The sequence below is a fragment of the Amphibalanus amphitrite genome, unplaced genomic scaffold, assembly GCF_019059575.1.
Source record: "Amphibalanus amphitrite isolate SeventyFive unplaced genomic scaffold, NRLGWU_Aamphi_draft 000028F_arrow, whole genome shotgun sequence".
NCBI lineage: Eukaryota > Metazoa > Arthropoda > Thecostraca > Balanomorpha > Balanidae > Amphibalanus > Amphibalanus amphitrite.
Window position 1 is genome coordinate 1,399,739 of NW_024881524.1, and position 60,891 is coordinate 1,460,629.

The following is a 60,891-nucleotide window of genomic DNA, read 5'->3' on the forward strand; positions in this document are numbered from 1 at the left end:
GGGGGAGACATTGGTCTGGGCAGGCACCCTAGTGAGTCACCGGGGCTGAGCCCGTCCCGAAAGACAGGCCGAGCAGCCCCAAGGCACTCACTGCACCCGGCTACGGGGTGCGCTCCCTCGGGAGCAGCGGTGCCGCTCCAAGGGAGCAGCCCGCATGAGATAAAGTTGCCTGTCCAGCCCGGAGGGGGCTGCGGCGTGGAGGAGAAGGATACCAGTTTCCTGAGGATAGAATCACGGAACGGTGACTGGCTGAGGGCCGAGGCTCTCGTTTTATACGGTGCTAAACGTGCCTCGCTGTAAGTAAAGTAATTTTGTAATATCACAGTCCAAGGTCAGGATATGGAAGCATTTTACTTTGGCAGCCTGGAACTCGTGACGCACATGTGACAAATCTTGTTTTGGCCTTGGGGGGTTTATGCTTGTTTTTTTTTTTGCAGTGGCAATACGAATAACAACAGATCTGTGCAAGTTGAAGTGTGTATGTACGAGGGCCGTATGTACCATTTTTCGTCCCCTATTATACAGCATCTTAAAAGGTGTCAGGAAAGAGGTAAAAAATACAAAAATCCTAGATAGGCTCCTGAGATTTTCCAAGAATTTTCACCGTAACAGTAACAAGTGAGTCGAGACTCGAGTGTCAACCATAAATAGGTAATCCTGATCCCAATACCGGCTCCTGCGAGTAAAAAAAAGAAGTAATTTGCACCTCAACCCCTGCACTGTAGGTACGTAGGTACTAAAATCCTGCAGTTATAAAAAATGTGGTACTTATATTATAAGGCTCATAAGATTCCATGACGTTTTTTCGTCCAGCAGATTTTCGTCCAACTTTTTTCATCTCACATTTTTCTTCTGTTTATTTTTTTGTCCATGCAATTTTTCATCGGTGCATTTCTTCGTCTGTACATTTTTTAGTCCGAACATTTTTCGGTTGTATTTGTTTTTCGTCTGTGCAGTGTCCCAATTACCAATTTGCGTTGATTTGGGTGAGAAATGACATCTAAATGAACATCATTTTACACTCTCATCTCTAATCTCAGAGCAATTTTCCACTCCCAATTTTACCGAAAAAGGCATATGAGTGAATTTTAATCCTTTATTAGTTTTACATTGGCCACACCTCCATACAAATTTTTGCATAGACCGTTGTATATCTGGATTGTACACTGTTTTAGCCGGCTATCTGATCCCTTTTCCACTGTTTTTGGATCTTATCTGACTGGTAATTTTCCACTCTTATCCCCATTTTTGGAGAGGACTTTCTCCTCTGACACCCAAGCCAAAATACAATTTTGGGACACTGCGTCTGTGCATTTTTTCGTCCGTACATCTTTTGTCTACAATTTTAACCTAACCTAACCTAGAGCATAACCAAACCTTACCTAACCTTGCCTACTGATGAGTGATGTTTGCCTACCGGGGGGATATGGAAAAAGCTACTTGCATGAATAGATTGCAAGCAATGGTAAGTCAAAGCCTGAAGCCTGATGCATAACTACAACCTAAGAATATTTGGTCCTCTATGCGCAGGCCTTCTAAGGCCACATTGGAGCCCTCTGAGACCAGCTTGGGCCCTCTGAAGTCAATGTAGGGCCCTCTGAGGCCATTAGCAATGGGGCTCGCCAGTCTTGGGCACTCGGCCAGCGTGGGGCCCCCTGCTGCCGGTGAGGGGCTTCGTAGGTCAGCATGAGCCCTGAGAGGTCGGAATGAGGCCCCGAGAGCGACATGGAGCCATCAGAGGCTAGATCAAGGTCCCTCATAACCCGAGCTGGGCCCCCCTTAACCCGCGCACCGACGGGGGTCTGCGCCAACTTAGAACCGACGGGGGGGGGCGGATGACCGCCCCCTCCCCCTGAGATCTCGAGAACGAAGCAAGATAGCGACAAGCGGTAAACGGCATGGGATACGCACGGACAAGGTCTACAATTTTTACTAAGGTCATTTTCCTCACGCCAAAATGATAATGTCAGCTTCACCGTCAAATTCGGCGAGTCGGAAGTCGTGCCTGTGCAGTCGGCGAGGGTCCTAGGCGTCAACATCGACTCGTGCCTGACGTGGGAGCAGCATGTGGCTGCGATCACTCGCCGATGTTACTGCATTCTGTTAGGGCAGGCCAGAATGCAGCGTCGTGTGCCGCGTGAGACAAAGCAGCTGTTGGTCGAGGCACTGGTATTCCCTCATCTGCAGTACTGCATGTGCGTGTGGGGAAGCTGCACAAAGACCCAAAAGCACAGACTTCAGAGATGCATGAATTTCGGCGCCCGTATTGTCACTGGTCTTGGCTATCGTGAACACATTTCCGGGACACTGCGAGAGCTTTTCGTGTAGATTATCGTGTAGTTTATCGTGTAGATGACCATTGACCATGTGTATTGAATGTTAAAAGGAAAATAATATTTTCAAGACATTCCTCAATTCCTATTCTACCAGGTTCACAAAAGTTTTCATCAAAATCGGTCACGGGTAAGCAATAACATGCAAGGCCCACCCTCTCGCTCGCTCCGTTAGTCGCCCCAAAAGGCGGTATACTGGTTTTATTATGTTGGGTTGGGTTAGGTTAGGCTAGGCTAGTTCTGTTAGTTCAGGCTAAAATGAAAATTGTATGTAAGATATATTTGACAAAAAGTCAAATGCAGAAATGATGAATTTTTCGATCTCGGATCTTTAATCACATTCAAAATAAAAAAGTGATTTGTCAAAGATCCGTGATCGGAAATTCATCATTTCTGTAATTGACTTTTTTGTAAAATATATCCTACATACAATTTCAAGGAAAGATATTCACAAAGTATTTTAAAGTACAAATGCTTTTTGCACAAGCAGTAAGATGAATATTATCAGAATATAGTCATATGACATGACAATTGTTTTGTGATCGTGACAATGTGTGGCTCGTGATGTGGTTCCTCTTTTCATATAATTATGGGCAGCTATCAAACTTGTTGAAGGTAAATGACTGTTTTCACAATTTTCTATGCTCCTGAACATATTGGCGCTTAGTTTTTATCCAATTTGAGTTGGGTGTGCTAAAGATTATTTTCACCTTTGCAACAGTTTCAGTTTGCTGGGGGTCAGACTCAGTAGACAGTAACTATATCAATGTCAGCATTGGAGCTGGCCATCCTCAGTCCGTACATGACCATGCACTGAATAAGCGAGTGTGTATAATGTATATTGACTAGAAGTTGCCACACTTTTTGACGTCTTTGTTGGTTACAGGATGGAGCTGTTGAGGAAGTGCGGGTCGGCGGCCAACCTGGCCGCCGACTCCCTGCTGCTGGTCGGTGATGTTGTGGTGAACCCCGGTCCCCGTCTTCAAGGGCACACCGCCGCAGAGGAGGTTTGTGACGCCATCTGCTGTCTGGTTGATGAACCATTTCTTTCGGCTCTGACGGAGGTCAGGACAGCCTCTGCCTTCGCCAGATGCCCTCACTGCCAGCCCCGTCAGCCCCTGCGACTTGTTACCTGCAACAGGTCGGGGAGCAGTGCTGAGGGGCTTGATGACGGTATCATCGGTAAAGGGGGCACGTCGGACTGCGATATCATGTTTGAATTTGACGGCCCCTTCGGTTGGACGACGGTGGGGACGAAGCCGGACGACATTTTGCCGCAGTCTGCGCCACAGCTTTGGGCCCGTCCCACCAGCAACACCGGCTTCGTGACGCTGCACTGGGTCAGGACGAGCCAGTGCAGTCATGCTGAGCTGCTGGAGGCGCTGCCGGCCGACTCGGTCCGTCAGCTTATGCTTGAGTTTTGCCGGGTGATGAAACCCGGTGAGATCACCCCCACCGGCCCCGCGGTCAACGTCAGGCGGCCAGATGATCCTTCAGACGGCGGCCGAGACTACGTATTTTGCCTGCATGTACGCGGCTGGTGGCCCTACCCGAAATGGTCCGACCATCACCATTTGGAGTCCGATTTTCCGCCGGCGACGGCGCGGGACGACATTCCCCGGTTCGGCGTACATCTGGTGCCGACCGGCTGGCCGGGCAGCGAAACTGAATTTATAGAATTTCGCGTCTCGCTGTCCCGGGCAGAAGCGATCGCCGTCCGTCACCTCCAATCTGGGCTGCGAGCTGCGATCACCACAGTTAAGGCAATGAAAAAGATGCTGAACGAAATGATGGAAAAATTGTCGAAAGAGAACAGGGTAGCCACCGACGGCCTGAAGTCGTACTTCATCAAGACGGCGGGGCTCTGGCTAGCTCAGGACACGCCTGGTGGACCGTGGTCGAGCATCACTGAGAGCGTCCATCTCATCTTGGGCTGGCTGGAGCAACGATTCACCGACGGCTGGCTGCCCTGTTACTTTCATCCGGACATTAATGTGGTGAGGGAACTGACCCAAGATCAACGGCAGGCCATCATCGGCTCCCTCAGACTGATGAGGGAGCATTCCACACCGCTCATGATGGCCTGCTGTGAGAAACGATGGGGCCCCACCTTAGACATACTGCTGGAGGGCGGGGCCGAGCCGCTCTCAGAGCGACAGCTGCGGCTCCGTCTGGGACGGACGCTCGTCCGGCTAGCAGTGTACGACGCTATCAGGTTCCGCTCCACGGCTCCCTGCTGGGAGAGCTGGTGGAAGTGGACCATTCCCAGCCTGGCGCGTGCGGCACCCCACCTGCTCCAGTGGTTCCGCTACATGACATCAGGGACACACCGCCAACAGTGCCTTCTGCTCATGGCGTGGAGCGTAGTCGACCCGGCGGACCTGGTGGGCGGGTCACCGATGACGTCACCGGTCGGCGACGTGGTCACGATGGACGTAACGCCGCTGACGGAGCTGCTCACCAGTTCGGACCTGCAGTACCTGCTGGGTGACCCGGCCGCGGTGGCCGCCTGGTGGGGTCGGCAGCTGCGGCGGCCGCCGGCGGAGCGGCCGGCCGGCCTGACTGCCGAGCTGGACACGCCGCGGGGCCGGGCCGAGTTGCTGCTGCGGCCCGAGCTGCTGCTACGCGCCGTCAGTGAGGCCGTACCGGCGAAATTGGACTGGTGGCGAGTGGTGGACCGGAGGGAGAAAGGGCACTGGGCGTGGAACTTCCGCCCACCGCCCACCTACCAGTGGTGCCGGGAGATGTTGGAGCAGCACCTCAGCTGTGACCTGGAGTACAACCTCACTGAAGAGATACCAGAGATGGACGGCCCGACGGTGGTCGCCACAGCTGACCTCTGGCGCCGACGGACGCAGCAGCTGCTGACCGGTGACCGGCTGCGCACAGCCTACGATGCTGTTGTCAGCCAGTGGCCGGACCGGTGGCGGCTGCTGCCCTACTACCTGAAGGTGGACGAGACCGACACACGAGGTAAGACTAGGGCGTGCTCGCTCACACATACATAGACTCATTAACACGGACTCGTGAACTAAAAGAGGTAGGCGCAGAAAAGCAGCAGATGGCTCATCGAAAGACTTCGTAGCATGTCAATACAGTAGAGATTAAACCAACCATTTTTCCTACAGAGGTTGGTGGAAAAAAAATGAACAATTCCGCAGGGCAAAAATTCACAATGAATATCCGCAGGGCTCTTGAAATTGTCTGTTGTCAATTGCAAGCTTCCTATAGACAAAAAAAATACTTCCTGCGATCTCTACGATCTTTGGGGTGACCCATCTGGGCACCAGTACGGCTAAACAAATGTTAAGAACTAACGTCTTCTTTCAGTTCCGCCATCACCAACGTCCTCAGCATGACCATGGCCATCACCAGCAGTGGCAGGATCAGCACCAACGGCCCGGGATTACCACCAGCAGCATCCGTGAGTATCTCATAAATAAAATATGAGTGCCTCAAATGGACGGATTCTTCTCATCATAATTCCAAGAAGACTTGCTGGTTTGATCACTTTGTTTATACACCGTCAATTATACCGTGAAACCATCATGCTAATACTAATTTCGATGGCTGCTGTGGGGTATTTTATAGGCTTTGTCAGGTATGGTGTCTGTGTTGTTGGATAATCGATGTCTATGCGTATCACGATAACTATTAACTCTCGCCGGACCTATTGGTTTTCTACATACGCGCCGGCTGGGGGGGGGGGGGAGGGTACGACCCCCCTCGCTGTTTCGCCCCTGATAGAGCTAGAGCGTCGCGAAAAAAAAAACGAGCGTGTGCACCGTTACGAGACGCAGCGATTGGTACCCGATTTTAAGGTCTCATTTCAACCGGTGACCTCTGAGGTCAGGTCAAGTGGCCCAAGGTACGGGCTCGGTTTTTGGCAAATAAACTAACAAAAACGGCCGCAGATCCTCGATTTTGGCATCATCGTGTTCGTCTTGCTCAGGCGCGTTGAATGGTATACTTTTTGTTTAGGTGAGGTCAATTTAAGGTGTTGACCTCGGGTCACGGTCAGGTCAGAGCCCCCCAGGTCGCAAAGTTGGTCGAAGGAGGTCATGTTGCATATCATTCGATTTGGCAGGTCTTCCTGAGTCCATTGGTGGCTTTCTGTGCTCGCTAGCTCAATTTGATCAGGAGTTGTTGACGAAAAACTTATGACCCTGGTGACGTCATAAATGACGTCACGCAGGGTCAACAATACAAAAATGAATAATTGAAACTTGTAGGGAGTTCATGAATTCACGATTCCGTGTGGTTGAGATGGTTGGGATAGTGTGAGGTCGTTCCCGGTGCCAAAATAGCAATTTTCATTTTTCCCCATTGTCTTTTAATGGTGAGGTCACGTGATCGATCTGACCTCATGTGACCTTTAGAAAATAATCCGAGATATAGAAGTTGTGAGACCTCTGGAGGATAGTAGGTCCTGTAAGTTTTATCCCCTGTGAAAGCTCCTCTGGCACTGAGAGCGTGTTGAAGTTGCGACATCTGAACACCGTGCACAGGTTCACTTATGAAGTCATAGGTCAGTGACCTGACCTGACCCGAAAATGCGGTTGTTGTCAAAAGATTTGGCTTGAACCAAGGGTCAGGTATGCCAAGTTTCAGCTCTATCGCCAGCGTGTTCGGAGCTATCGCGAAAAAAAAACTATTAGGGGGGGGGGGCACCCGCTACCCTCTCGGCCGGCTAGGGTTAAATTGTACAGGTGCGAAATATCATCCATCATCTTTCTGAGTGTCATCTCTTCTTCCGTCTCCTTTCAGATGCTCCCACAGCCGTGGCAGCACGACCAGTGCCACGTCAGGACTATGATAATAACAACCATGCGTGGCTTACGTCCACGGCATCAGCTTATTGATGCCGTAAGACTGTCCTGTGCCAATTGCTCGTTGATGCAACCCCCCCCTAAGGTTTTTCGCGAATAACTCGCGTAAAAAGGGGCCGATCGCGACGAAACTTTCAGTACCCTCGCATTGATCGATTTTACACCTACCCTGAAAATTTCATGACCCTGACCCCAATGACCTTTGACCTGTGACCTCTTTTCCGTGACCATGTTTGGCCGAAATCGCGATTCGGCGTATGTCGGCTCGCATTAGCCGCGCGTTTGCAAGCTTTTCGTGGTTTCAAACGTTCAAACATGTGATTTGATGCTGCTCCCATACATTAGGGTGGGTGTCAAGGTCACCTAAAGGTCAGGTCAGGTCATTGACCTTTGGTGACCTCGGGTGACCTCGGTTCACTTTTTCGAGTTTTACATGTTTTAGGCTAGTTTTTGGAGCTGAATTCGAATTTAGCAACCATTTGAACATTTACGAAGTAGTTTTGGTGCCTTCGTAACATGTTACGAAGCTGTCAGAGGCGGTTGACACGTATTACGAATACCCGTCACAACCCCTACCGGTTGACCTGACCTGACCTGGCCCGACCTGGTCTAAATGCTTAAATACATCATCTCTGATCAAAACTAACACGATATTCGTGATCAGCACCCCGAAAAACCACGTAGCAGCCACACTTTACGACTTTCTAACAGGTCCCGATTTTCCCGGTTTTCGGGTCATTGACCTGACCTGGAAGGTCACCCGATGACCTGGGACCTTAAAATTGGGTATCATCGGCTTCCTCTCGTGACGGGCAACACGGTCGTTTTTTCCGCGAAGCTCTAGCTCGATCAGGGGCCAAACGCGAGGGGGGGAGTCGTACCACCCCCCCCCCCCCCCTTGTGCCGTCGAAGGACGCAAAATGGCCTGTGCCGGCGAGGGTTAAGGAGGTTAGTTTTCAGGGGTTCTTTCTATTACGCATACCTGTGACTTCAATTATGTAATTCTGCTCGAAATGAGGCAATATGTTTGCAACATTTTTTCAACTACTTCGTTACACATTTTCAAATTAATTGGTAATCATAACATTTTTTAACATCCGTTTACAGCTGACTAATCGAGATACGTAAGCGTTAATTGAGACAGGTAAGCTGCGGCGGCGCGAATGACCCAGCGACAATCACATCGCTGGCCCTGGCTGTGTAGCGTTTTGGCTAACGCTCGCCCGTTTTACAGGGTATCCTGATTTGGATTGCTACCTGTCCATGTGCACATACCTCGCCTGTGCCTTCGCCAAACCGAATGTGGTGGCCTGAGACATCACCCTTGGGCACCCTAGTGATGATTTAGGTACAGTGACGAGTATTCGTTGCCAGAGTGTAGTGCTATCGTGCTGTAGTGCTGTAGTGCTGAGCTTGTAGTGTTGTAGTTAGTAGCGCTATAGTGATGAAGTGCTGTAGTTTGTAGTGCTGTAGTGCCGTAGTTTGTTGTACTTAGTGCAGTAGTTTGTAGTGCTGTAGTGCTACTGCCGGGTCGGCGGTGGTGCAACGTTACAGCAAAGTTTGATCGGCAACCGTCATTCGAAATGATGGACAATGCTGGCCCTGGGAGCGCAACGTTTTGTGTGTGTGTGTGTGTGTGTGTGCGATGGTTCAATAGTGTGGGTGTTTTTAAACATTGGCGGGTTGGAAAAGAGGCCTTCGTAGTCGGAAGCATGTACCACGATAATATGATTAGAATCTGATTAGTTGAGTCTTTAATCTAATCTTTTTGGGTGAAAGCGCGTATCCGCGTCAGGGAAGTGCTTAACCACGGCGTGGAATGTACAGGGTGTCCCGAAAGTTTTGCAACATCCGTTTTCCCATATGTTTTGTCTCTACCGCTAATATCAACGTTCCACTGGCAACCTTCCGCTTGTCCCGGGTAGACGGCGCGACTGCCCACCCGACCCAGCGGCGGTTATTGCCGCGGGGCACGGCTGACCCGTCTGGGGCGGCCGCCGTCTGACCTTAGGTCAGTCGCAGACATGAAGGTGGCCGGACGGGTAACGCGCAGAGAGGCGGTGCGCTCCCGCGCGATCGGGTTGCTGGAAGGTGGCGTGGCGCAGGGGGTTGTCGCAGAGAAGCTGGGCGTCGATCGGACCACTGTCTACCGGTGGTGGAAACGTTTTCGCGACGGCAAACCGTTAGCCGACAAGAAACGTTCAGGCCGGCCGCGTGCCGTGTCCAACGTCGCCAGAATCGTCTGTGCCAAAGCTGCTGGCAAGCGTGGCCAAAGCGTCAGGAAATTGGCCACGCGGCTGACGCGAAAGGGTTACCCGGTGTCAAAGTCGGGTGTCCATCGGTTCATGACCCAGTCGAAGCATTTCCGGTCGTACAAAAGATCAAAACAGCCGAAAATGACAAGAAAACAGAAGCTTGCAAGATTGGAATTTTGCAAGAGGGTAAAAAATTGGGGCTTCGATGAGTTCAAGAACGTCATCTGGTCCGACGAGTCCATCTTCGAAATCCAGCACACGCCAAATCGGCAAAACGATCGAGTCTGGGCGAAATCTCGCGACGAAGTGCCCCCGGTTGAAACCATCAAGCACCCCGCGAAACTCATGGTGTGGGGCGGAATGACCGCACAGGGCCTGACTGAACTTCACGTGGTGCCCAAAAACCAGACTGTCAACACTGCATACTACGTGTCCGAGATTCTGGAGGGCTCACTTCTGCCGGCGGTCAACCGTAAGAGCAGCAATGGCGGTGTCACGGAGAAGAAAATCGTCGACCGGAGGTCAGAAGGAATTTTTATGCAAGATGGCGCACCAGCACACACCGCAAAGCGGACACAAGAATGGTGTGCGGAACACCTCCCAGGGTTTTGGGGTAAAGGGGAGTGGCCTGGCAACTCCCCCGACCTAAACCCGCTAGAGAATGTGTGGGCAATCATGAAGGAGAGCCTCGACCAGCAGGAGCCCGCCACCAACCTGGGTCAGCTCGAGCGCCGGCTGAAGAAGGCCTGGAGAGACATCTCCGCGGACACACTGCGCCGCCTGGTGGCCAGCATGCCATCACGTGTCCAGAAGTGTGCCCGACTTCGCGGTGACTATGTTGGTTGTTAAATAAAGCGGAAAGGACAACTCTGAAGTGTTTAATTTACAACGTTAAGGATGTTGCAAAACTTTCGGGACACCCTGTACGCTCCTCACAGCATGTAGTTGTTGGTTGCCAACGCAATAATTGATCAATATTCATGAATGCATTGCATCTACAAGCTGCTTCAACAAATTTTGCCGAACTGCCCAGTGCCCACACGGAACCGCTTCTTATTTTGCATTGAGTCATTTGACTGGAGTACCTGTGTCATCCAAAGATGTCATTCCCAAAACACATCGGTTGGCCAATCACGAGGGCTGTACAGAGGGCTCGGCGTCTGCTCGCGGAGGGTGTGTTTTATCTATTCTATCCCGAATTCTATTCACGCTGCTGGCTTCTGGCTTGCTCGAGGTAGGTTTCGACCAGGCAGCAGAGATGCTGGGCATAAGGCCCACCCCTTAGTCAGGATAGGATCAACAGATGGAGGTTTGGTTGAATTGTGCTGCATTGGGACATTGTTATATAGCTCAGATGTTTGAGGGACAGAGGAACTTCTTGTTAATCCCGTTCAGTATTCGCGCGCAAATGTTGACGTTTTGTAACATGCAGTTTATGAAGGAAAGAAGGAATCAGCTTCTTGATGATGAGCTTGATCGGAGGAGGAGGACGGAGGTTGATGGCAGTTTAGTTCAATCGGTACATTAGTTGAGCATCACTCGGACTATGGTTGGGGCCTAACTCAACACCCAGCGGCACGCTACCTGCCGCGTGTGCCATAAAATGGTGGAGTTGTTCACCAAAACCACGATGCATAGTTAGCACAATTTGTTTAGATGACAGTGGCCCGTAGTGCAGACGGGAATCGGGATAACGGTCTTAGAGACGTCCCGGCCAACCAGTGTCACGTTAAGATTAGGAGGAGGTACCTAGCGATGGACTTACAAGGCCAGCCCGAGTCCCCCACTCCTCTCACGAGAATAGCACGTCATATCCTAGGTCAGACCGTGACAGCCAAGTAATAACCAGATACCGCGTAGAGGAAGTGCTGAATAATCTTGCAACGTCGGACATGAAGGGGAAGGGACAGGGTTCGCCAGCGCCGGTCAGAATGCTCTAATAAATGCCACACTTTATAATAATCGTATATCTTTCAGCGAGATGACGCTTTAGCTCATCGCGCCGCCGCGAGCAGTCAGCAGTCAGCAGTGGTGCCCGGCCAATCAAAGTTAAGGCCAGTCAAAACAAATTCAATGAAGGTCAAATCAAGGCTTCAGTAGTTCCTTGCCCTTCTCTTCAATCACGACCTTATCCTAAGAATGCCTCAGATGTAGTTTTAGTTAATAGTTAGTAAACAAAACGGTACATTTATAAAATGAAACTGGGAATTTCACAATTTCCATTCCAAAGTAGGTATGTCCCATTTTTCTTTAATGAACCGTCACCGCTCAGGACAGGTCACCGAGCCACGCCAATGGTCCCCCAGACCGCCACTGGTACCACACGAGGTACCAGTGACCGACCGGCCTTCAACATGCGACTGTTGAGAGCTATCAATTAATACTTGAGATGATAAATTGTAATCACTTATGATGCTAGGGTTCCTGAGGACTGCCAAAGGCCGACCAGATTACATATGTGTAATGTATTTGTACATTTAATCTATCAGGATTACCAAGTACATAAAATAATCTAAAGGGATTTCTGCCTGATTTTCTCATGTCATTATCTGTCTCATCCACACCCTTCTAAACGCCTTATGACCCATTTTGTCTCCATAGCATGTCAAGAGTTGATTGGATCTAGAGTATTTATCATATCATCAACAAAATTAGACTCTTTAATGGCACATAGCCAAGGAAGTGGAATGCACTGATCCTGCATAAATTACAATGAACCACCGCAGCTGTGTTGGGTTTAGTGTTGGTAGACTAGATCATAGACAAGATATCTTTTGGGATGCAGGTTTTGTAATAGTAGATACTAGATACCCTCAAATATCACTCAGCTGGGTAGGACATACGAGCCATACCTGCGAGTAAAACCTGCAGCACCTGGGACCTTTCGATGGCCTGTCAGGCGTTGAAGGGGCAGTAGAACGCAGCGGATTTGACGGAGGCCTTCAGTCCACTCATCGCTTGGAACGGGAGTATTTACTTCTTTTCTGCAATGTGCGAATAGTCAGACACCTTTTTTTTCGGTGAAGAGTTTGTAGATGATGTTCCAGTTCTACTAGGTTGTTTGGGGTCATGTAGGCATTTCAAACAGGTTCACATTAAAGGTTCCAGTTGGACAATGCATGAATGAAATAATTAACATTCTGTTCCCTTTGCCTTGGCTTCACTTTGAGGGAGATAGCTTGCTTCATTTGTCGTGTACTGAAAGGTATCAGGTAGTAGGTAATGTACCATATCACATATATCGCTGGTTAGTTGGTAGCAGCTAAGCTATCAAATAAGCACTAAACAAAAACCTTCCAATGAAAAGTAGATCACGATATTGCGAAATGATTATCCTTTACATAACATACATCGTACACGTAACTTTGATTGCATCCCGGCAAAACATCGATGGGCGAATGGTTTCCTCTCTGTCTCTCCGTAGTCGTACATATACCCCAGCCAGCCGTGTTGCTGCAGAGCCATTTCACCACTGGATGGACTCGGGACGTGGACTGCCTGCTATCGGCACACCCACGTCCCCGAGGACTGACACATATTTCCCGGTCCGTCTCCCCGGCGCTCCTCGCTGCAGCACACCGGAATTCAATCTGGTCCGGCACCGCGGCCAAGGCATGTCGAGCACGTGTCCTGCTGCGACACTGCAGAAACACTGCCCACGCGGAATGGGACGGCACACGGGAGGATGGCGGCGATATTGCATTGGTGTAAACAAGTGTATTGGAGGGAAAGGTGTAAAATGTAGTCTTGACTCTTGAACCACTTGTATTTTTTCATAGCTATTGGTACTTTCCTTTTAACTGCTTTTTGAAGTATTTATACGATTCTTATGTTGCAACGGCGTATCCGAATTAAAGCTCCGTGAAATGGTGAAAGGCAGTATTCGACGTTGAGGGGACCCAGGCTGACCAAACGGCGAGGGTTTGCAGCTGGCGTCACCGACAACATCAGTCTGCTGCAAACTTGGCCCGGGCACAGTTTGCCATATTTCTGGGGTGTTATCCCACTCAAGCCTTGTCTGGTATAATGGCTGGAGACTGGCTAAACGCACCCACACTGGAAAACACCTATGACCGCTGGGACCACTGGAAAACACCTGTGCTATAACCGGTCCAGAGACATAGACTAGACATAACCCAGATGTATTGATCAATCATCGTCAGCTACTACTGATAGTATCATAGTTAATGTGTACGTAAGCATCGTTTTCAAACAGCCATAAAGAAGAATGCTTGAAGAATGGTCATTGGTCATAGCTGGCAGCAGACATCTGCATTGCCTGCATTGCATACATCTGCGTATGTTGGATCTGTGATTTCGGTGGTCCTGGGACGCAGTAGTTCAGCGACTGGCTCCGTTCCAGGCGGCGCCACGTTACCGAGGGGGCGCCACTGACATGTCACTGCTGTGCCTATTGCCGTTCACGGTATAACCGAACCCGAGTCGGTCTTACATTTTTAATAAAACTAGGTGTCCAGCATTACGCGCAGCGTAATAAATCAATTTTCATTAAAATCGGCCAAGTAGCGGCCGAGTTATGGCCAGAATAAATTTGGCGTCTCCTCCTGGCCGGCGGTGCCCTGCGCCGGTATTCATTGCCAAAGGTCAGTGACCTTCCGGCTCTGATTTCACCCAGTTTTGCAGCGAAGAAACTGAGCCTAGGGCACGTGCTCTCTGCTCGGCGCCGGCCGCGGCCCAAAATCCCGCAAAGATGCGCCCGCCACGTGCAAACCGGCGAGCGCACCCCCACCAAAATTTAATACGACAAACAGATGCACGCGTCTGACTTATGTCCAAAATTTCACCCCCGTAGCCCGCACCGTTCCGGAGCAATAGCCCGCCAAGCGTGACTGACGCGTCACATACATACATACATACATACGGACGTTTTGATTTTTATATATGTAACTAGGTGTCCAGCATTACGCGCAGCTTAATGAATCAATTTTCATTCGAATCGGCCCAGTAGCGGCCGAGTTATTGCCAGAATAAATTTGGTGACTCCTCCTGGCCGGCGGTGCTCTGTTCCGGTATTCATTGCCAAAGGTCAACGACCTGCCGGCTCTGATTTCCCTCATTTTCGCAGCGAAGAAACTGAGCCTAAGGCGCGTGCCGTCTGCTCGAAACCGGCCGCGGCCCAAAATCCCACAAAGATGCGCCCGCCACGTGCAAACCACCGAACCCACCCCCTCCAAAATTTAATACAACAAACAGATGCACGCGTCCGAATAAAGTCGAAAATTTCACCCCCGTAGCCCGCACCGTTCCGGAGCAATAGCCCGCCAAGCGTGACGGACGCGTCACATACATACATACATACGGACATTTTGATTTTTATATATGTAAACTAGAGGGACAGCATTACGCGCAGCGTAAAGAGGGACAGTATTACGCGCAGCGTAATAAATGAAGTTTCAATAAAATCGGCCCAGTAGCGGCCGAGTTATGGCCAGAATAAATTTGGCGTCTCCTCTTGGCCGGCGGTGCTCTGCTCCGGTATTCATTGCCAAAGGTCAGTGACCTTCCGGCTCTGATTTCGCTCAGTTTTGCAAGCGAAGAAACTGAGCCTACGGCACGTGCCGTCTGATCGGCGCCGGCCGCGGCCCAACATGCTGCAAAGATGCGCCCGCCACGTGCACACCGCTGAACCCACCCCCTCCAAAATTTAATACAACAAACAGATGCACGCGTCCAACTTGCGCCCAAAATTTCACCCCCGTAGCTCGCACAGTTCCACAGCAATAGCCCGCCAAGCGTGACTGACGCGTCACATACATACATACATACATACATACATACGGACGTTTTGATTTTTATATATGTAACTAGGTGTCCAGCATTACGCGCAGCGTAATAAATCAAGTTTCATTAAAATCGGCCCAGTAGCGGCCGAGTTATTGCCAGAATAAATTTGGCGTCTCCTCTTGGCCGGCGGTGCCCTGTTCCGGTATTCATTGCCAAAGGTCAGTGACCTTCCGGCTTTAATTTCACTCAGTTTTGCAGCGAAGAAGCTGAGCCTAAGGCGCGTGCCGTCTGCTCGGCGCCGGCCGCGGCCCAAAATCCCGCAAAGATGCGCCCGCCACGTGCAAACCGGCGAGCGCACCCCCACCAAAATTTAATACAACAAACAGATGCACGCGTCCGACTTGCGCCCAAAATTTCACCCCGGTAGCCCGCACCGTTCCGGAGCAATAGCCCGCCAAGCGTGACTGACGCGTCACATACATACATACATACATACATACATACGGACGTTTTGATTTTTATATATGTAACTAGAGGGACAGCATTACGCGCAGCGTAATAAATCAAGTTTCAATAAAATCGGCCCAGTAGCGGCCGAGTTATGGCCAGAATAAATTTGGCGTCTCCTCTTGGCCGGCGGTGCTCTGTTCCGGTATTCAATGCCAAAGGTCAACGACCTTCCGGCTCTGATTTCGCCCAGTTTTGCAAGCGAAGAAACTGAGCCTAAGGCGCGTGCTCTCTGCCCGGCGCCGGCCGCGGCCCAAAATTCCGCAAAGATGCACCCGCCACGTGCACACCGCTGTACGCACCCCCTCGAAAAGTTGATACGACAAACAGATGCACGCGTCCGACTTGTGTCGAAAATTTCACCCCCGCAGCTCGCACAGTTCCACAGCAATAGCCCGCCAAGCGTGACTGACGCGTCACATACATACATACATACATACATACATACGGACGTTTTGATTTTTATATATGTAACTAGATGGACAGCATTACGCGCAGCGTAAAGAGGGACAACATTACGTGCAGCGTAATAAATCAAGTTTCAATAAAATCGGCCCAGTAGAGGCCGAGTTATGGCCAGAATGAATTTGGCGTCTCCTCCTGGCCGGCGGTGCTCTGTTCCGGTATTCATTGTCAAAGGTCAGTGACCTTCCGGCTCTGATTTCGCTCAGTTTTGCAAGCGAAGAAACTGAGGATAATGCGCGTGCTCACTGCTTGACGCCGGCCGCGGCCAAAATTCCGCAAAGATGCGCCCGCCACGTGCACACCGCTGCACGCACCCCCTCCAAAATTTAATACAACAAACAGATGCACGCGTCCGACTTAAGTCCAAAATTTCACCCCCGTAGCCCGCACCGTTCCGGAGCAATAGCCCGCCAAGCGTGACTGACGCGTTACATACATACATACGGACATTTTGATTTTTATATATGTAAACTAGAGAGACAGCATTACGCGCAGCGTAAAGAGGGACAGCATTACGCGCAGCGTGAAGAGGGACAGCATTACGCGCAGTGTAATGAATCAATTTTCATTAAAATCGGCCAAGTAGCGGCCGAGTTATGGCCAGAATAAATTTGGCGTCTCCTCCTGGCCGGCGGTGCTCTGTTCCGGTATTCATTGCCAAAGGTCAGTGACCTTCCGGCTCTGATTTTGCTCAGTTTTGAAAGCGAAGAAACTGAGCCTAAGGCACGTGCTCTCTGATCGGCGCCGGCCGCGGCCCAAAATCCCGCAAAGATGCGCCCGCCACGTGCAAGCCACCGAACCCACCCCCACCAAAATTTAATACGACAAACAGATGCACGCGTCCGACTTAAGTCCAAAATTTCACCCCCGTAGCCCGCACCGTTCCGGAGCAATAGCCCGCCAAGCGTGACTGACGCGTTACATACATACATACATACATACATACGTACAGATGTTTTGATTTTTATATATGTAAACTAGAGAGACAGCATTACGCGCAGCGTAAAGAGGGACAGCATTACGCGCAGCGTAATAAATCAAGTTTCATTAAAATCGGCCCAGTAGCGGCCGAGTTATTGCCAGAATAAATTTGGTGACTCCTCCTGGCCGGCGGTGCTCTGTTCCGGTATTCATTGCCAAAGGTCAACGACCTGCCGGCTCTGATTTCCCTCATTTTCGCAGCGAAGAAACTGAGCCTAAGGCGCGTGCCGTCTGCTCGAAACCGGCCGCGGCCCAAAATGCTGCAAAGATGCGCCCGCCACGTGCAAACCGCCGAGCCCACCCCCACCAAAATTTAATACGACAAACAGATGCACGCGTCCGACTTGCGTCGAAAATTTCACCCCCGTAGCCCGCACCGTTCCGGAGCAATAGCCCGCCAAGCGTGACTGACGCGTTACATATATACATACATACATACATACGTACAGACGTTTTGATTTTTATATATGTAAACTAGAGAGACAGCATTACGCGCAGCGTAAAGAGGGACAGCATTACGCGCAGCGTAATAAATCAAGTTTCATTAAAATCGGCCCAGTAGCGGCCGAGTTATTGCCAGAATAAATTTGGTGACTCCTCCTGGCCGGCGGTGCTCTGTTCCGGTATTCATTGCCAAAGGTCAACGACCTGCCGGCTCTGATTTCCCTCATTTTCGCAGCGAAGAAACTGAGCCTAAGGCGCGTGCCGTCTGCTCGAAACCGGCCGCGGCCCAAAATGCTGCAAAGATGCGCCCGCCACGTGCAAACCGCCGAGCCCACCCCCACCAAAATTTAATACGACAAACAGATGCACGCGTCCGACTTGCGTCGAAAATTTCACCCCCGTAGCCCGCACCGTTCCGGAGCAATAGCCCGCCAAGCGTGACTGACGCGTTACATATATACATACATACATACATACGTACAGACGTTTTGATTTTTATATAAGTGACTAGAGGTACAGGTTTACGCGATAACTGTATGTTTTGATATGTATGATTAACGGATGCATTAGTTTGTGTGTAGAAACTTTCATTTTTATTGGTATTATTTGTGTAGAACTGGGTAACTGCTTTTAATTGAACTGTAAAGCATGATGGTGATGCATGCGAGTTGTTCGAGCCCTTTGTAAGTTAGGATGTTACTCAATTCAACCCTACCCTACCATACCCTACCCTACCCTTACACTACCCTAACCTACCCTACCCTACCCTACCCTACCCCTACCCTACCCTACCCCTACCCTACCCTACCCTACCCTACCTTACTCTTACACTACCCTAACCTACCCTACCCTACCTTACCATACCCTACACTACCCTACCCTACCCTACCCTACCCCTACCCTACCCTACCCTACCCTACCCTGCCCTACCCTACCCTACCCCTACCCCTACCCCTACACTACCCTAACCTACCCTACCCTACTCTACCCTACCCCTACCCCTACCCCTACACTACCCTAACCTACCCTACCCTACCCCTACCCCTACCCTACCCTACCCTACCCTACCAACCCTACCCTACCCTACCCTACCCTACCCTAGACTACACTACACTACCACCGACAGTCCAAGTTTCAGCTAAATCGGCCCAGAAACGGCTGAGATATTGCAAAAAGAAATTAATTGTATTTACTGGCGAATCCTCTTGGCGAGCGGTGCCTTGTGTCCGCCTTTGTTGTCAAAGGTCAACGACCTCCCGGCTCTGATGCTTTTCACTCAGTTTTTTAAGCGAACAACTGAGCCTAAAGCGCGTGCTGTCTGCTCGGCGCCGGCCTCGCCCAGGCTGCGGCAGAGATGCACGCGCTGACGCCGCACCCGTGGTCCGATTGCGCCCATCTTTTGATACGATGGTCCGCCCCACCCAAAGTTTGTGGTCACCAAATTTCACGTCGATACGCGGCGCCGTTCCGGCGCAAGAAGACACATACGGCTGACGGACACGCAGACAACTTATAATTTATTAATAAGTGATAAACAGGCAACCGGAGTTCCTCTCGTCCTGGTAACAAAAAAGAACACATCAGCGTGCTCAGTGCTTTCTGATTTTCATAAATTTGAAATCAAGCAGTGCTGTGTTGCACACTGAAATCTAGCATTCGTGAAGATTTATGTCGTGTAAATGTGTGCATTTTCGGGAGGGCCTCAGCTTATCACTCAAACTAAAATCAACCATAATGTATAGAAGCTATAATATGGACGGACGCTAACATATTTTTATGACATTCCAAGCAAATCTGTTCATCTTTAATTTGATTGTACACGTTCTATGGTAGTCGATGACCGCCCATTTCTTACCTTCGAATGTACCTAACTGCACCAGCTCAAGTGATATTGTCAAACCAGTTGAAATTGGAATGCCCTTCACTGCGTCTTGTTGCATACTATTTTGCAATGAAACAACGATGGGCTATGCTCGCTATTCTTGCATTGATTGCTACCGATAGAAATTAATCAACGTCATCATTTTACCGTCGTTTATCGTCTGCCGAATCACCATTCACTCTCAAATGTTTGTAGACGATGTCGCCGTGCCCGCGCCCTCTCCCGGCTATCTAAGATCGCCGACTATATCCTCCACCCAGTCTGCAGAGTGGAGCGCTCCGACTCCACCGTCGGCGACCCCCTGCGATCCTAATCGACAGCACGCCATGGGCCTTCAATGATATGCGCGGCGTCCTCGGTCGCAGCAATTCGCCGTTTTGGAACCGCCGCCCGAGTTGCAAAACTCGGAGGAGCATGCTTCCAGACATTCTCCATTTCAACTCGTGACAGGCAGGGCAGACTTATCATTGCGCCAGGCAGGGTTTCGGAGTTACAAAATGGTCGGACATGTGGACGAGCGCTGAAGTGAAGGTCCTCGGAAGTTTGGTGGGATCGTATCGCCAGCATGACAACAATCGATCGCAGTCAGAGGCTATATGAAACTGTGCTAGAAAGTAATGTGTATGTTTGGGTCACTGGCTTGAATTTTACTCACGTAAAGGCATACAGGCATACAGGCACTCAGTCTTTTCGAGGAGTTGCTTATCCTGTGAGATATGTAGAAAAGAACCTGCGCCCTCTCTTAGCCGCGTTCTTTTAGATATTATATTGTGTCATTTTACTCGTAAGTAATTGACAAACAAGAAGAATGGGGTCACACGTCTCCAGAAAAAAATACAACTCAGCTTAGTTCTAAGTGAAATAGGATAGCAAGGAGGTCGTGGAAGCCAGTGTATCAGAGCAGAATTTTCTGAACTTATCCCTCAAGTGTGGCCATTAGGCGGCGGAACGGGAAGGGCACCGGGGCACCGTGCCCCCCTTTGATTTTGGCATTTTAACATTAGCCCTATGGGCGTTGCATGGAGAGAATGGGACCAAAAGTCAGCAGTGCCCCCCCCCCCTTAGGCCTTAATTGAAGGTGTTCCGCCGCTACTGGCCATTTTACTACTTTCCAGAGAATGTGAAGCCACAGCCCACAGGCTTATACTCATTACACCAAAATAACCTCAGGTGAGTTAGGAAATAATAATATGCAGTAAGCAATAGGAATAGAGTAGTAATGCAGTAATGCAATTGCAGTAATAAGGAATAGAGTCTTCTAATAACATGACCTTGTTTTCATATTTAACGTGTGCCTTTGTAGGGAAGTATTTTAGGACACTTCATCCTTTTCCAAAAATAAGTAAATGATAACAATTTTTGCCTTGGGGGCCAAACTGTTAACCTTAACACGCGCACCGACGGGGGTCTGCGCCAACTTCGTACCGACGGTGGGGGGGGGGGGGGCGGATGACCGCCCCCCTGAGATCTCGAGAACAAAGCAAGATAGCAACAAGCGGTAAACGGCATCGGATACGCACGGACAAGGTCTACAATTTTTACAAAGGTCATTTTCAGGTCAGTGACGTCACAGGGGTCGAAAAGGTCAAAATGGCGGCGCTAGATACGGAGAGAGTTTTTTCTCGAATAACTTTCGAATTAGTCAAGATAGGAACAAACTAAGGGCATCATCGTGATCCTCTCGTCAATCTGCATCGAATGATATATATATATATATATATATATATATATATATATATATATATATATATATATATATATGTTGACCTCGAAAGGTCAAGGTCAAAGGTTGACCTCAGGTCACGTGACCTCAAGGTCATCGTGTATATCATTCGATGCGTCTTGACGAGCTGAACACAATGAGACCATCCGCGCGGCTGTATCTTCTTCCTGTACGGAGTTATTGGCAAAAAAACCTTTGGTGACCTTTGATGACGTCATATGACCTTACAGCTGCCCAACAGCAAAACAAACCTCAAGGTAGTGAAGGTTGATCGTATATGAAGTCATGTATGGTATATGGGGCCATTCCAACCCGTTTTAGTGGTAAAAACAGGGAGTTGATTTTTCCCCCATTGACTTATAATAGGGAGGTCGCGAAGTTGACCTGACCTTAGGTCACCGACATCAAAATTTCGAGATATACAAATTGTAGCTACTAATGACCTACTATGCATTTCAGACCCCATGAGACCCTGTTTTTCGGCGATAATTTCTTCAGTTTTTGTCTAATCGGCTTGAAATTTTGACGTCAGACATTTCAGCTCAAGCGCCGATTTTCACCAAAATGGTCTCTTAACCCTCGCCGGCACAGGCCATTTTGAGTCCTTCGACGGCACAAGGGGGCGGGGGGGGGGGGGTTGGTACGACCCCTCTCGCGTTTGGCCCCTGATCGAGCTAGAGCTTCGCGGAAAAAACGAGCGTGTTGCCCGTCACGAGAGGAAGCCGATGATACCCAATTTTAAGGTCCCAGGTCATTGAAGCAAATTGGACAAATATTAAATAAATTATCGCCAAAAAACAGGGTCTCATGGGGTCTGAAATGCATAGTAATAACATCCTGTGACTTTCAAAGGCCTCCGACATCTACTGTAGCTCTGGCACGGTGACAAAGTTGCAAAGACGTGACTTGAGGTTGGGTCATTCAAAGTGACCTGGTGACCTGACCTTAAAAGTTAGGAGGTTCAAACTTGCACACCATGTGTAAAATTGATTAGAGAATAGTCGTACCAAATTTCGCGGCGCTACGCGCCGCGGTTTTCCCGTTATCCGCGAAAAACCTCAGAGGGGGGGGGGGGGTGGCGGATATCCGCCTCCCCGTCGGTGCGCGTGTTAAACGATCCTTAGGTTTAGCACAATAGCTTTGACGGAGCTATGAACTCCGACTCCGGCTACGACTCCGGCTATAAGAGCCTTTTTCGTCTTCCATCTTCCAACGGCGCTTTTGTCCTACACGTATGCGACCCAAGAAGATGAGCTGGGAGACGATTGAATCTTGAGGCGAACATGAAAAATCACAACTAACACGGGACGGTACGCATTGGAAAATCATTGATTGCAGCGTGTGCCTCTGAAGTGGGCGAAAGCTGTTTCTGTGATTACCATCTCGTGTGATTACAACATATTTCTGTTTACCGGTTCTCTGTGCGCGACAAAACAGCATGGCTATAGCCACCGAGGAACAAAAACGCAGTCTTGCTCAGACAATGTATGTACTGTATATCGCATACGACATGGAGAGTGGATCTCAACTCACGAAGGTCACTCGGTACGTAAACCCAGGAGATGTCAGTCTGTCATCCAAGGCCTATCCAGAAGGCCGCGTGTCCTGCATTGTGACCAGTGAACAATGAGGTCGTTGCGAAGTCCAAGACGATCTGTTTTGATGCGTGCGTAGATGTCCAGATGATATGCATGAATCACATATATCCCCACTCCTTGTGTGTTCGATAGAAAAAATCCCCTTTGCCATTGTTCAATGATGCAAAGAGGATCACTGGATCAGTTTTAGCTAGATTATGCATGCGATTTAGGACGTCAACTGAAGAGACCTGCTTCACAGATAAGTGCTTCGACTTGTCTCATTGCTTCAAAGATAAGCTGCGTTGGCATGATTATGCTCTTCCTGTGCAATAACACCGACAGTTTGCCTATGCATATAAGACTTCGCAATAACGCCCAAGCTACTGTCCAACTATTTTGTCATACATTGGTTGCTAAGGATAGGTTTGCTGGCTTGCGCAACTCTTGAACATGGTACGGGATAGTTTTTTCCAAACCCAAACTATTGTTTGACACGTTTCATTGCTGTTCGTATAGACGGAGCAAGATTTACAAAAATACTTGTCCACGTCATGCATTGGCAACGCAACGAAGTAATATGCATAAATATGGGCATAGGAACAACTTAAACTAGGTTGCTCATGACGCTGAATGAACATTTTCTTCGGTGAAGGCTGAGAGCATGCCTCACTTAATCTAAATTGCTTACGGCAGATGCTCTCGCTTTTTCATGTGAAACATTTAAACTTGATAGATGTTTGAATGTGCTTTGCCTTCTTCCAGCTAAAAGCCCAGTTAAACTGATGTCCGACCCTCAAACTTTGGAGCAGAAACGTGTCAATAGTCTATTTGCTCAAATGGAAGCTAACGCAACTGGCCCCACCCTGAAACTAACCCAGCACGGGGCCAGCTGCAACATTGCACGGGGTCAGGCCGTCCCAAACTGTGGGCCTTTCCAGGATAGCCGCTGGCACTGGGCAGTCCAGACAGGCCGGGCTGGGCCGGGCCGGGACTGGGCGTGATTGTCGCACAGTCAAAGCGGTGGCGGCTGCGGCATGGCTGAGGGGGATGGGGGGGATGGAAATACTGCTTTGGACGGTACACTGGTACGGTACCAACATATCATAAAACATCGTCGAGATAGGAATGCCGTGACCAGGGCTGCGGAGTCGGAGTCGGAGTTGGAGTCGGAGTCGGTCGGAGTCGACAGTTGTGACCGGAGTCGGAGTCGGAGTCGGAGTCGATTTTAGAAACCCGAGCCGGAGTCGGAGTCGGAGTCACCGAAAATCTGTCGACTCCGCAGCCCTGCTAGGTCTGCGGAGTCGGAGTCGGGAGTTGGAGTCGGTCGGAGTCGACAATTCTGCCCGGAGTCGGAGTCGGAGTCGGAGCTGGTTTTTGAAAGCCGGAGTCGGAGTCGGAGTCGGAGTCGCCGAAAATCCATCGACTCCGCAGCCCTGGCCGTGACAGCTCCAAAAGTGAGCGTCAGGGCTGGGAAAAATGCTGAATCTGCTACATACCAGATATTACGAGAAACTCTTATTAGCTACATTGCCACAAATGTTCCTCACATCATTTCTGCTAAAGAAAATGATTTTACAAGTCAGTAGAAATTCTGGACAGAACTTTCCGCACTACCATTTTCTATCTTTTCTCAAAGTGAGCTTTAAATGCTTTGATTTAGTTGGCTGCACGCACAAAAAAAAGATACAGTGTCTTGCTTCTGCCCCCTGTGAATGTTCTTTTTCTTATTTCTTACTCTTTGTAGGAAGCATACAAATACCAAAATAAGGTGCTGTGGGGTTTTCTCAGGGCAAGTTCCAGCACCCCCCGGAGCACCACGAAGCTCCAGTGAGCCCTAGAATTTTCCTATCAGCATCCCAGCACCTTTAGGATTCAGAAGGTATTAGCCTACTCAGGCAGAAAGTATTTGAAAGAAATCAGGTTGATTTGGCTAATCAGTCTGGTCAACAATTTACAATCATTGTGCATGCCGAACCCGCTGTACAAATGTTGCCAGTTGTCACCTATCAAGGTTTAGAGGTAACATAATAATTGAACATTAAAGAAATAAATAAAATATTCTTTTCTGGGCGTTACTTAATCAATATTTCAATCAGATCTCACCTTCTGCGCAAATCCGATCATATCTCCCTATATCTTCACATCTTGCTTTGCGTGCTGGGCGGCTACCTTGCTCTTTAACTGGGTACTGCACGCCGCTATACGGACAGTTGTCATTACAGCACTTGAAATTAGGCCTGGAACATCCCACTTTCCCAAACTAGAGGCAAAATGAAAGATACACTTGCAGAAATGATGCAAAAACACCCAGAAGAAACACTTATCAAAACCCATCAAACTACCCACGCGAAAAGACAACTAGAATGGTCTCTAATGCGCCAGAAACAACGCATCAACCAAGCACACAAACGTAAATGATGTTTTTGTATATTTTTTGTGAATGTTTCTTAATGTTACTTACAAAAGAAGGTTTAGTGGTGCTTTGTAACTCGTTTCTATTCAAATATATATAATTCAAAGAAAAAATACACTAGAAACTGACAAAAAATATTAAATGACGTCATCAAAAAGAATTAAAGACGTTGCAGGATACTGCTTCATAAAAGATGGCTTTTTAGAGCTGTCATGGGCAAAATGAGTTGATTCTTTTCGTATTTTTATTGATCATTGAACAATTCCCTTTTTAAGACAATTTGTTTTGTTTCGTAAATATGTCGTTGCAATATTTCACAAATAATAAAATTCCTTTTTGCAATATTTATAAGAAAGATAGCGCATAAAAAGGCGTAGCAGATACCTTTAGCTACACGACTCAGAGTATGAAGAATTAGTGAAAGCTACACTGGAAACTGCTACAAAGAGCGGCCAGATTCGTTATAAAATGGAGCACAAAGCTGACGTTTTGAACTTGTGTTGGCTTTACATCTATGTTTTGTTCATATTCGCCGACGAGATCACTGACCGGTGGTACCTCTATTTCGAAAATGTGCGAATTTTGATGTTTTTATTGTATTTTTCTTTATGATCTACGGAAGAGAGAAATGCTGATTTTGCTACAATTGATGGAACAATAAACCGATATCTGCTACCTACTGGGGTATGAAAGTATGAGGGATTTCCCAGCCCTGGTGAGCGTTTCTCCTTGGAGCATCGCCGCATGTTGGCTCCTGAATTAATTATCAAATGTTCAAACGTGCTAAATTCGAAGTCGGCTCCAAAAACTACCCTTATACAGGTTGTCTCAAAAGTTCGTTGACAGGTACCAGCCATGCTTTTTTGTCAATAATTCTGAATCAACAATAAATAAACAGTCGAAATTTTGCATGGGCATTGGTAACAACCTTCCTCAAGCAGTCTCATTGTTTTCAAACGCATTCGACCCTTCATGAGCCCACAAAAAGGGTTCATCTCTGACCATGGGTCAAGCATGAAAATTGAGGTCGCAAAATCGGGTCGGCTGAGAAACTCTCTGTTTCAGGAGTAATGGGAATGGTTAAGTCGGAAATGGCACATGGCAAAGTGTCGGCGAGGATGAGTACAACATGATGATCATCTAATAACGGTGGCTAAAATTTTTGAAGGGCAAAACCATGCGAGACTAACAGCGTTTTGAACGACCCTCGTACGGCAGCATACTCGTGCTCCGGAAAGCAGCTGAAAATGAAGGCATAACTATTGAAAACTGACAAGAAGCTCACAGACAGAGGTTACCCAGTTTCAAAAATTGCAGGTCATCGTAGAATAAAGACAAAGTATCATTTGAAATTGTTTATAATATCTAGAACGCTAAATTTTTGGGGAAAATAACACGAAAATCATCAATACCAAGGACAACTGACCCTCCAAAAGTGTCAATTAATGTAAAGTTTTATCTTACGAAGTTTCAAGAGGCAGATCGGGAGCGAATAGCTTTCTTTTATACACAAAATCCCGACAAAACCACGTGGGACAGGTTTAGGCCGTTTACAAAGCAGAACCTCTCCTGAGGAAAACACTCCGCAACCCAGCGAAGGTCTTGGCATGGGGAATGACGAGCGTTTGGGATTTGCAAAATTTGCACAATGTGTCTAAGAAACAGATGGCCGACACATTCTTCTACGATATGCTGCGAAAAATTTTCCCCTGGCACTTCCCATTTGTTCAGGAATGGGGTTGTTTTGAAAAGGAAAATGGTGCTTGGGAGGTCGGCGCCAGTCATTCATGAAGGAGTTAGCGCCAGAGAAGACCTACAAAATACTCACGGATGGTGTCGATGCACGCTGTCGGCTTTCAGGGAGAAGCGGATGTTGCCGGGGAGCTCGTCAAACCTAATTCCGACGCAGAAACTGCAGGGGATTCCCTTACAAGAGCTTGAAAGCTGGTAACCTTTTATCAGCCTCCGGCAGCTGACGGAGCTACGAAAATCGGTATGGGCAAATATTTTTGGAGATACAGCAAAGGGTTTGATTTCCAACCTCCCGAATCAGTTGTCAAAGCATGCGTATTTGTCTAGTGTGCACACAGACACAAAAACCTTAGATTTTTGGCCGGTTCTTATATGCTTTATGGGCATGGGAAATGTGTATACGAACTTTTGAGACACCCTGTAAGTCGCAAGCCTAAAAAGGTCAACCGAGGTCATCTAAGGGCTATGACATTGACCTGATCTTCACATGACCTTGACACCCACCATAATCTATGGGACGAGCTTCATTTAACATGTTGACACGTCTAGAAAGTATAGAAACGCGCAGATCATACACGCTCACTAAGCCGAATCGCCATTTTGGCCTGACGTGCTCTCGAGAAACAGGTCAAAGGTCATTAAAGTCGGGGTTATGAAATTGTTAAGGTGTGTAAAATGGATTAATTCCAGGCTACCGAAACTTTCATCGCGATCAGCTGCTTTTTACGCGAGTTATTCGTGAAAATCCGAGGGGGGGCACTCCATCCGACCCCTATAAGTGCGAGAGTTAACGCTTGTCTTGCCTAATAGCGCGCAACGCATGGACTAAGGACTTGCATCTCGTAGAGTCCCGCTATAACTGCGGCACCTGCAGTTGACTGTTCGATGGGAGGCCCAAACACACTACAGATCACACTGGCTCCCAATGACCGGCGATTTGAGGTCAGGGTCAACAAGGGACTTACGGCGGGCAGCGACAGCCGACGCCGGACAACGAACGCATCCAGTCAGGACGAGCAGTGCCCGTGACCTCTGGTGGCCAACGTAAGAACCCACGTACGAATAGCACGTATGCGCTGGCGCATATGTCATCGATTGGAAACTACGCGCATAGGTGTCAGATAATCTGATTGGTGGCTGGGAGAGACATGCGTTCTCATGCAGATTAGGCCAGCATTTACTATAGTTGATGTTCGATCGATGAATGAATACGGCCCATGGGCTTAATGAACCATACACAGAGACCATGATATGCGCGATAAAACCACTGGGTTCCCAAGGCGCGAGATGCATTGCTGCATGCTGGAGACCTGAGAAATGTGTCGTGATATATCAGTATTCTGAGCTGAGAGAGCTGCTGCCATTTCGACGTTACGCCGGTCGCGATCGCTTTTTTTTTTTTTTTACAAAATCGTGTTTGTAAAGGCCCGATAAAAGCGTTAGGCATTTTATGAATCCAGTGGCTTAGGAAACAGGTTTCACCGCACCGGCTGCGTGGCTCAAACATGCGAAATCTACAAATGTTAATGCATGTGCCGGGCATTCTTCCTTGCCACACATGACTTCTGGGCCGGTTAAAAAAACTCTGATTTGGAAAAAAACGCTGGGTCTTTTTTCAAAGACATTATGCATGGCTAAAAAGTGCCCGATGAGTTTCAATGAGATACGATCTCAGATTTCCTATTCTTTGAATTTTTGCATTAAAATTAGAATATTTATAGATAGGAGCAGACGTATTACAATTAAATATGTCGTATGATTCAAACCATGGTTATCTTTTAAATGAGATTTAGATCTCTGTAGCGAAAAGCACAGGCACATGCCGTACATCGCACAGTATAGTCACCAAGATGAGGTCATAAAAAAATGCATGGTATTTGGTTTACCTCGTCCTAACTGTCTGTGAATCCATGCATGCACATTGTCATGTATATACGTATTACGTACGTAACGTACGTACATTGTACAACAATGGGAGAATCTTTAGCGGATGGCACGCAGACTCAGATCTGCTGCCATCCAGTTCCCGTTCCAGGAACCCACTATCGCGTGCTCGCGCACAGAAAAAGGCGCGCCCGCCGCCCGGCCGTGAACGCACCTAAGCTGTTCCGCCATGTCGGAGGATAGCCATCGCAAATCTCGCCGCTCCAGGGACGCATGATGCGCCGGATCCGCTAACGGTGTTATCCTGTCCAAACGCGAGACATTGTAGTCTCACAATGTTAGACTTTGTCAGAAAAAACGGATATCGGTAACTGTATGTACGGTTGGTGGCCTGGGTGAATTGCAAATATTGGAAGGAATTGGCTGATTTAAAGACCTTTGAGGGGACAAAATATTATCTTAAGCTTATGATAAATGATGGTATCCAGTGGAAGTAATTTAACATGTTTGACCTAATCAGTAATCACCCGTCCTGTTTCACGTGGTCAGGGTTTGCGCCAAGTGAGACATCTATATCGCTCCTCTCCCCCACGCAACAGCCCCCCCCCCCTTCTGCCGTGGTCACTTAGCATTTTGTCCGGTCGCGCACGCAACCCGCATTTTGCCCATGGAACCTCGATGCATTGCACTCTACACCTAAACAGAAATTAAGACTCGTATGCACTCGGAAAGGGCGACATAGCTCCGCTCTAACGATGCATTTCTCTTAATGCGAACGATAAAAATGGGTCAATAGAAAGTTGATTTTCAACATTTGCAACCAAATGTCTCCAAATGTATTTGCACATCAACGATAATTATACACGCGGTAATTGCAAAACATAGATCAGTATAGTCCCTATCGGTGACAATCGCGTCACCATCAATTACCTTATCGCAGAGAGGAGTGAGTTCGGATCCATTGCGCCATCATCTCACTGGTACGTCTCCCGCCAGCACGTTTCTTTTTTTCACAGCCAACCAATCAACTGTGCCAACTAATGCCGGCCAATCAGCCCCTTCAGAAGCCCACACTAATCGCCTTATCTTCACATCACTTCTGACCCAGTTGCATGAGGGCCCATGATTCGACATGTCTGTGCAAAAACGAGTATCTCGCGGTGGATGCAGCCCGAATGTGTTGGACTTGTGTATGGCACGCGAGTAATGGACCTCACCCACGAAACACGGAGCAGAACAGTGCACTGTTCGCACTAAACTTCATCAATATTGATTCGCTTAGATAAATGAACCGATGAGAGATCAGAAGACTGAGTCGTGAGAAAAAGCTCGACACTGAACGGCCAGACTTGAGGGACGCATGGGGGGGGGGGGGCGATGAGCGTGAGATAGCGGGTTGCATCATTCTCGCGTCATCTCCGTTCGCGCTTCTCTACGGCGCATGAACACGAACGTGTCAGCTGCTGGGATGCGGTAGCATGCGATGTTGACAAGGCTCGAAATCCTGGCGGCGTTATTGCAGACGTCCATCGCCTGGATCACTATCTGCACCATTGCACCAGAGGAAAGAAATGAAAAGGTACTCGTAAGTCGTAAATATTATGCCACTACATGCTGCTATCGACATGTCTTGATTATGTCTGTGTTGTAGCCTAAACGGCGATTCTAAGTGTTGTCTTTTTCTTAGTCTGAACCAATCTGAACCTTTGAATGGAAAGATTCACGAGAACAGAGCCCTGGCTAAGCATAGCTTGTTGCGCTGGCCCCGCCATCATACCCTCCGATCGCGAAATTCCTGGTCTATGACAGAATTTAGATTCCCAATTTAATCGTAAGCACATCGCCGCCTACGTCCGGTCCCTTCATTAATTTTGGCTGGCTACGGCCTGCCACCAACCGCAGTCATACCCGTCAGGAGCCTCATGAACATCGCACACCCGTCGCGCCTAGAACTCCGCACTTTTGTTACCGTTCACCACAGGAAGTCCAAAACTCTACCTGCTGATCTGCGGGGCTGGCCGAATTCCAGTCCCTTTCCCCTCCGGTATTACAAAATTTGACCCCACACTTTGTTTTTCTACGACGGTAAATCCAAACAAGCCTCTCATGCCTTTTTATTCCAGTTTTAGTTGTTTTTAATGCGTTTAGGCGATGATGTACTCGTAATTCAATCAGTATGCACTGACAATATAATATATACTATATAGTGTAGTATATAATGTATCATAACCTAGTTTATCATAATATGTAATACGTATCTGTCTAATGCGATATTTTTCAAATGAAAAGGGTTAACCCTCGCCGGCCGAGGGGGGGGGGGGCGGGTGCCGCCCCCCCCCCATAGGGTTTTTTCGCGATAGCTCCGAACACGCTGGCGATAGAGAGCTGAAACTTGGCATACCTGACCTTTGATCCAAGCCGCATCTTTTGACACCAACCGCATTTTTGGGTCAGGTCAGGTCACTGACCTATGACGTCATAAGTGAACCTCTGCAAGGTCTTCAGATGTCGCAACTTCGCAACGCCCTCACTGCCAGAGGAGATGTCACAGGGAAATGAAACTTGCAGGATCTAGTATCCATTATGAGTCTCACAACTTGTATATCTCGGATTTTTCCTAAAGGCCATATGAGGTCAGGTCATTTTCGTGACCTCACCATTATAAGTCAATGGGGAAAAATGAAAACTGCTATTCTGGCGCCGGGAACGATCTCCAACTATCTCAAGCACACATAATCGTGATTTGATGCACTCCTTGCAAGGTTAGATGCGTCACTTTTGCAATGTTGACCTTGCGTGACGTCATTTATGACGTTATCAAGGTCATATTAGTTTTTCGTCAATAACTCCCGATCAAATTGAGCTAGCGAGTCGAGAAAGCCACCAATGGACTCAGGAAGACCCGCCGAATCGAATGATATGCGACATGACCTCTTTCGACCAACTTCGTGACCTGGGGGTGCTGACCTGACCTTGACCTGGGGTCAACACCCTAAGTTGACCTGACCCGAACAAAAAGTATATCATTCGACGCGCCTGAGCGAGGCGAACACGATGCTGCCAAAATCGCGGCTCTGCGGCCGTTTTTTTGCGAAGTTATTCACCAAAAACTGAACCGTACCCTGGGGCACTTGACCTGACCTCAGAGGCCACCGGTTGACCTAGGACCTTAAAATCGGGTACCAATCTCTGCGTCTCGTAACGGCGCACACGCTCGTTTTTTCCGCGACGCGCTAGCTCCACCAGGGGCGAAACGACGAGGGGGGGGGGGTCGTACCCGCCCCCCCCCCTCGGCCGGCGCGTATGTAGAAAACCAATAGGTCCGGCGAGGGTTAAAACACGTTTTTCTCAAAGCCGTGCCTCGTTATCCATGACATATGCCTGCTTGTTGATATTCGCTCCGCGACAAATCCGTTTTAATCTTCACCAAATAAGATTTATTGCCGGCATGCTTTACCTACTGATGCAATTCATGAAATGCTTTTGATGACCTATATCATGAAGCGATGATTGATTTGAATTGAGTGGTATGTATGATGCAAAGGAAAGCAAAAGCAAGGATGCCTTTATGCTTGGTTTTAAATGTCACCAACAATAAGAATTACAATCCTTCTGAAGCTCCTTGAGCTGTTCCATTTAGGTATTGACAGTAAACATGCGAATTGCAAACAAACTTAATGCCCCAAATGATTTTTTATCATACATGTTTAAAGCTTGCAAGGAAGAGAGCTACCTTAGTGTCTTCTACACCGGTCATCACGCACGCAGTTAATGTACTCTATGCTTCAGATTTGCATCTATTTTCTTGTCTCATATCGGGCTGTTATCCATGTAGGTCCTCTCTGCACGATGCCTCTTACATAATCGTATCTGCCTTCGACCAACTAAGCGCCTTTACCCTACCAGTGAGGCCGTACCCAGACGTGTTACGTGGCCACCAGTTGAACTTGAAACTCACAGCCATTATTGCGCCATTGAGCTTTAAGTGCATACCACCGGTGTCTACGGCAGGAGGACTTGCAGTACCGGCGAAGCGCATTCAGCTATCGGAATTTCAGCAAATCTATTGTTATTCATTTCGGCGATGTCATTCGCCAGTCATCTATTGGTGCATAAATTCCATTTAAAAATAAAATGAACGCCAAAAAAAATAGTATGCAAGCGTGCTTGCGTCGGCCTCGCATGCACGTTGTCGTGGCATAGTAAGCTGGTTTCAAATCTATTAACATTCGTAGCAAGAAAAGCAATGAAATCGTCCCCAACTCCAAGATCATTCATGTCTTAAGTTATTTCTGTTAGGACTTAGCATGACTCCTAACTCGTAGGCATTTCCTTTACAATTATGATTCTCATTAGGGATCGTTTCTTTGCAGCACCGCAAGGTGATCTAGGAAACCCTCGATAAGACCTCGCCCGAGCTCTGCGCGACATGCCCCCCGGCGCTCGGTACTTCCCCCACAATATTCTGACCTTGAAGTCTGCCACCGGCCCCGACCCTCCACTTTCCAACGCTGAACGCTGAACGCTGCGGCGTTCAGCTATCGTTCTGCCAGCTCGCTGGCTGGACGATAGCTGGCGTGCCAGGGATTGCAGACTTTACCGAGTATGTAAAAAAGAAGAAGAAAAACATAAAAATGAACGCGCAAATCGCAGCCGTTTTTGGCATACCTTATCATGCATCTTATCTGCAAGTGTTGTGAAAATTTCGCACTCACAAGGTTAGGCTACCAGATCACGTCAAAGGACCTTACCTCGGAAAAAGTTGCAAGCTTTCCATAGTTGCAACCAGGGTTTCAGAGTCGGAGTCGGAGTCGGAGTCGCCCGGAGTCGGAGTCGGAGTCGGAGTCGGAACAGCGCTACCACGACTCCGAAACCCTGGCTACAACGACTTACTGATTGATTTGAAGCTTTCAGCAATTGATAAAGACAACAATATATGACCAGGGATGCGGAGCCGTAAAAACTTCAGACGGCTCCAGCTCCGGCTCCGGTTCCGGAGAAAAAATCGGCTCCGGCTCCGGCTCCGGAGAAAAAATCGGCTCCGGCTCCGGCTCCGGAGAAAAAATCGGCTCCGGCTCCGGCTCCGAATAAAATGGTCCGGCTCCGGCTCCGACTCCGACTACGACTCCGACTCAGTACATCCCCTATGTGATCAATTAAATACGGGTGGCCAAAGCAATGCGCCATCACCTGATGACCGGTCTTCAGGTTCTGGGGATACAGTGGACGTTGGGAGGTAGGAGCAGATAGGTGGTTAATAGCGTACTTTGGGACACTGGGGATACGTATTCAGCTTTTTTCATTCTCGTGATAACGTACCACATGTTTTACTGTCTTGTACGGTCAAACCGAACTAGATCAATTGATTTTTTCCTCTTAAAAAGTAATGAACCGGAGTCTTTCTTTGACGGCTCCGGCTCCGGCTCCGGCTCCGGCTCCGGGCAAAATGTGCCGGCTCCGGCGGCTCCGGCTCCAGCTCCGACTCCGGCTCCATACCCCTGCAGCATATATATATATATATATATATATATATATATATATATATATATATATATATATACAACTATTATAATTTTGATATCGGTGACCCAAGGTCAGGTCAATTTTGCGACATCTATTATAATTTAATGGGATAAAATTTGATTGTGCTTCTTGTGGACGAAACTCATACTAAACGCTCTAAAATGTGTGTTGACAGGTAAACATGACGTACTGAAACGAAAAATTGCACCCGTGACCTTTCTCTTTACCCCTGCGGTTATCTCAGGTCATGAAAAGCATCCAACACTTTTTCGCTAATACTTTTTGAAAGAGGCATGCTAGAGCGATGAAAAGACTAGATGTGTTCAGCTCGACGCTACGGACCGATATGCAGCACGGACTTTTCCGGTCCGGTCATGACATTGACCTGAGATCAAATTTTTGAGTGCGTCCTTCAAGGTCAAATCATAGTTTTCTTACGCGTCTCGACGAGAGGAACACGATGCTGGTAAGAATACGCTCGTGCAAGTTTTGCTATTAGAGGTCACTGGTCATACCAGGTCAGGTCACAGGTCAGGTCACCAAAGGTCACCAAGGGTCACCACATGAACCCAACTTTACTAAGGTTGTGCGATGCATGTTTTATGGCCAGTTTTTCATTTCCAACTCAATGGTGTTGGTTATAAGACCATCAGGTACGGTTTAGGTCACTTTCTGGTGGAGGTCAGGTCAAGGTCAGGTCAAAAAAGGTCAAATTTCAAAGTTGATATTTTTGCATAAAATGGGTATTGATTCGATGCAGCTCGTCACGGGGAGTCTAATGGTGGTCTTTGTTTTGCGCTACGGGGTCTAGAATTGCTAAAAATTGAGTTTGAAAATTTGACGTCATCAATTTTGAACAGTTTTTTCGCTATAACTTCGCCAAAAAAAGAGGTATCAATATAAAATTTGGTATGTGGATGGAAGGCGGTAAGGACTATCACATATATTCCGGTTTTTGCGAAATTCAAAAAACTTTTGGGATTTTACGACTATTATATCAAAAAAATCTATTTTTTGATTTTTGGGGGTCAAAATTAAAAAATTTCAAAAATCCGAGATAGCAGTTTTGTAGCCCTGTCAATTCTACAGCTTTTATGTCCTTATCATTTTTCTGTATTTGCAAAGCTATAGGCCTGACAGCTCTTCTCGCGAAACCCTTTTTTGGGTCGAAAACGGCAGAACATGACGTCACTCTGACGTCATTTCCGGCCAACCTATCATAGCTTTTGGAAAAATTTTTGGTCACAATGTGTAAAATTGATGTCCGGGAGGGTACTGAAAGTTTCGTGACGATCGGCGCAGCGGTTCTGGAGATATATCGAAAAGTCTGGAGAGGGGAAAAAATAGCCCCCCCCCCCACCAGGTTGCGGGTTAATTTGCAGTGTTTGCCTTCTGCATGCTAAACCGTTGACCTATAGGTCAAATCTGAGAGAACAACTCAGAAAAAGAGTAAAAAGGGCTATGAAATGCGTTTTGCTGCGGTGCTCTAGCTCCATTCATTACCAAGTTATTGCACCGGTTTGTTGAAAATTGTCTAAGCAGGCCGAAACTGAGCTTTGGTTACATCTGGTGACCTGACCCTTGACCTGACCTAAAAAGTTACCAAGTAAATTCGTCATGGTTTTATGACGCTCTTTCGAATGCCGCTTACCGCGTGTCGTGGCCAATGAGCCGATTTAGAAGCGGGGGGGGGGGGGGGGGGGGTATTCAAACGGACACCCCAGCTGGGCTTGGAAATCCAGCAGCCTCAGCATGGCGCAGGTTAAACCTCTGTCCATTTAAAATATCAAGTCGACATATGTTTACACTTTTAATGATGTTTTTCTGGGCTCAAGTACCTTATCGGTTTGGTTATATCGAGGAGCAGTGGAATCAATAGCTCACATTGCACTTCTTTTGTTTCGTCAACCCGAGCAAAAAAATAGCCAATTATTTTACTGGTGAGCGATTCAACAAATCTGCTATTCATGCTCGAGTGCTGGAACATTTTTTGCAACCATAAGACGATTCAGACCGGCCAATGTTCCTAATTAGCGTTGGTTGTTGCATATGGGACAGAGACACTTTTCCAAAGACCACATCAGTCGCATGTTTTGCCGAATAACGATAACAAGGGAATCCCGGCTGAATGGACAGAATTTCACTTATTATTTGAACTTTCACCTATTATCCAAGGCGTCCCAATCATTTGATTGCAAGATCTTGCAGATTGCAGAGATATTCCCGCCTACAGTATGCAATGCTCACAGTGTAGCTGTGTGCCACTGTGGCAGTCGCTGCCTCCAAACAATAAGGCGAAGGTGGTGTCATTATCTGTCCGCATTCAGTGTCCGTCAAATGTGCTCAGCTACCCCCCCCCCCTGCTGAGCCAGTCCCGTCCCCACTGCCGGAGGAAGAGCAGGAAGTGTCTAACGCAAATCACAGCGCGCAGAGCTCCTGCGGCATTGGGGGAGATCTGCAGCGCGTGAGACGCTCGTAGCAGCCTTGAGACGTGCTGTCCCTCGACCGTCGCGGGGTGATTTATCGATAAGGGGCCTTACCAGCATCAACGCAGACCACAGGCATCCAGGTTTATGGAAGCTACTCGTAGGCATTGTGTATTATGTACTGGTGACCTGGATACTACATATTCGTATGCGCGTTTGACATGGCGGCGGACCTATTATACATTGATAGGTCAAAAAGCCGAGCGCTGCTTATTTGGTCCGAGATTAAATTCGCTCGATTTTAAATCATTTGGTAATGTAGTGTTAAAAACGAGTGAGGAAAATACTGAAACGAATGATCTTTGCTTTGCCAATATTGTTACCTAATAGGGTGGGTCAAGATGGGGGTCAATCTCTCGGATTTTGGAGAGACAGCACTTGTTTGTGTCCCATGGTCCACTAGCATCGATTGCTCCCCATATAAGTCCTGAATACGTCGTATTTGGTACGCTAGAGTGATTTTTATGGTCTAAAAATTTCGCTAAAACAGGTCAACAGTTTTTCGCTTATAACTTTTGATCTAATTAAGATAGAGCAAACACAAAAGCACCAGTGAACTCAGCACGCCAAGGCGAGTCGAATGATGTACTTTTTTGCTTGCTTAAGTGTACTTAAACAGTTAAGCACATCTTAAGTACAACTTAATTTTTAAGAACGGTCGAAATGCTTAATGTTGCATATCATTCGACTCGGCTGTTCAAGAGGAACATAATGATGCCAATTTGAAAGCTTTATCTTTATAATGTGACAAGTTATTGGCACAAAAGTCATTTGACCTCAGTTGACCACCCTTTGATATGCACACCAAACAAAGAAGAACCAAGTGACATAATGTTAAGTACTGTGGTTTCAAAGCACAAAAGTGATAGAACGAAACGGATATCTCCAGTATTTTCCAATTTGAATATTTTTCCATAGGCTTAACATTACGGCGTAATGACCTTTAACTGACCTCCGGTCAGTGACATAAAAAACGAGCTGTATGTTATATACAACTCGGTGAACATACCACATCATGAAAGTTTGAAGGAAATCAGTCCAAAACTGTGAGTGAGTTGGACAGGTGCATAAAGAAACTTGAAATTTGACCATGATCTTGTACCGGTTTTTCGACCTGGTGACCTGACCCAAAGTCATCCGGACCTGAAATTTTCAGGTCATATGTAAAAAGGTTGTCCCATAGGCCAAATTTGGCGGCCGTTTTTACGCTATCTTTAAAAAAACCTTAGGGGGTTGTATCAACTATTTGACATCTCTAATCTTGCCAGGGCGAAGGTTAGAGAGGGACTCTTCCTATTATTCGGCATCTTCTCCGTCACGGTCGTCCTGTTCTAGCTCCTGGTCCCCCTCCTGGTCTGAGGGGGCCAGAGGCGACCGCCGGAGGAGGTAGCTACTGATGTTCTGCCTGTTGATCCTGGAGAGACAGAGCTTGCATGGCCTGCGCGTCGTAGCCATTTCCCTAATATCTGCGTCCGTGAGCCGATGAAAGTGATCTATGAAGCGGCGCGGCCGAGGAGGTGAGGGCTGCAGCTGTGTGACATCCACTGTCGGCGGACCCTGGTATTCGTCGTTAGAGTCGGTTTCGGACGGTTCTGTAGAGGCCTCCGGCCAGTTGGCACTCGAACTCCTGCCCAGAATACATACTGTCCAGGTCGGGTAGTTCGGGCAGGCAGGAGGGCGACAGAGGCAGCGGCCGTGGCGAGGGAGTCAGCAGCTGGTGCAGGTCAGGCAGCGACTCAATCTCATCGATGGTCTGCTGCGACTCGGCACTAATGAGAGAACCTGCTAGCGAGAGCGAATCATCGCTGGGGCTCAGAGGCTCGTTTATAGGTGCAGGTGGTGCCTCATCTGCTGGGACGTCAGCCAGGTGCGGTCGCTCTTGGAGCTGAAGCGGAGAATCCGCTGGCTGTTGTTGACGAGGGACGAGCCTCTGGAGGATGGGCCCTGCTTCCGGCTGCCAAGCCGGGAGGGCCCCTGCGGGGCCCGGCACGCGAGCTCCGTCGGGGTGGGGGAGGATCGGAGGGACCGTAGCCACACCCCGCACCGTCGCGTGCCAGGCCGCCATGATGCTGTTAATGCGTACCGCCCGCGGCGGCCGCTGCCTGCCTCTTACGACGGCGGCAGCGACTGGCAGCAGGGCCGGGGGCCACACTCCCGGCATACTGTGCCGAAGGGGCCGGAGCAGGCGGCAGGTGCAGCACAGGGGCGGGCGGCAGCAGCTGGACTCCCAGCTGCTGCAGCTCTAGATCCGGGAGAGCCGTAAGGGCGGCCGCCCAGCCGCCGCGGCCGACGGTGACAAATATCTTCAGCCTGTCTGGGAGAAACTGAAAGTCTTGGATGTCGGCGGGAACCTGAACTGCAGCTGGCAGAAGTACCCGACTCTCCTGCCGGTTCCTGGTCTGGTAGTTGTCGTTGATGTGTTGTTGGGCTACCAGAAAGTCCCGCCACTGTTGGTTAAACATAGGCGGGGGGGGGGGGGGAGCACCAGGGGCGGCCGGCGGGGCCCGTCCATCGGGCGCTGGCTGGTCGAACCCAGAGGCGGTGTCGAATATCTGGTTCGACGGCTGGGAAGAGCGAGACGGAGGGGGCGGCTGCAATAGCGCCGCCGCTCGACGGGCAAGCTGAAATACTTGCATGTTTGATGTCTGCATTTGTTACATGATTTGACTTCCCTCTTGTATTGGTTTTTAAAATCTAACCCTGAGCTGGCCTGTCTGGATAGGTGGCGCCACTATCGCCTTGGGTGGCATTCATGAATACAGAAAATCTTATCTAGCGTACCAATTATTGGGTTTAGGGCAAATATTTTGTTATCGCTCATTATATTATTCATCAGCGCCATAAAATATTGCTGTCTCCCATCGATTCTAGATTATCGACCCACCCTATTACCTAACTATGAGTATACGATGTGTAATGAATTGTTACTACCTAACCTATGCATTCCTATGGAATGCCATACTGAAATGAACCGCATAGATGATGCGATCACATTAATTGAGCCGTACGCAACAAAATGTGACTGAGAACAATGTAGTAAGCTCGCTCAGACAGGTATTGCAGGTGACCTTTCTTCAGTCTACGCAGGCGAACAAGGCTGCGACGGAGGCAGCTCTCGTCCAAACGGCTTAAATCGGGTTTAATCCCGTCCACTATCTGGCAGCCAATCGTGTAATATTTAATACCTCATACCTTCTGGCGACGACTGACTACTTACCCCAGAACCGGGCCTATTGCGTCGTCTCCAACGGATCATATGGCCGGAGGACATTCTAGCAGACTTGTCTCCCATCGCTGCACCTCATCCTAGCCCGCCGCGGCAGCAGTCACGTCTAACCCGCCCATCTCGTGACAAGGGCGAACAGCGGCCCCGGGTCTGCGTTAGCAGAATGAATGGTGCAAACTTGTGCAAGGCCGACGGGGCGGAGAGGAGTAGAAGGGGAGGGTGGAGGAGGAGAGGGCATCGTGTAGTGAGCTGTCGTACACCTCTATTAACACCGCGCTGCAGTGAACGGCCCACTGCCCGCAGCGATTGCAGAGATCGTCGGGGCGGCGGCGCCGGGTCGGATCAGCGTCCGGGGCGCCGGCGGGCCCGGCCCGCTGCGTGTCAGGTGAGGTGTGACCATGGCCCGCTCCTAGAGCCGACAGCTGCGATTGGAGTCGGAATTTACACTCGCAGCTAATCCGACGGTACGACACCGAGTGGATTAGCACGTAATCAATCCACACTAATGAAAGGTCCAATGGTTTTTGGGCATCGCTATGCATGAAGTCACCATCAAGAAGCACGAATGTCGAATATCCCTCCGAACGACAGTGAAAACCAGTAAAGTCCGCGGACAAGTGCGGCCTTGAGAGGTCAGGACGCCCAGTGCATACCAAAGGACAGGGGAATCCCACTCGCTGCAGCCACTGCTGCTGGGCATGCGGCTCAGTGGCTTGCTGTAGAACTAAACCTTACCGGCAAGCAGCCAGACTTCGTTCTCGCAGATCCGGGACCGTCCCACATGAATAGTCGGATTTGGAATCAGCATATGTGCAGATTGTGCTCTAAAGTGCAGTTGCACGCAGTCCTGCGTGAGATATCAACCGGCGCCTGTTCTGCCAATATGCCCCGAGTTACATCGACCGGATCTAGCTGGATGTCCATCGCCATGCCACCTGAGTTCATCAACCTAGTGCAGTTTGCATCACCGTCTCACGATCCCGTTTAGCCCGTCGGCACACATCACATAGCCCGTAAACCTAGTGCCGCAGCGGCCACCTGGGGACTACTGCTGCCTGGGGAAGCATCACGTCTGCTGGTGTAACCTAGGTCTGTTGCAGACCCCTCAGCTGCCCATACGGGTGTCTATACGGCGCAGCATAAGGGGAGGGTTGGCCAGGCTATGTCGTCAGACGTGAGAGCCGATTTACCGGCCGGGCAGACGGCTACCGTTCAGCTCTGCGGCGGGTTCGTGTGTTGTTAGCCGATGAAGTCTCGTGGTAGATAACGCCGTGATAAGTGTTCGTCCCGGCTTACTTTGCCATGTGCGCTTTGTTATCATGTTCTATAAGGGATAGTAAAATATCAGCCGCCGCAAATGCCATTGCAGTACAGAAAACACAAGTTGTTATTTGATGCTGATTGCTGATAGGCGTGAGCTGTAAATCGGACTTGAAATATTTGACCAGAAGCAAATGAACTATTTTCTCTCTTTTTTCCTTCGAACTGTATGCCTACACTGAAGTAAATAAGAAATATGCGGAGACAGCTGTGTCTCTATGACTCTGTATCCCGATGTCTATCAGTTATTTACAACTGAACATTTCGACTTTGTTTTTACATTTTTTTTTTTTTTCGAACTACTCCGCCACCCATTAATAGGTGACCAGGAGTGCCCCCACCCTCAGCCCAGCGACTCACAGCACCTTACGTTAACACCAGACAAAAATAAAGGATAAGTCGCGGCACTCCCAGCTAGGAAAAGTAGGAAACAAAATCAAGCAAAAGAAGTGCGGGCAACAGGTTAATGATAAAAGAGAGCAAAAGTAGTCATTGCTGAATGCAGCGAATGACTGTCCAAATGCATCTACGAAAGAAGTCATTCATACAACCATGCATAATTGGTTAGTAGATGGTATTTAAACATTCACTCATAGGAAAACAGCAGAATGGCAGTGGGGAAACATTTCTGGTCAATTCGAGCTCGAGTTCATTGCCAGACTTTCTGGGGCCCACCAGCTAAGCAGAGCTTGTTGCCGGTGGGCCCCGTCAAGTCCGGCGTTCCATTTGAGTGGGGGTGTATCTTTTGTGTTGAAAATGACACAGGTTGCACACAAAACAGTCCACACATTATTGTAGCCGGCATTTGCAGCCTTCCCGATAATAAATGTACCTATTGGTACATCCATTATTGGGCCACCTGTTGAGGTGCTGAACAATGCTTGTGAAAAGTACTATGCATATGTAATTTGTTAATTGTTATTCATGTACGCATTGTCATTTGCTCTCATTTCCAATTTATATCAATATTGTTTGTATCTTCACCTTTCATTACAAAGATTGCTTACAAAATTAATATACTTTCATATTTTTTTTTACTAAACCTGTTGAAAGCATTTAGTGGGTCCTTTATACCCAAGGATGCTTATCTACTAGTTTTGTTAATAACTTTGCTATTTTCCCATTACTTTTGCTTAGTATACACTAAGCAAGATATTCTTTACATATTTTTTGAAAGTGATCTTTGATTGTGGTATTTCTTCTAACAGAATATCTTTTGCGATTACATCATTCCAAAGTTTGGGTCCCATGCAGGCAAACGAGTAGAGCCTGTAATTTTTTGCTGAGAAGACAGGTTGAAAATGGTGGATATTCCTTGTATGATGGATAGGTTCAGTTGAGAGTTGAAGCAATCGCCCTACAGACACTGGCAATTCATGTACTATGTACTTATGCATGATAAGTATTATTTGAAGTTTGGCTATGTCTTTAATTTTTAGAATATTATATTTTTTAAATATTGGGGTAGCACTTTGTGGTGGGAAAATACCCTCAATGAGTCGCATGAACCTTTTTTGCAGGATTACCAGTTTTTGAAGATGTTCATCATAGTTAGAGCCCCAAACAAAGCAGCAGTAGTTGATGTAAGGAAAAATGAGGGAGTGATACAGTTGAATGAGCTGCTGTTTTGGGATAAATCGTTTAACTCTTGCAATCATTCCAATATTTCTGCTAATAGTATTACAAATGCTACTGATATGGGTTGTGAATTTGAGGTCAGAGTCAATTAGAATTCCTAAATATTTCACTGATTTCTTTTCTATTAACGCAGTGTCTTTAATGTATATATTCAGCTTTTCGGTACACCTGCGTTTTGAATACACTTGGAGAAATGTTTTTGATGTATTCACTGTAAGGTAATTAGCTTCAAACCATTCTGATACTTTTACCAGTGCTTCATTGGTTATTTCTTGTAGTGTTTCTATGTTTTTATGTTGGAAGAATATTGCAGTGTCATCTGCATAGAGCATAAATCGACCTTCAAATTGTAAATTTACTATATCATTTAAATATAAAATAAAAAGAAGTGGTCCAAGGATTGACCCCTGAGGTACGCCTATTTTTATTTCTCGTTCTGTTGACTTAACCCCTTCTATCTGCACCACTTGGAATCTGTTCGTTAGATATGATTTAATTGTTTTTAGAACATGTCCTCGAAAACCCATTTTGTTTAATTTCTCTAGTAGTATTTTGTGATCTACCGTGTCAAAGGCTTTTGAAAGGTCGAGAAAGATGCCCGTTACAATGTTATTTTTTTCCAGTGCTTCAGTTATATAATCTTGTATAAGCATGATAGGCATGTATGTAGAGTTGTTTTTCCTAAATCCGAATTGGTTTTCTGAGAGAATGCACCTGTTTGTTGCAAACTCTGTCAATTGGTAGTGGATCAGTTTCTCTAATATTTTTGAAATCACTGGCAATATGCTAATTGGTCTATAATTTGACAAGTTATTTTGATCTCCATTTTTGTAGATTGGCTTCACAGATGCAATTTTCAATGGGTTTGGGAAGATTCCTGTTGAAAGGCATAGATTAAAGAAATAAGTAAGCTTTGAAAGGATAGGTTTGTAAGTATGTTTTAATATTTTTGAATTGATCCCGTCGACTCCAGCGCCAACATCTTTAAGCTGTTTAATTATTTGTTCTACTTTGTCATCAGTGACATTGCAGAAGTTTGAAAATTCTCCTTCTGCCTCTTGCACATTTTCTAAAGGATTTTTGTTATTACATGGAACATTCTGTTTCAATTTTTCACCAATTTCTGTGAAAAATTTGTTGAAATTTTCAGCCATTGACATTTTTTCAGCTTCATTATTTTCAGTATTGTTAAGTGTTTCAGGTAAAATATCATATTTGCTTTTTTGTTTTAGGAGTTCATTTAGTGTTTCCCACGTCTTTTTGGGATTCCTATTGTTTTTTTGGAATTCCGCTTCATAGTAGGCCTTCTTTGAATTGGCGATTGCCCTATTGAGACAGTTACGATATTTGTTGTATTGTGCTATGTTGTACATACTGGGATTTTTAAGTTTGTTAACAAACAATTTGTTTTTATGATTAATGGAACAGAGAATTGCTGGAGTCATCCATGGTTTTATGAAGTTATTTTTCCTCGAGCTTGCTATGTTTTTCAAGCACGAAGCAATACCATCCTTGTATGCCTGTATTATTTGTATGCATGCCAGTTCTGGATCTGTTTGAGCAGTGAGTCCATCAAGACTCTGTACTAGTTGGCCCCTGAGGGTTTCAATTTTGTTGTAGTCAAATACTGTTTTTACTTTATGTTTTTCCTTTTCCAATCTCTTATTTTCAATGTTTACAGTTGCAAAGATTACAAGATGGTCTGAAAGGTCTGTTAAAATGATTCCTGGTACTACCACTTTGGACAAGTCATTTGTAAAGATATTATCAATAAGAGTACCCGAGGTTGGGGTAATTCGGGTAGCTTTGGAGATGGTTGGCAAAAATCCATAACTACACATTAATGTAAAAAATGATTCATTAGCAGAATTACTTTTAATAGAAAATAAATCAAAATTGAAATCACCTGTAATGAATGCAAGCATATTAAGTGAGGTTAAGGTGGCAAGAAATTGTTCCATTTCATTTAGAAATTCCCATTCATTCTCAGGGGGTCTGTACATTTGACAAACAAGGAAAGGTGGTTTGTTTCCATTTTTGATCTGTAGTGTAACTACTTCAGCTGTTTTAAACTCATGTATATTTATCTTTTGTATTCCAGTGAAATATTTGTCATATGCAAAAATTGCTGATCCCCCTCCTACTTTAGTTTCTCTACTTTTGTAGAAAGCCATATATTCATCCCCTAAGCCAAACTTATTTTCTATTTTTGGACTAAGCCAGGTTTCTGATATGCATACAAATGCCATTTTTTGTTCTAATTGTGCCAAAAATGTTACAATTTCATCCAGCTTGTTTACCATGGAACGTGCATTTATATGAATGATTGAAATATTATTTTCAAAACAGTTGAGATTTCGAAATTTGGTACATTCATGAAAATTGCAGCTAGTCCTCACCTTATCATATTGGGAATGAGTCGTGGATATGTTGCCTATATCATTTATGAAGGGATCAAAAGTTTCATTATAGATATCGAATATGGTTGACTCGTCAGCCAGCGTATCCAAGGCCAGCGTATCAATAGCCGCGAAAGATAGGATAGGAAAGTCTACGCACACAAAGTACTACGCGTATCACCAGTTGTTCGTGGTACTAAGGGTTGAGGTGCCTCTAAGGAAGAGGAATAATTGTGTGATATATTTATTTATTTGTGGTTCTATTTATCATTTAAACTATCACCTACAACATTTAAGCAGGAATGTTGTAAAATATTTCTTAAAAATTCAAAACTCATTTTTGATTTCAGCATTATCACAGATAATGAAAGAAAATTTCCGTATAGGTAATCAATAATGAGCAAAGTGAAGGGACAGACAAAAGTGATGTTTGCAAGCAGACAAATCCGGATGACGAAATACGTTTTACTCATTCATAAGGAATATGCAAATTAGTGGAACACGTGCTGTGTAGTAGGAGTGTTTTGAGTGAGTCTCTCATTTGAATTCATTGTGTGAGAGGTGATGTATGTCATATGTGTAAACTGTAAGTTGACATATGTTTAGCTGGTTCAAATCAAAATCAGCCACAGGCATAAGCCATGTGTATTGCAACAATTTACCAGAGGTTGAGAGTTGAGACAAGGGTATAGATACTGACTAGGATTAGGGCAGGTTTTAGGGTAGCTGGGGACTGAGGGCTGGCAGATGACTGAGACGTTCAGGTGCTAAGTTGAGCAGGGGACAGCTTGCAATTCAATAATTGTTAAAGAAGATGTTGAGGTGGTAGAAGCAGGCAGGCCCCATTCTGAGCCCGTTATCATGCACATGAATGATCACTGAAGGAACTGGGTCATTTCAATAAGCAAGACCATTATACCATATGCTTCCCAAAAAATGTACACAATGCTCTTTATTTACTTATTTTCAGATCAGCACCTAGCTAGGGCTCACATTGCTCAGTCAGCTAGGTACTTTGTGCTTTCTGTTGAGTAAATTGTAGTATATCTCTCAACATACGTATTCAATTGCTACTCAGGTAAACCAACATTGGAGGGAAATGATTGAAGTATCCTTCAGTCAACTCGTTCAGTCTGCTTCTTGGCAGAGATGTTTTGCCACAGTAAGTCTGCTGTGGACACTCCATAATTTTCAATGTGCTCAGGAGTGCTTGCACCAAAGTTTTTTATATGTCCCTGGTGTTCTGTGTTAAAAATCTCTATGTTATAGAGTTTGGGCTGATTTGCATCAACTGTATCAAGCAGATGTGCGGCCTCACTCACTCATTCACGCTCACATTCACTCACATGGTTCCACGCCACACCAATAGCACACTGGCAGTGTGAGCAGAAACATGTCCAGGGACATTTACGAAAGATCATTGCATTGTGTTTGTTTATGTACTAAGCCAAAGTTCTTCCTCCAATGATGTTTACCAAAGATGCATGCACGTTTAGCACAAGCTGAACAATATTCTTTGTTTAGTGACATTTAGCAAATGCAGTGATAGCACAAGTGCTGGCTCATTAAATAAGTACAAAGGTGTGTATTTTCTTATTTTAAATCAGTGCCTGTTCTTCAAAGATCATCAGTGCTTTAAACAGAGCCCCTCTGTCCAGGTCCGCCACGCCCACCCCTGCCACCTCTCCTGTTCCGAGTGACCACAAACTCCTCAAGGTCTGCCCTCTGCTCAGCAACGCGTCCTGATGGGATGTTGTTCAGGGTCTGGGATCTGAGGAAGTTTTGGTTGGACTGCTGGATGTTGTTTCTTTTTGGGGCCTGTTCTACAGCTTGGATGATTTCGTCCCTGGTCATGTTGGCTCGGATGGGGATGTATCTCTGGTCTCTGGTTTTGCGTGCCATGATGATGCCGTTCTTGGTATGATAGTTACAGATTTGGCCAGCTTCCCACATGTCACCAAGCTGTTGAATCTGTTTTGATCTTTTGGCTGTCAGGTTTTCATGGATGGTGATCCTTGCCTGTGCTGTCTGTGTCTGATTGAATTTGGATTCGTAAACCGCATTGCGGTCATCCAGATCCTGGAACTTAATGATCACACGTTTGTTGTTTTTCAGGCGATGACAGGCAGATATCTGTCCCTTCAGTTTCACTCCTAGTTTTTCCTCGATCACGGCTTTGGTCAGCTGACGAGTCTCAGAAGGAGTCTCATAGTGGTCAGCTTTGGCTTGCGGAAAGCCTCCACCTCCCAAGATCAGGGAATCCTTGCGGCTATACTGTTCCACATCATCTAAGGCCTGGTCAAGTTCTGCAAGGGTCTTTTTCAGTGTCTGGTTCTCATCCTTTAGTTTTTGTATCTCCTCTTTGACTTTTTTGTTTTCCTCCCAGATTTTTTTCATCTCTCCTTCCATCTCACTAGTTACCTCCTTAACAGCTTCCTGAATAAGTCTCTTAACATCCCCTTCCTCCATGGCACCTCTATGCTCAGATGCTAATTTACTTTACTGTTACTGCAAACAAGTTAGGAGAAAAATGAAGAGTATGGATTCTAGTTAACAATTACGTTAATTGCTTGATAACCTTGAGACAAAAAAGGGTAATGATAAGGCACAAAGATAATTGTTTCAAGCTATTCTAATTCTAAACTATCCTCGGTCTACCACTTAATCACCACAATGACCACACCCAAGTCTTCACGAGACAAAATTGGCGCACGTCCGCTCGGCTCGAGTCGACCCGGTCGAAAACATTGTTCGCTGATTTGGCAAAGCAAAAACACTTATGGATTGTTTCGGCATTGCTTTCCTGGGCCTAGGAATTCATATGGATCCTTTCGTATTGCTATGGCCTATGGGGCTTGAGGGGTAACCTCATGGCACTAACTGTGACAGTTACCTCCAATGATAATTTAAATGCTACATTATGTTGAGTTTCGGCGGTTCGTTTTCACACTTTTGTAGCCTGTAACAATGTTACATGCACCGCACTGAATTTATTTGTATCAAATCAACATATAGTACCTGTTATTATTTTCTTGCTGATGTGTAAGCAATTTCTTCCTGAGAAAATATCACAAATGAATGTTAAAATATTAAGCACCATCAAGGTCATTTATCAAAGTTACTTGCGTGTTAAGCCTTCCGCTATAGGAAATCCCTACATAAAATAGGTTTTAGGATGGGCGAGCGATTACCCGTTATGTAACGTGAGAGGCGCCTGATGCTACGGCGCGGGCCCGGGACCAAGTTTGGGCCGCCGAGGAGCAATCCTCTCAGACATTCGTCATTTCATCCGAGGAGATCAGGACTTAGCAGTGCACTTGTGCTGATCAAATCTTCTGCTGAAGAGTAAATCGAATAGTGAAAATGAAAGCTTCAATTATCTCTAATTGGTGGAAAAACTGTTGTTTATCCCGTTCCAGCTTTTTGGACATTTTGTTGTTGTTTTTTTCTTGGCAGCTCCTTGCAGCCCTTCTCGGGTGAAGGCATCCGAGCGCTCATCTTATCACTCAGTTACTCAGACAAAATGTCAAAAGAAATGCCAGCGTCCCTCCCGTGTATGACGTCACAATGCCATGAAGTCATACCCAAACCCCTGCATGACATCGCACGTTGGGAGCGGACAGTCCGTGGCGTGGAAATGTCCCGGACCATCTGCCCGGCCCTCCAGAGCGGAGACGATCCATTAGACCGGCGTACGGCTCAGACAGGTGCATTGTAAATAGGCAGATCTGCATGTGCCGTGGAGTGGTGGGTTTGCCAGTCTGGAGTTACCATGCTGAGTGCCGCGCACTGCATATCGGAGCGGCTTCCCGAGGTAGGCATGTGCCGATCAGTCGGCATTGTGGAAGTCCCAGAATGTCATCTGTGAGCCGATGTGAACGAAACTGCAGCGTTCTCCTCGGTCAATCGGCTCTGAGTTGGGTTGTTGCACAAGGGGGCCGTTGAAGCATCAGCATTTCTGTTTTTGAGCAAATGACCCCTTTGTTCTGAGAACATGCAGCAAATTGTTATCTGAAATGATGTTCAATAGTTGGCCTGATGACTCATGAGCCTAAGCTAAAGTATTTAATTTTCATGTGTAGCGATTTGTTGAGTTTCGCCCTATTATATTCCAATCTCTTTGAGGAAACAACGATAGAGCCGAGGCACATCATCTCCATGCAAATTGTGATATCCTACATTATTCAGGATAGCAAAAGTAATGCTTATTCTCTATCAAATCTGCCGTTTTAGAGCTACATTGCTTGTTTTCGTTCTTTTTCTTTTCTTTTCTGTTTAACTCGTTTTGTCCATCAGCAATGAAAATATTCTGACGAAATTTTATCAGAAAAAAAAACTTTTGGCGAAAGTGGAAAGTAACCTCATTTCCCAGCCTTTGACGAAATAACTAAAGATAGGTACGATGAAGTTACGCGTCAACCTTGAACTTTGTTATTATAATTGTCAGCATTCAAGTAATTAATTAACAACCCGCGTGATATGCGCATACCTGTATTTCGAGGACCAATGTTGCGATGAATACCATGGTCACGTATGTTGGTAAGAACAGGAACTGAGAGATTTTCCCCGAAACAGGACGTCATTACCATTAGACCGCAGCTCTGATAATAATACTAATCCGTGAAGCTGGTCCCAGTTCAATGTCAGCAGGACGAAATCGAAAACCTGTCCATTGTTCATCGTGGCAAGCGCTTCCAGTGCAATATTTGTCTTCACGCATTATATTCGGGGACTGCGTAAATAAAATCACATAGACGCTAGGCATTTAGCCCTAGCCCCAAAGGGGGGGGGGGCTCGATGCGATCCTCCCCCTAAGGTTTGTCAAAAATAGCGTAAAAACGGCGGCGCGGCCTATGAGGCAGCCTTTTACATATGACCTGAAAATTTTAGGTCAGAGCGACCTTGGTTCAGGTCACCAGGTCAGAAAAATCGGTACTCGACGCGCCTTGACGTGCTGAGCACGGTGATGTTATTAATTTTTTCACTGACCTAATCAGTAAGAAGTAAGGAAATAACTGTTGAGCCGTCACGGCATTTTTTACATTTTTACCCCCAAACCCCCTAAATATTGACCTAGAGTCACCAAATTTGCACAATGGCGAGGATTCCGGGGGGGGGGCTACCTACCTACCAAATTTTGTGCTTTTAGGTGCCATAGGAGCCAATCCTATACTTAGCATTTTTTTAAAAACATAAATTGCTTTCCAATGTAAGAAGGAGCATCTTCAATGAAAGAAGATGAATTGGTTAGTTTAAAGCCAAAGTAATACAGGCATACCATAACAAGCAGGAAGCCTGTCGCGGTCTTCCGTAACACCTGAGTTAAAATAGAAGATTCTACATAGAAGATAATACCTACACATTTAACCCGCGTCCCGCTGGGCTATTCAGCCATACGCGCCCTGGATTCTGACCCCCCCCCCCCTCCCCCCTGTCTAACATCCGAACCGATGGTCGTAGAAAGACGGTGAAAACGGCAATCGAAAGCTCTCAACGAGGCGGATCTTAAGAGCTCTTTTTTTTTTGCTAAAGTAGGTCAGAAGTCAGGTCAAGGGTCACGGGTACAAAATGCAAGTTTCTACAGTATCGGCCTTGCACCGTAGTTGCCGAAGAACGGACTGAGACTGATTGCCCAAAACGTGTTTTAAGCTACCAAGACAAGATTCGTTGCATGCAGTGTCATGCAAAGGTCAAGGTCAAGGTCAGGTCAGGTCACCACCAAAAACGAAATATAGGAAAGGGCATGTGTGACACATGATTTATTAGTCATTTAATTCATATAATTCAATGGGCACTCTCAATTAGTGATATGGACCACATCTGGATGAATTTCAGGTCGAGGCCGGGTCAAGGTCAGGTCAAGTGAGGTCAAATTCTGAAGTTGATTGTTAAGGCCTAAGGAGGTGTCTATCTGATGCAGTTTTTCACGGCGAATCGAATGGTGCTATTTTTGTTTCCGTACAAGGTCTGGAACTTCCAAACAATTCATTCTTCGAAAATTGTGTGTGTCATGACGTCATAACAGTTTGAATAACTCTCACATTTTTGAACTGATTTGTCTAAAAATTTGTTTGTAGGTGCACATAGACTACGTCTCTAGCATTTATTCCGTTTTTTCGATAAACTCAAAATGTTGGTTTTTTAGAATGTTTTTTTTTCCAAAAGTCAGTTTTTTGAAGAAAAAATTGGGCCAAAATCCAAGAGTTTAAATACCGAGGTCGTCATTTGATAGACAGAGTAGAATCACGTATAACCTTTTTGTTACGTCTTGATTGCTTTAGAAATGAAGATGTTAGCGGCGTTTGAAGTTTTGCAGTTTTTGAAGCGAAAATGGCGTGACATGACGTTTATCAAACGTCATTTTCTCAAACATTTTCCGACGTATTTCACTCAAATTTTACGGAAAGTGTTAGATTGATGTATAAGGAACTTAAAGTTTGACGTCGCTGGCGTAACGCGTTTACAACTTTTGGCGAAAAATGGGAGGGGGCAGATTCTGCCCCCCCCCCTCCAGCGGGGCGCGGGTTAACCTCGCTAGCTTCAGTAGAAGAGTTTATTATGTTTTACCAATGAAACAACGTCTTAAATGAAAATTATAAAATGCGCGTAAATGAATTCATAATAAATAATAATAATGGCTTATTTTATGCCGATGGCGACACACATACACATCAGCACAACAACGCATATCAGAAGAACTGATATACCTAATGTGTCTTCTGACCGGGGCTATGAATACAAGCTTTTGATCATACTTTTTAAAAGAAAAACAAGCAGATATCACAATATGATAGGCATAACCATTGCTATAGCTGCTTGCTTTTCGGAAGGCATATGCGATGCCTAAAAAAATCGTAAAATTTAATTTCATTTGTGGTCTTTAATGGTTCTATTTTAACATTCATGTGTTTTTTAGATCTTCTCACTTTAGGTTGTTATTAAGAAACAAGCAATAGGACTTAGTTCGGCGAGGGCATAGTCCGCTTGACTGCAGATGATCTGAGGCTTACATTTGTAGTCCTCTCTCTACTTAGAAAATAACGACGATAAGCTGCTCCAAGCATATGTGGCAAGCACGATAGGCTTCTCATAATGCCGGAAAGAGAAGCATTCCTGCTCTGCATGCTGATGTGCTAGGTAAACATACACGCGTGTTAAATGTAGTTAAGGACTATGTGCAGTGTGCACACCATCATGAACAGCTTGTGTCTAACGGTAAATATGGGCTAATTAACGAAGCGAACGTGAGAGGATATAACGACGTAAAGCATCCACTGATACAGGCTCTCAATTTTAAATATAAGCTATATGACACCGCCTGCTAATTTATCCTTTTCTCACTTTTCTGAGTAAAAACTTTTTACAGGTATGCAACACCTTTCACTGCAGCCGTTAGATTCTCGCACTGTTCTTCTGTTCATCACTTGCACAAACTTCTTTCCAGTTCGGTAGGAGGACAGACAGTCCACCCGTGCGCCGACGGGACCCATGCGGCACGCAGTGGGCTGGCCGGTGGGAGCCGGCGCTGCCCCGTCCAGCCGGCCTCCCCGCGGCTGACTGGTCGCGACGCCGACCGCGGCACCGGCCGTCGATCGCGATTGCATTAATGACTCGTCTGCGCGGGGGATGTGCCCGCCTGAAGAGCTGGCCGTGATGAGCCGCGGGGAGGAGCCAATCTGGCTGCTGGCGGAGGGGCGCACCGCCTCGGGGGTCGGGTCAGCCGGCGCCGGCCACCTATAAAGGCTAGGTGGGACGGTTCACCGACATCACTCGCTGCCGCCGAGTGAGCAGCACTGCAGCATCTCCTCTGCACCATCAGGTGAGTGACACCAGTCAGTCGTCGAGTGCTCAGAGAAAAAGTGACTTGCCTGTTGAGACCGTACAGTCTGTCGTACCGCGCAAAGTGACGGTGGATCCATCAACCCTGACCGAGGAAGGGCCTGCTATAATTTGAAAGTCACCGAACTAATTGACCTGGGGAATGGACGAGGATATCCATTGTTTCGGTGACTCAAATCTAGCAGTCCTTCCTCGGTCAGGCTTGATGGATCCACTGTTACTTTGCGCGGTACTTTTAAGACAGACTGTACTCCTGGAAAAAAACTTACCTCCCATTGTGGTGGTAAATGATGACAATTTCGTTCATTGCTTTGCATATCAACAAAACAAATGAAAAGGAATGAAGCACTTCTTCATTATGCTAATGTTTATAATGCGATTGGACTTAGTGGTTTAGCAGGTAGCAGAGACACGGCTGCTGTGATATGTAATGTCAAGAATGTGAGGGTCCTTGGCTATTGTTGCGGCAGCTAGCTTTAAAGGTTCACTTCCGAAATATCTTCAGTCCTACAACACAATCACGCTGGCTGTTAAAAATGCAAGATAAATTGACTTGCTAAGCAAAGACAGCAATCATTGACACTATCATGAATTTATTGCAATAACTGATAGTAAACTCGAAATTCATACATAAGTGTGCCCAAACTATACCTAGCCCGCAAATACGAGTATATACTTACAAGTATGAGATACAGTATTCCAATTTGTTAAGGACAAGACAGGAGAAAACCCAGTACGGCACAGTCTATCCTCACATAGCAGCGTGCAACGCGCTTAACGACGCGTTTCTCCCTGTGCCTTTCCATGTGTGACAGCAAATTACCCCATTAACTTCTTTTCACAATGTTTTGTTCCTAAATTATTAATAGCGGATACAATTGTTTGTTTAAATTTGCCGCTGTCACACCTGTTAGAAATAAAAGGCTTAAATTGAAACGAACTTGTCCTTTTGGTATTCAAAATATTGAACCGTAGTATGAACGATTTTTTGTGTCGATCATTGTCTTCCTTATCACAAAAGCAGAATTTTATTGGACGAAATATTTCCCCCTCCAAAAAGATACATGGCCAATGGATGTAATGTTTGACTTCCAAATAAGTCATTTAATAAGAGTTTACCACCCATCTTGCTACGTCCCTTGTTTTGACAAGTGCAAATAACTCAACACTAAATTTAGTGTCGTGCGTCACCTGGCCAAACATGCAACATCGGTCGCAATGGCGGCGACCTTAGGTAAAGCCACAATGATCTTTTAACAACTTTTTAACGAAGATCGTAATGCATAATTATCAACAAAACTTGCTGGCCAAAAAGTTAACATACCTACTTCTCTGGGTTGAATGGCAAATCATCATTGGTTAAAAAATAATAATTTTAGGTACCCTCATTATTTCCCTTATAGCGCAAGAACCTTAAATTATGCATTAAATAGCAATTGCGTAAATTAAAGACAAGCTGTAACAAAGCTTTTCATTGATCTCGCCGTAGGTACTGTTTTCCCTTCTCTAATCTTACCAAGCAAGACATGTTAAACTAGTTTTATGGAGCTCTCAACTTCATTGAGTTCGGGTTCATGAGCAGAGAAAACGATTTGGTTCAAGTGCAATACAAAAATAGAAAGATCCCAAACAGCTAATGGTAGGCACATAACGCATCTTAGACATGATATCGATATTTCATGTCGCAACGCAAATTTACATATCAACGCAAATCACGCCAAAAATGGCAGGAGTCAGGAGATCATCCCTCCGCCAAGGAGAGCGCTCTTGGCAAGGCTCTCAGGCTGCGGCTGGGGGCCGCGGCAGACAGGCCGGCCGGCCTTGTCGCGACCGGTTCGCTGTCTATCGTCTGTGCGGCATGGATTACGTCCAGCGGAGACACGACGCAAAAACGCCTCCAGCCGACTGCGTGCGTGATTCATAGGCAATCATAGACACAGATGGCTGCCAGACATCGATTTGCGTCAGTTCGAGAGGTTTGGAGAGGTTTTGATGTGAATTAATCGATGCGTCGTTCTAATGGTGCAGCTACAATGCCTGACGTTCGTCAAGCTGCGAAGGGGTGACGGGACAAAAATAGATTCAATGCTGGGGCATACCGAAGCCTGGTCAAGGCTTACTGGTGGCCATCGAGACATGACAAATGAATGCGTTGACGATGTCCCGCGATTGATGCGCACGTTTGGCTTTTTCTGGGTCTGATCAAGGATGTGTCTTTGGTCATGAACTGTAAAAACCCATCAAGTAATAGGCCTCATTGCATCTGGGTAGTGAATAGAGGTGCCCTTTTTCGACACCTCAGCCCGCAATGAGCGGGTAGACAAAACCCGCATGGGTTTAAGCGGGTTGCATCACCAGGAAATACCTTGGTGTGGGTTTTATGCGGGTAGCAAAAATATCAGAAACTTCTCAACTAAAATAAAACAAAATTTCCCCTTTAAAATGGAAAATGAATATGCTGGAGCATGGCCTAAAATACTTCACATATGCAGTAAAAATGTCCTGAAAAAATATGGCTAGAATGTGTGTGTGTGTGTGTTTTTTTTTTGCTGCTATGCGGGTTGTTGCGGGCTGCTACCAATGAAGTTCCCCATGCGGGTAGTTGTGGGTATCTGGAGAAGGGTTGCGCGGCGGGGCGGGTTACCTGAATCTCCAAAAAGGACACCTCTAGTAGTGAATACAAATGTTTTTTAGCCATATTTGGATTAATTCTTTTGGGGCGTAAAGAATAAGAAGAGATAATTATCGCCTTATTCAAAGGGGCTTCTCCTACAAGCAGCAAAAGTTTCGCAACCAGCTAGTTCGAGTCTTCGGTTTCGAAACCTTGCAGCTGTGAACCCAAGTTAAAGGACACGCACTCTTCAGCTCACGTGAAACTGAAGACACACCCGCCGCATCTGTCTGGGTATCGAGCGGCGCAGTGTGTCGCGCGGGCGGCCCCGGCCGGGGGCGATCGTAAGTCCAGTCCTTGCTGCCCAGGGTCGGCCAGCGGCAATCAGCCGGAGGGCCAGCCCACCAGCCGGGGGAGGGTTCACGCCGGTGCAGAAGTGATTGGACTTAGATCGCCCCCGCCGCCGCCCGCGCCTCCCAGTCCAATCACCTCTCACTGGTGTGGCCCTCTCTCCGGCAGGATGCTGGCCGCCCTCTGTCTCTGTTTGCTGGTGACCGCTGCGCGCGCGCAGCTGCAGCAGCTCGATGGCAACTACCTTCCTCCGAATCCCGACGGCGGAGAGAACAACAACCGCTACTGCCCGCCTGCCAAGACCATCACGTCGTATTCCGACCGGCTGGTGGTTGACACCCAGACCCGCGTGGTCTCCCAGCCAGTGGTGCAGTACGTCACGCGCACGGTGATCTCCTCGCAAGTGGTGCCCTCGGTGATCGTGCGCACCTCGGTCTTCCGCAGCACCGTGGTGGTGCCCCAGGAGGTGGTGCGGACCAGCAACGTGGTGCGCTACGTGACGCGCACGGTGCAGGTTCCGGGCGCCGTGCGCCAGGTGGTGCGCACTAGCGAGCAGGTGGTTCGCAGCACCGTCATTCGGCAGCTTACCACCACTCTGGAGACCACCCAGCTGCGCACCTCGGTCCAGTTCCGCACCCAGACGCGCACCATCTTCGTCACCAGCACGCAGATCGTGCCGCAGGTCAGCGTCTTCACCGAGCGGCGCCCCGTGCCCGGACCCAACGTGGTCGTCACGAGGACCGAGGAGGTGCTGAAAACGCGCGTGGTCTCGCAGCCGTCTGCGCCAGTGGTGTCCACGTTCGTGCAGGAGGAGGTGCGCTTCAGGACGGTGACGGTGCAAGTGCCCGGTGCCGTGCGCACCTCGACAGTGATTCAGCAGTCGCAGCGGGTGATTCCCGTTGAGTCGGAGGTCGTGGTGCCTCAGGTCAACACCGTCGAGGTTACCTCTGCCCGCCAGTTTGAGCGCACTCTCTACAAGACCTACACTTCGCAGCAGGTGGTGCCTGTACAAGTGGTCAACACCCAGTATGTTGATTCGCGCATTGTGAAGACACAGCAGATCCAGGTGACCAACACAGACATCCGCGTCAACACCAACTTCGTGACCGTCACAGAGCCGGCCAGGGAGGTCGTGAGCGTCGTGTACAGGACCGACGTGAACGTCGTGACCCAGCCCGGCAACGTGATCCCGGTGGTGCGCACTCAGACCGTGGAGCAGATCGTCAACCGGGAGGTGCTTTCCACCAGGGTGATCCCCAACATCGTCGTGCGCACCAAGTTCATCGACCTGCCCTGCAAGAGCCGTGGCGGCGGAGGCTACGGCAGGAGCCATGGTGGATATGGCGGATACGGGAGGTCATACGGGCGCAGATATTAGAGTATCGTCGATCTTATGAGTCTGGCAATGAATTGCACCGGCTGCCGTGCCTAGTTTGGGGGCTGAAAACAGACATTATCAGGTAACCTTTCAAATTACTGTGCGCTTAGACGTGCCAAATTCAGCGCGTCTATTGCGAGTATTGAGTCGCAATCCGAACATGAATTTAGGCGCTAGCAAAACATGGGGACCGTAATCATTGTTCAAGTCGATGGTGCATGCGAATGCTCAATGTGTTAATAAACGTATACATTGGTAACGACATTACATCTATTTAGCTGCTGGTGATTGATCAACTTTTGCTTGAAAAACACCACCAATGCGGTAAGTAACTCTCGAGGGGATCAGCAAACTGCTCTTTTCGATTACGTTTTCTCGTCCTTACTTGTAAATGTCTAGTCACGTTATGCAAATGACGTGAAGTTCCTTCAACATTGTGTTAAATATGCACACTCAAAGTGTTACTTCTCCTTCCTCTTGTGATGACGGCTTGACCTTTTCAGGATGCGGGCCATCTTCCTGTCTGCTGCCTTGTTGGCTTTGTCTGTGGCCACGCCGCAGTACTACAACAACAACCGGGGCTCCAGTTCCAGCGGGCTGCTGAACCTCTTCAGCAGCAACGACGGCGGCTGCAACCCCGCCACCGGTGCCGGCTGCGGCGGCAGCAATGACCGCAACGTGGGCAACACGTTCGTCAGCGGCGGCAACGCCAACTGTCCGCAGGACCGCGTGGTCACGGTGCCGCGAGTGAGCACCTCCGTCCAGCAGATAGTCCGCACCGTCCAGGTGCCGCAGGTCAACACCCAGTTGGTGACTCAGACCACGCTGGTGCCCTCGTTCGTCACCAGCACGGTGGTAAGCACCGACATCGGCACGCGTGTGGAGTACCTGACCCGGACGGAGACCAACGTTGACACCCAGCAGGTGGTCTCCACGGTGCGCCTTCCGGACGAGGTCAACGAGGTGACTCAGACCGTGTACCGCACCGAGCTCGGCACCGAGTACAACACGCAGACCCAGTACGTGACGCGCCAGGATGTGCGCACCAGCGTCAGCGTCGTCAACACGCAGGTGCAGGTGCCGACGGTGGTGCAGGTGCCGCGGCTGCAGATCAGCACCCAAGTGGTACCGGTGCCCGGACCTGCCCAGACCCAGCTGCGCACGGTCTACAACACCCGCGAGATCACCAGCTACTACCAGGTTCCAGCGGAGACCATCGTCAAAACCAGTATCCAGTACAGGGTAAGTTTATTTGAAGATATATGTGTGAAACCATGGATATTGTGAGGCAAAAGGGTGAAGCATTAAATTATCTAGAGCGTAAAGCTGGCAGAGCAGTTTTGTCCTCAATCGTAGTCAAAGAAAACGTCTCACTGTAGGCTTTCTAAGTCCCGTTGATTGTTATCACTAATGGCTGTTGCCTCCTGTTCACAGACGGAGGTGGTGTCTCAGCCGGTCCGCCAGCCGGACACCTTCGTCACCGTGACCAGTGTCAACGTGGTGCCCGTCACTTCGATCGTCTACCGGACGCGTGTGGTGCCGCAGTACGTCACCAACACCAAGAACGTCGCCAACACCGTGACACGCACCTCGGTCACCACTCAGCTGGTGCCCGTCCGCAGCACCATCGTCCAGAACGTGGTCAGCACGCGCTTCGTCACCGACTACGTCACCGACACGCAGCGGGTGGTGCGCACCGAGGTGAAACAAGTGTACAACACGGTGCGCGTGCCGTCGCAGCCGCGCGTGGTGTACCGCACAGAGGTGGTGCAGGTGGCCAGCACGGTGCGTGGCGCCGACACCTACAACACCCAGATCGTGACGGTGCCCGTGCAGCGTGAGGTGTACAACACGCGGATTGTGGACCAGGTGCAGAACCAGGAGCGCGTGGTCACGCAGAAACGCGGCGGCGGATACTGCGGTGGCGGCGGACACGCGAAGGGGTACGGCGGATACCACAGCTATTGAGCGGGGCAAACGTGCTGCACTTTACCATCAGGGGACAGCGATTTTGAAACACGGGGCCTGTTGAAAATTAGAAGTGTGTCCAAACCTAGACCGTATGTTTTCAGAAATGCTCAATTATGTTGAGTGGCGGAGATGCCTAAACGTATCAGTTATTTGAACAAGTGTAATACAGACGATAACTCAATAGATGTCTTTTAAAATGTATTTTCGTGTATTTTAGGTATTATATTCATACATTTAAGCCTCTCAATCTTATGGTAAAATTAATGGCTTAAAAAGTCATCGAGTCGTGAAGGAATGAGAAACAGGCAACAGGGCACGCTAGTCCAAAGTTTCCCGTACAAATAATGTCAGCCAACAAGGCCGTCAGCCAAGTCCTATATACTTTCAATCAGCAGCAATGCGTACTACACTCTACATGCCATTCTACATGCCATCGACTTAAAGTGTATGATGCATGCATCGAAAGGAGTAAACAAATATTAGCGACCAAATTCACATTTACCATCAGGGGACATCATCCGAAACACTCTCCTAATTGGCTGTAACATTTAAGCTAATTAGGTATGTTTAGGTAATAATTATTCTACAATACGCTGACTGGTATGGTGTGGCAAGTTGCTAACGTTCAGAAAATAATGCATTTTCAAGAAACAATATATATTCGGGCATCAACTGACAGCTTTAGCACAAATCTAAGGATTTGTTTTTATGTCAGAATAGCGTTCATAAATGCTTGGAGGGTTTTCAATCATTCATCTCGTCGATAATGTCAATTCAAGGCCGATGCGCCCGACTTCCATGGAGCTGGCCTGCTGCTCCAACAGCTGGCCTTGTGATTTAAGAGTGATGACAAATGCATGACATAGGAGAGTCACCACTCTGATGGCCGAATGATTGTGGTAGATTACAAGCAGGTTCCAGTTTAACCTGATTACTGATAAGAATATATTTTTTCCGTTTTTTTTTTATTAAATAACGACATTTAATAATCAACGATATTTGGTTTTACTTAGCTAAAAACACCGCTATATTCTCATGGACGAAGCTTGCACTTATGTGTCGGCGGGGTGACCAGGTTATGAGTTTATTACGCTATTTAATTTTTAGGTCTGGAAATGAAGCCCGTGGATGATCTATGGAAAATTAAAAACGAACGCAGTATGATATTAAACGCAATATAGGTATTTTACCCCATGCGGTATAAGAACGGAGTCGTGCAAAAAAGGAAAACATAGCTCAGGCCTGAAGCTTCACAATTCAGACCGAATCGCGAGAAAATAGCCGGAAACCGAGTCGCCATGGTTCCGAAAACGACACAGCTTGATCCTTGCAACCAGAGCAACGTTTATAGCTAGC

At 47.4% G+C, this 60,891-nt stretch overlaps 1 protein-coding gene across 3 annotated transcripts; it reads left to right on the plus strand.

Moving 5' to 3' along the window:
- The first annotated feature begins 503 nt into the window (after window positions 1-503).
- Window positions 504-59,716, plus strand: LOC122365699. Of its 3 annotated transcripts, XM_043337138.1 has the most exons (6): window positions 5,005-5,306; window positions 5,664-5,757; window positions 8,397-8,510; window positions 52,830-53,204; window positions 58,068-58,806; window positions 58,999-59,716. In XM_043337138.1, exons 5-6 carry the CDS (start codon window positions 58,069-58,071, stop codon window positions 59,530-59,532), a joined length of 1,272 nt encoding a protein of 423 aa, XP_043193073.1. In that variant the 5' UTR covers window positions 5,005-5,306; window positions 5,664-5,757; window positions 8,397-8,510; window positions 52,830-53,204; window position 58,068; the 3' UTR covers window positions 59,533-59,716. The 3 variants fall into 3 exon arrangements, 2 of the variants coding, with proteins under 2 accessions (XP_043193073.1, XP_043193082.1); XM_043337147.1 differs by lacking the exons at window positions 58,068-58,806; window positions 58,999-59,716 and adding an exon at window positions 56,355-57,828 and having other exon boundaries at window positions 5,136-5,306; XR_006253785.1 differs by lacking the exons at window positions 8,397-8,510; window positions 52,830-53,204; window positions 58,068-58,806; window positions 58,999-59,716 and adding exons at window positions 504-618; window positions 7,101-7,179 and having other exon boundaries at window positions 3,220-5,306.
- The last annotated feature ends 1,175 nt before the right edge of the window (window positions 59,717-60,891 follow it).

Excerpts from the sequence above, each read along its gene's own strand:
- LOC122365699 (XM_043337138.1), top strand. The coding sequence starts at position 58,069 with ATGCGGGCCATCTTCCTGTCTGCTGCCTTGTTGGCTTTGTCTGTGGCC. Across the intron at positions 58,807-58,998 it reads AAACCAGTATCCAGTACAGG|ACGGAGGTGGTGTCTCAGCC; the intron begins GTAAGTTTATTT and ends TCCTGTTCACAG.